The 72,089-nt window shown below is 41.5% G+C and overlaps 1 protein-coding gene across 1 annotated transcript; it reads left to right on the forward strand.

Annotated features, from left to right (window-relative positions):
* Positions 1-8,794: 8,794 nt before the first annotated feature.
* On the forward strand, positions 8,795-33,218 carry MSR1 (macrophage scavenger receptor 1). Its single transcript, XM_029910618.1, has 5 exons — positions 8,795-9,205; positions 11,174-11,360; positions 15,657-15,737; positions 31,653-31,841; positions 33,085-33,218. Exons 1-5 carry the CDS (start codon positions 8,795-8,797, stop codon positions 33,216-33,218), a joined length of 1,002 nt encoding a protein of 333 aa, XP_029766478.1.
* The last annotated feature ends 38,871 nt before the right edge of the window (positions 33,219-72,089 follow it).

Below are 72,089 nucleotides of genomic sequence, written 5' to 3' on the forward strand. Positions count from 1 at the left end.
ATCCATGCTGACTGTTCCTGATCACTTTCCTCTCCTCTAAGTGCTTCAGAATTGATTCCTTGAGGACCTGCTTCATGATTTTTCCAGGGACTGAGGTGAGGCTGACTGGCCTGTAGTTCCCTGGATCCTCCTTCTTCCCTTTTTTAAAAATGGGCACTACATTAGCCTTTTTCCAGTCATCCGGGACCTCCCCCGATCACCATGAGTTTGCAGAGCCATTGGCCATTATCTTTGAAATCACATCCACCAACTCCTTTAGCACCCTCGGATGCAGCGCATCTGGCCCCATGGATTTGTGCTCATCCTGCTTTTCTAAAAAGTCCTGAACCACTTCTTTCTCCACACAGAGCTGATCACCTTCTCCCCATACTGTGCTGCCCAGTGCAGCAGTCTGAGAGCTGGCCTTGTTCATGAAGACAGAGGCAAAAAAAGCATTGAGTACGTTAGCTTTTTCCACATCCTCTGTCACTAGGTTGCCTCCCTCATTCAGTAAGGGGGCCACACTTTCCTTGACTTTCTTCTTGTTGCTAACATACCTGAATAAACCCTTCTTGTTACTCTTAACATCTCTTGCTAGCTGCAACTCCAAGTGTGATTTGGCCTTCCTGATTTCACTCCTCCCTGGTCATTTGTCCAATCTTCCACTTCTTGTAAGCTTCTTTTTTTGTTTAAGATCAGCGAGGATTTCACTGTTAAGCCAAGCTGGTTGCCTGCCATATTTACTATTCTTTCTACACATCGGAATGGTTTGTTCCTGCAACCTCCATAAGGATTCTTTAAAATACAGCCAGCTCTCCTGGACTCCTTTCCCCCTCATGTTATTCTCCCAGGGGATCTTGCCCATCAGTTCCCTGAGGGAGTCAAAGTCTGCTTTTCTGAAGTCCAGGGTCTGTTTTCTGCTGCTCTCCTTTCTTCCTTGTTCAGGATCCTGAACTCGACCATCTCATGGTCACTGCCTCCCAGGTTCCCATCCACTTTTTCGTCCCTGTTTGTGAGCAGCAGGTCAAGAAGAGCTCTGCCCCTAGTTGGTTCATCCAGCACTTGCACCAGGAAATTGTCCCCTACACTTTCCAAAAACTTCCTGGATTGTCTGTGCACCACTGTATTGCTCTCCCAGCAGATATCAGGGTGATTAAAGTCTCCCATGAGAACCAGTGCCTGCGATCTAGTAACTTCTGTTAGTTGCTGAATACACAAATGATGCACTTCCTATATTATTTTCCTTTTGAAAAGACATTACTTATTTTATATTGACTATGTTACTCACTTAGGATGAAATTCATCTGCACCTTTTGAGTGAACCTTTTATAGGAGCGCTGTTTAGACATCTGCCTATTGTGGCTGTGTGGAGATGCTCTTACAAATCCAGTGGCCTAAGATTACATACAAATGGTGTGGAGGGATTGAAATCTTTATTCCAGTCTCAAAGCTTCCAGGAGTCAATCTGGCTCATGGCACAACTTAGATCAGCCCTTTCCTTGAGGGTACTCTAGATAATGCGCCTTCTCAATGTCCCCACAGGGTCTGTTCCATAGGCTGGGAATGTATTGGCCACGCCTCCTCCCTCATCATTCTCCCTCTATTGGAGCCTGGAATAGATGACTCAGCTCTAAGACAGCCATGTAATTTTCCATGCTGGGGGAATTCTCAGTTGCTTAACAAGACTTTATGGCCTGTTTGGACTGTCAGCAAAGCCAGAATCTGAAATCTGGTCCTGTGTATCAAAATATTTGCCCTTTTAGGAAAGGCCATTATATTTAGGTACTAAAACATTGGAGGTACCTGAACGCCTGCAATCTAGTTTGGTATGTGTCTCCTACCCAAATTTCTAAAATTAGAGAGACATATTATTTTCTTTTAGAAGCAACAATTATTCCAAAAGGCTTTTTCAATGCAGTATCCAACTGTAAAATAACAAAAACTGAAACCGAAACCCTGTTAACTTGCCTCTTGTAATTCAGTCATTGTAATATAAATATAAATATCCTTGAGGGATTTCATGAAGAGAACTATAGCACCAGAGATTTGATATGGGAGTGTTGAGGGAAAAAAATGAAAGCAAAGTTTAAACTTGATAACCAGCCATAAATTTTCTTTTAGTCTTTCTTACCTGGTGACTTTGGACTGAAAATATATCCCTACTATAACTTTAATTAATCATACTACCTTATTCCTTGAATCCATTGCAGTGGCATTCAATGCTTACTGTAGTTTAAAACTGAGAAATAAGTGAGGGCTATTCACTTATCTTTCCTTTATATGCTTTTGTTTAAAAAGAAATACTGTTTCAGCTAACGGTGTCACACAATGTTACCAGCTTTCGTAGGGTAATTTCAGCATCCCAGATTTTGCCCATACCCCCAAGAAAAACTCATAGGGAGGAGCTTTTTCTGAGGAAATATCTAATGATCCCCTCACTAACTTCCTCTCAATTCTTCCATTAGGGGCTGGAGTTTATTTCCTTGTGGAATATATCAGCCCCTCAAACCAGGCAGATGTGCAGATATCCACCCTCCATGAGTCCCAGCTTATCCACCTGGGGGCCATTTGCCTCTGTACTGGACAGGCCTCTAGTGCCATCCCTTGTTCCTCCTACCAGAGTGTGCCCCAGATGTAGCTTCTTTCTGGGCCCTTTTTCCCCCAGAGGGAAAAGATACTACAGCACCAGGATGTATTATATGTTTTTCCTTAGGTCAATTAAGGGGGGAACAATGATGGCACTTTAACATCAAGAACTGGGGGGGGGGGGGAAGGAAGGTGAGTACGGGAAGGAGAAATCTCAGAGGAAAACTGGAGTCCGAAGAGTGCTTGATCTAGTAGGGAGAACCAGATGACAAATCTATCTTTCTTAGTGATCTTGGTGACCACTGGTCCTACTGTGAGAATTGGCATTATTTTTTATTATTCAAATCACTAGTGCTTATCAATTGTAAAACATGTTTCCTGAAGTATTTTTATTATTTAATTAATAGCCCATGATTATTTTAAAGCTTTTTTTAGGAGGTTCAAAATTTCTTAATACCAAGAAAAATTACAGTGTAATATTATATATTCTGGGTTCCTTCTGTAGTCTTTAGTCAGGCAAAATTCCCATTATTTTCAATGGGAATCTTGCCTGAGTAGGGGCTATGGGATTGAACCCTCTATGTCTAATTCTTTGCAGGTCCAAAAAAGGTCACGGATATTCAAGGGAAACAGAAATGTTTTATGCTTGCCCTCAGTGTTCTCTATCTGCTTGTGTTTGCCATTGTCTTTGTAATCATCAGACTAGCAGGTAAAAATTTCCATTTATTATACCAAATAGGAATGGATAATCTTAAACAAGAGATTTAGTAAAGCATGATTATACCTGGAATTATTTTTACATCTGTGAAGAGCAAAAGTATGACTTAGGATTTGACTAGGGCCAAATTTAATGCAGTGATGGTTAATGCTCCTGGGTCAACTAAGCCCCAGCAGTTCTGTCCATCCACCCATATTTGTAACTGCTCCAGAAAAACAATGCTGCCTTCTTTGTGCACTAGGCTAGATATACTGGTTGTCATGTTTGCCTTTCTCTGCCTCCCTTGAGAACCAACCTTCATGTCATTTGGGAGCACCGTTGAGTAATTCCTTCAGGTGAAAATCCAAAGCTAATTCAAACTGGAAATAAGACACAAGATTTTAGCAGCAAAGTTAATTAACCATTGACCTTGCCTACTGAAGGAAGCTGTAAATTCATCATAACTTGGAGATTTGAAATGGAGTCTGGATGTCTTTCTAAAAGACATGCTCTAGTTCCATCACAAAGTATTGGGCTTGATAGTTTTCACATATGTTGATAAATAAATAAATAAATTCTCTCCACTGAAGAAATTGTTGGGCAGTAAATTCTATGATCTGTCCTATGTAGCAAGTCTGACTAGATGATCAATGTGGCTCTTCAGGCCTTAAAATGTTCTAATCCCATCTAACAGAAAACTGTCAGTTATGAGCCCTCTGATGGTTCATGAACATTGTTTCAAAGTACAATATTGAGACCCTGCTGTTGCATGGAGTTCCAAGCTCCTTACAGGTGGTCACTTGTGCTGACACAGAGCCATTGACTTCTATGGAGGCACCACATGAGTGAAGAATCCACCAACATAGAGCTCCTTACAGGACTGGGGCATTATTTCTGTACATAAAAACCACTCCCCCGTGTAAGGTTAAAGACCATTAAAATTCTTTCCTTGCTGGAGCTGTCTTAAGTTAAAATAATGTCTGTTTTGTAGTACATACTTCCCAAATTTTACAGTGATATTTTACTCTCTCTTTCAGAAAGGTTCTTTACTGCTGAATAAACATATCCCTTGTATATGTTTCAAGTAACTGGCTTTTTGTATCGCTTATAAGACAAAGCGACATCTTCCTGAAAACATTCCATTAATATGTAAATAACTGAACTCCTTTGTGTAATGATTGGGGGCCTGATCCGAAGACCATTGAAGTTAATGGAAATAAACCATTGACTTTGGATCAGGCCCTGAAAAGAAACACTCAAAGTAAATATATCCTTTAGGAATCACAAATAAAGACACTGAAAGATTAAAAGTGTGTGGGTTGGACAGAGCTGTGAAAAGCACAATAAAATATAAATGGAACACCAAAATTGTCACTATGGAAAAGATGTCATTTATTGAGTTTTGTGGCAAAAAATCTGGGCAAATCTTTAATCGATATTGACAGATTAAATAAATAGCCTACAGTACATTTTAATTAAATCCTGAGTACAGAGAGGCATTCAAATATTCTTTGCTACAAAAAAATACTTTTATTATACTCATTTCTTTTTATGATACACTTTATACATTTTTACCATTAAGACTATTGTAATTTTCTTTTTACCAGTTAAAATGGGACTTTCTAAGAACTGACAAGAAAAGAAAAATTATCTAGTATCAAGATCTGCATTGCATTTTGTTCCCCATATACAGTATATCATGATGCAACTCAGAGACAGTGGGAAAGTTCATATGAAAGTGCTTTGCTCTCCCTGTCCCATGAGGAGTCCAAAGAAGCATATTGGCATATCAGCCACATATAGACTGGCCTGTATCAGGAGTAATGTAGTCCCATCAGGGAGTGTGCCCTAAAGGGGAGCATGCGAGATGGAGGGACCCAGAACAACAGCTACCACGAGGCACCACAGTGGCTCAGGTGGATACAGAGGTAAATGTCAACCTGACTCTTTAAAAAAAAAAAAAAAAAAAAAAAAAAAGATTTTCCCAGTGGAATATTTTGCCAAAATCAGTCTTTTCCCACAGAACATTTAAATGTGGATGAAATCTATTTTTTTCAATGGAAAAATAGTTAGTTCCAAATTTTTCAATAAGCCCCAATTGTCATGATGAAACATTATGATTCAGTGTCACCAAGGGATGACTGAAAAATCATTTAAAAATCCAAAAATTAGGGGACCAGAAGGGAGAAATGGTGTGTTTAAATTTTCTCCAAAAAAACTTGTTAAAAATTAAAAATTTGAAAAATGTCAAACAGCTGTAGTGATGCAATCCACAATGAAACTATTGCCAAATCGGGTCAGGATGCTGCACTATGTTTACTTTGAGGCTCTCTGGAACTCCATTTTATGCAACACCTCCTCTCTTTTTTCCTCCCTCCCCCACTTCTCCCATCACCCCGGATACTGAGAGAGATACAGCAATATCCCACTAGCGTCAGACCAGTCACTCAGTATCCCTCTGAAACCTCACATGTATCTTGAGCTTTAGTCTTTCTGCCTGGGACCATGAAAGGTGAGGGGAGCCCTGAATAGGCTCTTGCTCTCCACAAGTATCACATTTGGTATTATAAGTGCTGCTCTAGGACTGCAAGCTGAATATCTTCACTCTGCAACAGCCCCTCACCCCTCCCCAATAGCCTGAAGCATGAGAGAGAAAGAATCAAACCCAGTTTGCTGGATAGCAGCACAGGCATTAACCACTTACCCAGGGCACTTTTCTCATATTGCTTGGAAATTTACAATACATGTTTCCATACAGATTTGGGAGAAATCACTTTAGCAACTGCTACAACCTGCAATAACAGTTTTCATACATATGTTTACAGTCAAGTTTCTTTCTCAGCTGGGCAAATGTGCCTGGGGAGAGAGTCACAAGAGTGGAACTGAGAACATATATTTCACAAAAAATATTTAAAAACCCCCACAGCCATTTAGTCAGTTAGTGTAAGCGCTATTTACTTTCTCTCCAATGAGGCTGATATTTCCTGATTCACGTATGGTCACACAGACCCATTAGGCTAGATTAACCACTGGTGTAACTCCACTAAGGTCAATGAAGTTACATCAGGGATACATTTGGCTGAACATGTTTACAGTGCTTGGATGCAATGCCTTGAACCGACCACTGAAAATCTGGAATCTCTCTGCAGTCCTATTCAACGAAATCAAAGCAACATTTCCAGTAAAAAGCTTTTAAAGGAAACACAAAGGAAATAGTTACAAACAAGCTACTTTTAATGTTGACATTGATTGATCAGAAAATGTTTCATTTCATGTAAACTACAATCACTGACTATTAATGCTGACAAATTTCTAAAAATGGGTGTATTTTTTTCAGTTCGCATTAGCACCCATTTCACCAACAATACAGAACCAACTGTGTCTGCTTGGCATGAATAATAAGCATGTGTCAGTTTATCTGCATCTAGAATTAAGTTGTGGAACTTGTCTCCAATGAAATAGATGCTGAAAAATCAGCCTGCCCCTTTATATCTCTTCAGAATTATTCTGAGAATTAGAGAGATGACACAATACATAGAGGATTTAACTCTGCCCCATCATGTATCACATAGGCACTTAACGCTTGTGGCCATTAATTTACTCACCCACAAGTTTACCAGTGGGGGTAAAAAAAAAAAAAAAAAAGATCCTAGAAGTGTGCAGTAGTGAGCAGCTGTGAATGTCTCAGAAACATCTCATCACAACAGATATTAATTGGCTCCCCTGTTGGCCATCCTATCGAGAGACTGAATGGACTTAAAGATTAAAGTAGTCTTTCCTTGATAGAAGTGGTCTTTCTAGACCTTCATAGAGAACTGGTGTGCAGTACTGGCAAATTTGTATGCTACTGCCTAGGCTGTATATGTTCTTTGAATAAATAAGACTTCAAATCCCTAGCTGTTAATCCAGAATCTTTCAAAAACACTAACTTCACCAAAAGAGTCATTATCAATGGCTGCTTCAAAATATATGTCAGATTTGAAAAGCAAAATCTATATTCAGTAGAGAAGAGCTCCGTTTGAGCTTGTCTTAGTCCTTAATGTGTTAATTACTTCTATTCTTGTTTTTTTTAAGCATCCAAATTGTGCAAGCCACTTCACAGAAACAAGTAGAGATGTGGAGGAAATCCCAGCCCCAGTGAAATCAATGGGAATTTTGTCATATTTTTATCCATGGTCTCTACCCCCAAGGCTCAAGGACAAAATTTTAAAACTTGGGTGCTTAACGTTAGCCACTTAAATAAATGTCACTGATTTTTTTTCCAGTGAGCAGTTCTCATAATTTCATAGATTTTAAGACCAGAAGGGATCATTAGATCATCAAGGCTGACCCCTGTGTGCATAAGTCATTGAATTTCATACAGTTACTCTTGTATTGAATCCAATAATTTGTGTTTGACTAAAGCATATCTTCCAGAAAAGCACCCAGTCTTGGTTTCTCCAGCGTTTGATGTCTTCAAATCACCACTTCCCTTCGTAGTTTCTTCCAGTGGTTCATCACTGTGGAAAAAAATTGTGCCTTATGAATTTGAACATCGCAAGTGAGTGTCCTATCAGACTGTAAAATCTTTCTCTCTCTCAGTCCCTCCTGTTGAAGCTGTTCCACTTTGTATAATGATTAAATATTAATTGGACCAGAGAGAGAGAAGCTCTCTGGCAGGGGTGTCAAAACCAGGGGGACCAAGGGGTCCATGCCTGCCCACTTTTTAACATGGGCATAATTTGGGGGGCAGGTGGCCATTTTGCCCCCCAAAACTGTAAGCCTCAGGCAAGTGCAATGTAGGCAGGGGCTGCACTTCACAGCGAGGGAGCTGATGGTCACAGTGCCAGCCTCTTCCCAGTGGGGGAACTGAGATGGGTCTTAGTTGCCCCTTATAATGAGGCATGGTCCCTCTTAATGGCCCCGGTCCTCGTGCTCCTCTTTGCCCCGAGCCCCTGCTCCCTGGCCAGGCTGGAAGCTGGAGCCGGACCATGGTAAGAGCCGCGCAGGGAGCCTAGGCCTCTATCGGGAGCCCTGGACCCTCCATCTCTCCTGGGCGGGGGGCCGGGGAGGCCTGAAAGCAGCCCCTGGCCCATGTCCCTGCCCCCAGGGCACACCACCAGGACAGGGTGGCCTGGGCTCCCTGGTCAGTTCTTACCATGGCCCTATGTGGCGGTCCTGGCAGGATAGAGGTTTAAGAACAAGTACAAAACAATACATTAGGTCACTGATGGGCAAAAAAAAGATAGAGGGAAAGGACCAGGGTAACAATAAGATCACACTCAGAAAGGTCCGTGTGGTTCTCTTACAATAGAGTTTATTTAAATTTATCATCTCACATGCCATGCCAATTCTGTGGGAACAAAGTAATTTTAACTCATAATACGAGGAATGCTGAGGTCCTGGATAATTTCTTTAAGAACAAATTATACAGTCTTGATACTTAATCTATTGATTTCATTATCTCAGAACCCTGTGTGATTAAATAATCAAAGAACCTAGCAATAACAGTTGTATTTTCACTTGGAACTTTATTCAGTTCACGTATCCGAGATGGAAAAGAACCTGAAGAATGACATTAATCTAGTTAGTGAGAATAACGTACAACGGGGCTTCAATGGAGATTCTCCTGACAAAGCAAGAGAAGGAAAAGAAGAGCAGAGAGAAATCATCATAGCTCACACTGAAGCTTTACATCAAATTGCCAAAGAGATTTCAGAGCTGAAAACTAACCTTCACCAAAAGTCAGACCATTTCCGAAATCTAAGCACAGCAACGGAACAAAAGCTCTGGGAGGTTGGCCTTCAGATTAACACCTCAGCCTTAGCAATGCAAGTTTTTCGGAGGCTGATAGAAGATATTCAGATCTCGTTTAGGTTTCTGAATTTGACATTAGCTGATGTTCAGTCTGCTGGAGAAAACAGGAACAATAAATACACAGGAGTGTTCCTTAAACAGCGAGAGGTAGGAAGCTACATTGATTTTGTCACAAGATTTAAGGCATTGATAGGATTCCCCCATCCACTGGCAAAAGAAAAGGTAACAGCTCGTAGATGGTCAGATTGTTGTTCTTATGACTAATTTTGGAATACATTTTCAGAAGGGCAGAGGGAACAGCTTTTCTTTCTGCAAGTGCAATTTGTACCTGCAAAATTCATTCCCATATTTTTGCACCAGGAAAATGAACTACATATGCAAATCAGACAACCTAGACCTCTTTCTACTTACCTGATTTGCACCTGACCATAAGATAATTAGTGCAATTATCCTAATTTTCATCCACAAAAGGAAGGATGTCCTTTTGAAAAATCGCCCTGACCCAAAGAGATCATGTTGATGGGTTAACATTTTGTTCATTTACTAACATCCCAATGGGACTTAGGCTTTAAAAATCCTGCTAGGCATCTATCTGCATCTTTAGGGGCATAAATAAATATCTTTGAAAATCTGTCCCTTAGGAGCATAAGCCTCATTGAAAGTCAATGGGACATAGCTTTTTAAATGCCTAAATCACTTTTGTAAATGAGACTTGGGCTGTGAAGTAGAGCTTTGCAAATAACTGATGGAAAATTTAAAAAAAAATACATTTTGGGTTCAACCAAAATGAAACTGTTGTTAATTTTTTGGCAAACTTTAAATTTGTAATAATATATATTTGGGGGCAAACAAAACATATTGTTTGACCTGAAAGGAAGCATCTTGCTTCATTTTCAGCTTTAAAATAGTTTTTTAAATAAAAGTGAATTAAATTTCAAAGTGAAAAGTCATTTCAAATAAAAAAATTTAAACATTTTGTTTAAAAAATGTCAGAACAAGATTTTTTTTTTTCAGAACTTTTGGTTTTTTTTCAGCTGAGACAATTCAGTGAAATGGACCTGAATTCAATAAATGTTTCAGTCAATCCAAATCTGCATGTTTCAGAGGAAAAAAAAGTATTGGCCAAAAAATTTCACTCAATTCTACTTCCAAGTTACTTAGGCCGTTTGGAAAAAATGTACCGAGAGACTCTTTCTAGTGACTACAGTCCCGTACACTAGTCAATATAATAAACGATCAGACATTAACTATTTCTTTTAGATAAATATAATGTACCCTTCTTTCTGCAGCAAGTTTTCAAGCATAACCATGCAGGTACTGTACTTAACTAAATGTTAAAAACCAAGTACCAGATTCTAAACTAGTTATTCACACATGTGCAAAATGCTGCAAATTAAATAGTCCCTTAGCCCGAGCCCCTTAACCTGAGTCAGCTGGCTCAGGCCAGCTGCAAGTGTTTAATTGCAGTGTAATTACCCATACCCAAAGACTCCCTTTTCCCCAAAATGCCCCCTCCACGGAGAAGGGATGGCATACAGCTGCTCTGCTTAAAAAACAAAAGCACTATTCTACGTGAGTGAGGGTGGAAGAACGGAGCCCTAGTTTTATATGGCATTTTGCGAGATAGACAGACCTCAATGGGAGCAGAGTAAGGCCAACACTGAGCACTTCTGAAAATCCCATCCACCTTACATTGTGTATCTTGGCCACCTCCGTCAAGTTGGAAAGAATCTGACATAGACTACTAAGAGTTTGAAATAATTTGGTAATGTTCTGGGGAGGAATAACCTGATTTATAATAACTGAACAACACTGTATTTGCACAAGAAATCCTGAGCTGCCAGAAAGTATTATTTGAGTTTTAATGCATTTTAATATCTTAATATCAATAAGGGGCACAAACTTGTGAACCCTTGCTCAGGGGAGTGGTCTTTTCTCATTGGCGTAATTGATTTACTCCCAGGCAGATTCTCTTCTCACTTTTTTTGTTTATTTACCATGTCTATCCCAAACAATGTAAAAAAAAAAAATTTAAAAGGGATTACTCAAATGAGTAAAGTCTTGGACCATCAGTGTTAGAATGAAATACCTAATGATGCTAATATATTTTTACAGGATATCACAAACCTGTGGGATCATTGGTACAACACATCAGCAACCATTGTTACCATAAAACAACACCAAAGCAATCTGGAGCAGGAAATTAAAGGCGAAGTGAAACTTTTGAATAATGTCACAAATGACCTCAGATTAAAAGACTGGGAGCACTCAGTAGAATTAAGGAATATTACATTAGTGCAAGGTAATTTCTGGTGGTTGTTGTAATGAGAATAGGTTAAAATATTTTAAAGTTATCATAAGTAGCAAGAAAGGACAGGGTTTAAACAGATAAGGGAAGCTATCACTGTAACTGCTGATCCTGTACATGCTGTGATGGTAAATAGAGGACATATTTCTCAAGCAATGTCAATTCCCATAGCTTCCAATCCTGCAAACACTTATTCATGAATTTAGTGTTATGCTTATTTGTGTTTACAGACTCAAGTAGGTGGTAATTATTAGCAAGTTTAGAATTACTGTAGCAGAACAATAGTCCATCTAATCCAGTATCCTGATTTCAGCAGTGGCCTATGATGGATGCTTCATATTTGCCTAATGAGGCAATGCTACTTCATAGGGGTAAATTCATTCCTAACTCTTGCTGGTGAACCCTGAAGCATGAGCATTGCTAAGCCTTAAGCTGATTCATGAGATACTATTATTTATATAAATGTCTATTCCTTTTGTGAATCTGACTGATTCGCCATTGTGTTACTCCAGTTTTACATGTGTAAGTCCTTTGATTTCAATGGTGTTACAACAAGAAAAAGCTGGAACATCACTGTGGTGAGTTAGGCTCATAGATTGCTGAAGGCCAGATTCTGCATTGAGAACTTCCTGCACTAACTCCCAAAACTTGGCAGACACCCTTTGACTTCAATGGAGATCCACCCACATACTCTTCAATGCAGGATAATGACCTAAATGTCATTCTTTCTGACTATTTGCCAAGGGAATTAAATGTCCAGGACTGTCTGGATTTTTTTCTCAATTTTATACTTCATTATCTTTCAGAGAGCATTAGTCTTGAAAAAATGGAAAGTTATTAAATTTGTAGATTAAAAATGCAATTATAGGCACACATTGGACTGCACATTCCTTTAACTTTACTTCCCATAACTCCAAATGAAGATGGTGAGGATAAGTGTCACTTCAGGTCTATAGGCTGATTGTTCTTGAGAGAGACAATTAATGTGAAAAAGCTAGAAAAAATTATCAAGAAGTAAATGAAAGCATGATCAAACAACAAGTAGAAAAAATAAACATTTTTCCAGACTATTTTCTCATGAGATAAAACTTTATTTTCAAATTCTCACTGAAACAAAAGAAAAATACTTTACATTTTTTCAGTTTAAAAAAAAATCCAAATCTCTCTTTCATGTTTCTTGTTGTAACAAAACCACCTATTATGGTGTAACACTCACATGAATAATATACAATGTACCCATCTAATGGTAATGTTTAGAATTGCAAATGTTTTGGGTTGCTCTGGTTGGTTATGTCAAATGACGTAACAATGTCCTGAAGTGATGTTGACACTGTTAGAGAATTCAAGAAATTAGACTGCTTCTTATTGGAACCAGTGTGAGAATGTGCGTTTGACATTGTAAGCTGCAGGTTCACAGTAGCAAACTGCAGGGTTAATCTAGTCTTCAAAAACAGAGAAAATAAACCTAAACAGAAGTGAAGGTATGTGTATATTATGGAGCAACATATCTATTTGTGTAAATCAACTGCAATAATAAAGTATCGGATTTTACGCTGAAAACATATGATAAAAAAGTAATTATCTTCCCCATTCTTCGACAGCTGAGCAGGTTATACTTTTAGAAAGAAACCTGACTATTTACAGTGGTGTAAAATATGTTTCAAAGATCATGTAGTTGCTTTCCTCCTTTTTATTATATCCTCTCTGTTGAATTCTTTAGGCATCGTTCTAATAAATACATTTTTATATGTCTTTGAATATTGCTATGACAGTGCACTTTTTCACTCAATTGCATAGAGTAGCTATGCTGTTTCGTTTTCATCCTCTTCCCTCACTTTTAATTCCTTTCCTGTGTATTCCACCAAAACATGACCTTCTGTGTTTCAGGAATTAAGGTTTAGAAACTCCAACCTCTAGGTCTTTGGTTAAGGATCCTAAATGGGGGCTATACTTAGTTTTCTATCACTTGCATGCAGTAGTATCCCTATCAATGTTATGGTGGTTGAACCACCACAATGACAGATTGATCTTTTTCTGAATACTGCTAATGAAAAATGATAAGCCTATCCTTTCACATATGTAAGAAATTCATGATTTACAGTAATGGTGTATCATGTCCAATTCTTTTAAAGGTCTTCCTGGGCCCAAAGGAGAGAGAGGTGCTAAAAGTGTCAGAGGAGATCAAGGTGTACTCTAGAAGGAGTTCATGGGCTAAGAGGCTGTCATATAATGAATAATACTGGGAACAAGGTGCACGTACTGGATACTCAGTAAAGTCACATTTACGATCATGTGCAGAGCCAGGAAAAGGTTAATTGATCAAATCTAAACCCTACTGTACAGAAAAGATTTGCTTTAAATTCAGAAAATATGAACCATTCTATATGGATCTAGTTCAGATTAGCTTGCTGAACAATCTTCCCAGCTGCCTAATAACTGGTGCAACCAGGCTAATAACTGTATGTTGGTGGTATCTATGGCATACTGAACACTTGACTTTGCTTATTTTTTTGTTTTAGATGAAGACAAATCATTTCATTTTAAAAACACAAAAACAAATAAAAATTGCCACTAGGCTACATCGTGTGTGTGTATTTAAAAGAAAACCCAACAGATTTTGAGAAATAGACTAAATAAATATCAGACAGAATCTAGTTGGATTCTATTTCTCTAGTAATATGGTGTACTGGAATAGATCTGTTTCAACTCACTGAGTGTGAATTTAAATGCTGAGTAGAATACAAATTCACTTTAACCTTTGCTGTCAGCAACTGTATGTAGTTTATTTGTATGTAGTCTTGGTTTTTACCATTTTTCTATATGCTTTATTTGCTAAAATCTATAGCATAATTAATAAACTTTAGAAATTAAAGAAGATAAAGAGAAATATTATTCCCTACTAAAAGAATAAGAGAGGACAGTGAATAAAATAATTGGCTCTTAATTCCTCATAAGTATCACAAAAACCCTGGGTAGTATTTCAAAGCAAGGACTGTATACAGGATGATGTGATTTTTACCTTGCATATTGTCTCATGAAGCTAGAAAAAGCCCAAATATGTAGCACTAAATTATTTTCATCATCTTTGATTACGTAAATCTCTTTCAATCCTTGATCAATGTATTGACCAGTCCAAGTTTAATTAGAAAAACAATTTGTTTTCAATGAAAAGCAGGTGTTTGGTTCCCGACTAGCCTTCTGATCATTTTGCTTAAGAAACCAATGCATCAGCTGAGTTTTAAATTAGAAAGCCTATCTATGGGGATGCCTTGTCCTTGAATATTCTGCCAGATGAGCTTTATCCTGAAGAGTCAGTCTACTTGACTGCACTTCTGTGGAACTTGACAATAGTGCATTAATGTCATAATCCAGGGAAGTAACCAGTATTATATCAAAGTCCACAACCTTTGCTATTATGAAGGATCAGCATTTCCATTATAAACTACTATCATCAAAGCTTTGTAACCCACACTGAGCTTTTATGATTGAGTTATAACTTGCAAATGGTTTTATCTTGGGAGCATCTTTTTCAGGTGTTCCTAAACTATAAATTTGCAAAATGAAAAGCATCAAAATTTTACCTTGTTTGTTTGTTTGTTTGTTTTTGGTTTGTTTTTTTGGAAGTTGAGGAGCAAGGGAAAAGAGATTCTTGTAAATGAAGTGTGAAAATGAACTTTTTAAGCCTCTTAAATGGGGGGGGGGGGGAAGAGTTATCTGGTGGTTTGCTCAGGTAAAAAACACTAAAGAGGAAGGAAGTCATAGAAACAAACATGGCCATAAACTAATGACCAGAAATAGCTATAATGCAGTCTGAAATAGCAGGCAAGTCTGATACAAACACTGAGAAGATAATAAGGTGATAAGTAACAGTCAGCATGGATTTGTCAAAAAGAAATCATGTCAAACCAGCCCAATAGCTTTCTCTGACAGTGTAACAAGCCTTGTGGATTGGGGGGGAGCGGTAGACGTGGTATATCTTGACTTTAGTAAGGCTTCTGATACTGTCTTGCATGACCTTCTCATAAACAAACAAAGGAAATACAACCTAGATGGAGCTACTATAAGGTGGGTGCATAACTTGATGGAAAACCTTTCCCAGAGAATAGTTATCAGTGGTTCACAGTTGAGTTGGAAGGGCATACCCAGTGGGGCCCCATAGGGATCAGTTCTGGGTCTGGTTCCACTCAATATCTTCATCAATGATTTAGATAATAGCCTAGCGAGTACACAACAGTGAATTTGTCCTGTAATATTCAGACTTGCACTAATTTATTTATCTGGTTTTGCTAGATTTTCCTGGAGCCAAAGGGGAGATTGGACGACAAGGTCAGCCTGGAAATCCTGGACAAAAAGGATCAAAGGGAATTCCAGGTATAGTGACCATAGCAAGCAATTAATAACAATATAGACAAGACATTCAAGTTGAGAAATTTGTCCTGCCTGATTTTTGAAATGATCCCAGAAGAACTGTTTGATAAGATCAGACCTGATCATTCATCTAAAAAATATCTCTCTCCTCACGATGGATGGCAATGCTTAAATAACTATTGCACAATGTTTTCCCCTCCTCTAGTCAGCTATAAACGATAAAGTACTATAAAAAGAAAGATCAGCGGGCATACTCCAGCCCTGAGCCATCTGATTTATACCACTCTGGAAGCACAAAGTGGGTAGAAGGCTAACTTAAACAGCTATTTGGGGATTCCCTCAATGTAGGACCCATGTACGACAACTGACCCCTTCTTGAGTTTTGTGTAAGGGGCACATCAGCGATGTGACTATGGAAAATCGTTGTGGCTATAACTACTGTGTGTTTCAGTCATTCCAAACTGCTGGAACATTCCTTGGAGTGCACTAGAGCTAGATGCCACTTAGGGCTTGTCAATACAGTGTGTTAGTCCTCACCAGTGGTGTGTAAATTCTAGTCCACACAATCATGTCATGCACTAACTGGTCCATGTGGACCCTGCTGGAATGCACTAAAAGTTCCCTAGTACACGTTAAAATAGTCGTGTTTCAAACAGTACTGTGTTACACTAAAAGTTCCCTAGTGCGGGTTATGTCAGAAGGGTCCATCTAGGGCAGTTAGTATGCTACACATTGGTGTGTACTAGAATTTATACCCCACTGGTGCAGATTAACACATCATGTAGACAAGCCCTTAGAGCATCCCTGAGACCACCCTAAATTGTACCAAGGACAGAACCAGCTCTCAGCTGGCCCTAGTTATAGAGTGGTATATACCCATTAATGTCCCCACTCTGCTCCTTTCCACACATACAGCGCTCAGATGCAGCTGAAGACTGAACTCTATGTTGTAGATACAACATTTTGAGTTATAGGTATTGCTTCAATCCTTGAACACATTTACATTTTATCTCCTTCTAAAATGCAGACATGACAGGTCGACCTCCAAAGATCTCGCTTGTTTCCTTCCTATTTTGAGTAGTTCAGATGCTTACCCAAAGTTTCTGAAGTCTAATTTTTCTCTCTTTCCACATTCAGCATCTTTTACCCTTTTGTCCAATCAAAGCATTCTGCATTATTTCTCCCTTTCTCTAGTGATGCGTTCTATTGACTCTTAATTTGATCACTTTTGACTCCTAACAGACACCCCTTGATACCTCAGCTTCTTCTTAGGTGAAACATATATATATGTTAAAGGAGCCCACACTCTCCTTTAATTTACACTTTCTTTTGGCTTCCTGCAGATTTCACCAACATAAACTCTCTGACATGTCAAACGAGAGGGTGTAGCTAGAGCTAAGGAAGTCTAGCAGTACATAGTAGTCTAAGTGAGAGCCAAGAAGTCTGTTACGCCATCTTATTCAGCACTTCTGAATTTAGTCCCATATGTTTAAAAAAAATATTTCTAGGGGATTTCTGAGCTTTTTTTTTAACTCACTCCCAGCTTAAAGGCAGCATTTTAAAATTTGAAAATTGACAGCCAAATCTGGACTGGTGCCTTTAGCTTGATTAAAAAGGCTTTTAGAGAGCTGTGAAACACAGCTTTAAAAAGTGACTGCATAGGTTATTTTGGAAAGAGAGTCCAAATATGGAATGAAGAAAGCAGAGACTTTCTTTATACTAACATTGAGTGAGAGAACAAAGCAAATTCAGCACATCTCAGCAGTACTGTCAATACATTCTGCTATTATGTATTTTAGCTATAGTTTTGTTTCTGAGCTAAATTTGCCATACTACAACATGGCTTAAAATGACATTTTAAAGCTGGGAATATGTTGCTTTTTTAACTAAAACATATAATTAACATTAATTTAATTAATATCATTAACCTAGACAGTTTTAAAAAGTTTTCCATTGAGCTGTTCACTGTTACTTAGTACAAGAATATACATATCATGGCATTACACTTAATTATATTAATTGTGTAGTGTAATGGGGTGGTCACCCCACTCTGGTTTGGAAGGGGTTAAAAACAGCCCTGGGAAAGGGCTGCCCTGGGGAGCCAATCATGAGCGGGCTTGAGGCAGCCAATCAGGGCCCGGCTGAGCCAGTATAAGACGGGCTCCTGGGAAGAAGGAAGTCAGTCTTGCTCCAGCAGTGGAGCAAGAAGGACCTAGCTGCTTGGTAGAGACAGGGAGTACCTTGGACAGCGCAGTACAGGGAAAGGGCAGGCTGAACTGGGCAGCTCTGGCCTGGCGACTTCCCAGGCTGAGCACTTGCAGCAAAGGCCTGAGGAGGTACTAGGGCTGCAGGGAGGCAGCCAGGCCAAGAAAAGGCAGCATGTTAAACTCCTTGCCAGTGGTGAGTGGTCATTTCAGAGTGCAGTTTGCCCCTGAGAGAAGGGGCTAGATGATGAGTGGCAGTAGCCATTGAGGTAAGGTGTATGTGGGGTGTTGGGGTTCCCCTGAGAGAGGAGATCCAGAGTGTGGGGGCACTGCTGTGGGGCAGCACCCCAGGGTAAGGAGCACTGGTGTCCGGGAGGGACATGGGGCCAGAAGTGGTGGAGAGAACAGGACAGGTAACTGAGGGTGAGAAACCGGCCAGAGGAGGGTGCTCCTGAGCTGGATGAGCTAATTTCTGGACTGAACAGCAGGAGGCACTGCACCGGTGACTGCCCCGCCTTACTACATGTAGACAATGATGATAAATTAGGTACTGTTTCCTTTACACCAAAATAAGTCACTTTATATAAGAGATGACAAATAGCACAGTGTAAGAAAGGGACATTAGAGAAAAGGGGAGAGTTAGAACAAAAGAATGAAGAGGGAGAAAGAAAAAAGCAAGGAAGAGCCACACAAAAAAAGGAGACACAAAGAAACAGAACAATTTTTCTTGCCTTTTGAATTTTTTTATTTTTTATATTATTTTAAATTTTTTGGAAGCTGATGACTTTTTCTTTTATTTGTACATAAAACTGTATACACTAGTATGCACTAGTACACTAAATACCAACGCAAGCCATTATCATATGCACTTCGCTGAGAATGCTGCTCCATAAATATATTCCTGCATGGAGCCAACACGAAGGTTGCTGAATGTTCAGCATTTTTGAAAGTCACTTATCAGGTGCCTAGAAAGGATTTAGGAGGCTAACTGTAGGTTCCTATTTTTGCAATTCTCAAGTAGGCATTTTTGACCACAAGTTCACTGGAAATGTGGCTAGTGTTAGCCACATTTATGCATTTGGGAGACTTTTTTGTCAGAGTTATTTTGAATGCATTTTTGTCTTCGCATTTAATTTCCTTAACATGCAATACCAATATTCATCAATAGCTGTCCCTGTTCCTGAGAAGTTTTACATGTAAATTAACTCATTGTAGAAACTTCAGGAAAATCAGATGCACAAGAAACCAAATCACTATTGTACACTAAGGATAATCCCCAAAACTGAAATTGCTCTGTCTGTGGTAGGGTTTGGGTGCTCGGCCTGAAAGCTCTGAATATGTAGTTGAGTTTCATTGCTCTTGTTCCCTATATCTCTATTTTTTTCTTCAAGATAGCCACTGTCAGAATCTGTTGTTGCATTTTCTAGATATGTAACTTTCCCTCATTTTTATTTACGACTATGTCATTCCAACAATTTGATGCAGTTTAATGATACAACTACTTGGCAGCAGCATTGTACCAATATATTTACAGTAATGCACTCTTCTTGTACCTGAAATATGTTTTTGTTGGATGAAAATAAGATACATGGCAAACAGGAGCAGCCTCCCTGGAAATATGAGCTACCCTAGTCCCTGGGAGGGAGGGGAACACACATGTGATATCTTGAATCTCAGGACAAGGCTAGGAGGTAGATTTTTGCTGTTAAGCCATCATGGATGGGGCTGGTTAAAAAGGCATACCTCTCGGTGGGTGCTCCCAGAGGTATTGAGCCTGAGGCAGGCCTCAAAAGAATGTTTATAATGACAACTTATAATGTCTTTCTTATAAACATTATAGTTGTTTGGTCCAGTCCAACTTATAATGTTTATAATAAAGAATGCACCAGAGCAGTGTCTGCTACATCCTTAGAAAATAGGTGGTATGCACTCCCCACCTCTACATGGGCCTATCTCATGGTGCTAAATGTGGACCAGGACCACATCTCTGCCTTCAACTTGCTCTTCCCCCTTTTGGAGGCTGGCTCAGGGAACACAAGGACTGGGATTGTGCGTTTCCAGTATGTGGACACAAGAGGAAGAGGGTTTCTTGCACTCTGTTACCAACCCCTTACACTCCTGCTTAGAACCAGCCACAGTCTAGTCTCATTTAGTGAAAGAAGGATTTGTAATCATATTTTAATGATGTCCTTTTACCTCCAAATAGAGGAAAATAGATAGCAAGTGTAGTGTAGTATGTGCTACATGATTGTATTCTTGTATTTCTGATGTATTTCAGCTAATTTTGGGGGTCAGCTTATTTTTTTATTTTAGGCTACGTCTACACAATGAGCTTGGGATGTGATTCCCCTGCTTGGGTACACATCTCATTGAGTATAATTAGTAGCGTAGCCACAGTAGCATGGGCAGCAGAAGCATGGCATAGCCATGTTGAACACAAACCAGTGGGTAGGTACTCAGCATGGCTAACCCTAACCCTCCCCTGCTGCTACCTGTGCTACTGTGACTACACTGCTATTTATGCTTGCACCAGCTCAATGAGAGCTCTGAATATGTATGTATTCTAACCAAATGATGAAACAAAGGCATTACCTGAAACCACTGCAAGTTGTTTTTTCAGAACAGAGCTGTGGTACAAGTAGACATCTTCTGGCACCTGTGTAATTTATGTGAAAATCCCAATGGTTCATAAAGCTTTGCTAATCCTCGTCTTCATGTTGCCACAAATTGCTAAAAAAATCAAATCTAGCAAAAAAAGCAGTTTTCGCATGCGAAAACTATCTCCTTTCCTCTTAACCCCCCCCCCTTCTAAACACCATGTGGAAATTACCCAAGGCCTAAGAAGGTCTGAGAGGGCTGGATTACAGCACAGGCACTACAAGCATGTCCCTAGGGCTTCTGGAGTCATGTGATGACATCAGTATCTAAACTTTCTTTTAAAAATGTTATACTTCTAATCCTTATCTAGTGGTGTAACTCCACTGCTGCAAATACTCCCCAACCCCAGTATTGACAAGCCTTCAGGGAGACATCACTGCATTGCACCCCCAGGGGGGTCAGGGAAGGGTTTCAGCAGTGTAGTCCAACCCCCTAATGTAGACATGCTGCACTGGTGTAAAATATGGTTGTGACATTACCCAGGGTGTAATCTGGACTGATGAACAGCTGTGTCCCCTCAATTCTCCATCATGGGGATTTTTACACTGCTTTTACAGAGCTACCACTTCTGATCTGCTCACACAGCCTGCAGCATGTAAGTTACTCCTAGTTGTATCGTATGAATGCTATAGCCAGCCACTCTTGAATTACACTTCAGAGCAATACCAGCAAATTTCCAGTTAGACTTTCCACAGACATGTATGCCTTGTACTGCCCGTTCACTCACTTCAATACATGTTCATGTAGAGTCTGTTACTTTATTAATAGAAAATGATATGCACAGATCCTCTTATCCCAAATGGAGTTTCCCAAACATTTCAGTCCAAACACACTGATTTAAATAAATCAGTAAAACAAATGTATTAACTACAGAAAGATAGATTTTAAGTGATTACCAGTAATGAGGCATAAAAGTCAAAGTTAGTTACAAAAAAGTGAAACACAACTAATGGCTAACTTAACAAGCTAAGTGAATTCAAAGCAAAGAACTCTCTCTCACCACATGTTTCAGCAGTTTTACTGGCTGAATTTCTTTCAGACAGGATCCCTCCCCCTTTTGTCTCTGGGGAACTGGTTTGTGGCTGCTTTCCCAGACGAGGAACATGTCTTAGTAATACCATGCAGAGGAATCTTATAACTTTACATTCTATGTTGCCATACATATTTTAGCAGAACAATAATGATCAGCAAATTATGAATTTTCAAATGATATCTCACAAGGCATACTTTGTACTACATTTATCATAGTCCTGGAAAGGGGGTGAACCTAGAGGTACAGACTATTACAATGGTTCACACTAATGTAGATTTACTCCAACGTGGCTTTACCTGGGTTGCAAACCAAATTTATCTCCATCAGTGTAAATCACTGTTTTACATCAGTACATCATGTCTAGTTTTTCACTGGTCTAGAAAAGTCTGAGTTTACAAACAGCCAGAAAAAAATATCTCTGTGAGGTATGAACCATCCATTCAGCCTAATGAGGTGTTAGCGCAGAAACGAAGGGCTAGTCAATGCTGCCGTGGCAGCGCTTTAACATGCCTTGTGTGGTCGCGGTGCAGCGCTGAGAGAGAGCTCTTCCAGCGCTCTTAAAAAAAACACCTCTACAAGGGGGCATAGCTCCCAGCGCTAGGGCACTGTTTACACTGGTGCTTTACAGCGCTGCAACTTGCTGCGCTCAGGGGACTGTTTTTTCACACCCTTATTGCCATGCCAAGCTCCTTCACCACCATGTGAGCAGAAGACTCAATTGGGGGGAGCTGTGGGAAAGCTTTTGATGCCATCAAACAGTGTGACTCTGCTGTGGTGGTATAGTCTTGGTCCTCACCCCCAGAGTCTTTTGCATAGATGGGTGACAGCTAAGTCGTCCTTCTCTGGGAGTGACTGAAACCTGTCTAAAGAGAAGCAATGGTGGTCTGGGAAGGGAGGGAGCTCCAGTCTCCTCTAAGAGGATTGGTGGTATCATCCTGATAGCTGTGCAGACAGCTTTTCCTGGTGGGATGAGGGCCATAGGGACAGGACCACAGTGAGTGCTATGTGGGGGTGTACCTTGGGCACCAGATTGTCTTACTCAAGCCCTGAGAGCTAGTCAAAATGTTCCTTTGAGAAACCTTTCTTGTTTGACCCTCTCAATAGATTTTGCACATAAATATTACTAATACAGGTCTTTTTATCTTCTCCACACACACACACACACACACACAACTGATTTAGGGCCAAAAGGGGAGAAAAGAGATAAAGGAGGAAGTAGCAGCACTATTGCAATATGTAAGTAACAATTAAACAGTTATTTGATTTAAAGAGCATGAATTTTTCTGGTATTTCTATTTACTTAACTTGGTAAGCGTTCTTGTAAGAAAAACGTGCAGCTGGCCTTAATGTGGGCAGGAAATATGCAGACTTCTACATGCAAAGCTCTGGCTGTGTAACTTAGTCGTGACCTACTGTGACTCCATTAACCCAGTACCAACCCTTTCTGGAACAAATAAATGTCAAGAAGTGTGTCAAACTGTGTTGTGGCTTTAGTCACATGGATATCCATCAAGATCCACACTCGGAACACTGAACTCCATTCAGTTGGAGCCTATGTGGCAGATCTCAATGGAGCTGAACAGAATAGTTTAGTAATTTAGTGTTCTGTATGAAAAACACCTTTGAGTGTTGACAGAAAGATCCAACAGAAATAACAGAAAAAAATAAAATGTGATTAAGTTACAGTAACAGAAAAGCATAGAATTTATAATGCCTGCATCTGTAACTTTCACTCTATGCATCCGAAGAAGTGAGGTTTTTACTCACGAAAGCTTATGCCCAAATAAATCTGTTAGTCTTTAAGGTGCCACCAGACTCCTTGTAGTCATTAGATGGTTTGGCAACTGCTGCTAAAGAGTAGGTGAGAGTGAGAACTGATGATATTGTTTCATACTAAAATCATTGATCTATTTCTGTAATATTCACACATTATCCAAACTGAAAACCTGCGATTTTTTTTCACCTGATGTTTGTGAAACCTTATGTCATTTCTCTGTTTGGGAAATCATTGTATTTTATTACCAGGCTTTACATTACTTTGAACAAAAGCTCAGACTAGTATTCTGTTTGCTCTAAATAAAGCTGGTCAAATATCAAGTACAAATAATATGCCAGATCCCAGGCCATGGCAGAAATGCTTTTAAATCACCTTTATAAAGTGACCTGCCCCTGTACCAGGTTGGCCCCACAGTGCCATTTAGAGCAATCTGAAGATTAGGAGCACATGGTTATGAGGGCTTATTGAAATGATACAATGAAATACTGAAATGAAATTACTCAAATAGAATTTTATTTAAATGCAGAAGCTTGTTTTACCCTTAAGATCAAACTCTACTTTCTGTTTTTTTGTAGAAAGCAAGCAGAACTACAGGCACTTTCCTTGCTGTCCATTTTTAAACAAAGATAAAATGAGATTCAGTGGTAGGATATTTATTTTTTTTTAAAAAGCTGCAAACAGTTTAAAGTAATAAGAGAAATACAGAATATAAGTTGTGGTTAGTCAAATAAGACCACACATTCCACTCAAAAGCATAAAGTTAAAGTGATTAAGAGCAATCTGTACTTCTGTTCCTATTTCAGCAACTGAGAATCAAGTGTTGGAATACAATCTGTTTTGAAATATAACTGCACTCTTCCACTGTAGTGCAAACATCCGATATAAGCTTGTAATATTGCAAAATACCTCTCTCACCCCCAACTGTTTCTACAAGGATTTCATTTCAAGCAGAAAGGCAATTTTAAACCTTGCTTTGTTTACTCAGATTGATTACCTTTCTAAAGAATATACCCACTCAGTTAATAACAAACCTCCACAACTAGCTTCTATTGACTGATTTACTGTACAAAGGATAATTCCCTTATGCCATCTAACTGGAACCTCTAACCTACTGTCTCAGTAATGGGTCTTGCTCAATTTATTTTCAGGGTCAGTATTTTCATGATGTAGGTTCAGCAACTATAGACTTTGTTTCTCCTTGGGCTGAGTGACAGGTACGCTTCTGCACAAGAAGTCTGGAACCTCTTACCCAACTAGAAATGAAGCCTTTACAGATAGTTGAACCAATCCACGTGTCCAGCCAAGCTGTGCTCGGTGCAGGATGAGATTGGGGGTGGGACAAAAGTATATCAATTTTGTGCTTCTCCAATCCTTGTGTTTGCAGGGAGCTAGATTGTCTGTGGGCATAAATTAGAGTAATCTTAGTACTTAATACTGTTTTAATTGACCGCTTACTCTAACATCAGCAGTGGTGGTTGTGTCAGCCAGGGATCACCAGAACCCAGCTCTTTCCCCCCACATGTCATCTATACTGACATGGGTCAGGAGCAGGGGGCAACAAGTAGTTAAACTAGCTCCATTGTAGACAGGGATTCCACTGCTGGGATCCTGTTTGTGCCGCTCTGATGGTACAAAATGTCACGGTTACAGAGTAACCTGTCCCCTTCCTGGTCTCTCTGAGTACACCCTTCATGCGTCAGGCCTCAGGCCTTTACCTGTCCTAGGGTAGGCATCACACAGTTCTACTCTGAGATCAGGCCCTGGGCTACAGTTCCTTGTGTATCCACAGTTCCAACAGAGTTTGGACACCTGCAGTTCTTCCTTTAAGAACCAGTGAGCAGTAGCATCCAGTGACAAAACAGCCTTCTTAAAACAATCTATTGTTTGTTTTCACAGTAGGAAAAAAAGTATTGAGAGAGAGAGAGAGAGAGAGAGGATTTTAAAAACAGTCTACAGGCACATCTATCTTACCCAATGGTTTACCATCCTTTCTCGGTAACCTAGGCAGGCCTAACTTCTTCAGACACTCCCAGTGGGTTCCGGTGTCTCTCTGACTCCCCTGAACAACTACCCCACTCTTTCTTCAAGTTCAGACTTCCCTTTTAAACTCCCGCACAGTATTCCTGGGCCATTTCCTGTCCAGGCACTTTCTCTTTACAGCTCTCAAGTGTTTGCAGTGAAGTGGCTTATCTTGTTTTTCCTGTTTCCCCCCTGCTTGTTTTTTTTTTCTTCAGATAGTCCCCCAATATATTCATACATAACCCAATAACCAGGCCAATATACAGTACTTATAAATTATTACAGAGCAGCTCTAAATCCGTCACACAAAGTTCACATAATGTGGTGCATGATCTTGTCCTCAGTTTGGTTTTGGCTTGCATAAGCATCCTGCACTCAGACCTATATGAAATTCTTAGATCTGCAAAACTGGGCTGGCAATCTCATGTGAGCAGCTTTTGTCATAGACCAATCAGAAACAATCCATAAAGTTTGGAAATCTCAGAGGGGGGAAAGCCTGTTCTTATGCAAATCCAGCCAAAGTTGATCTGGGAGATTGTGAGAGATCAGCCTTTGCCCATGGTATTTTGTTGCTTCCATTCTGATCTCAGCCAAAACCCATAAGTACAAAGCTAAAATAAATATAAAAAAATTAACCAACATATCTGGAACTTCCAAAAAAAGTTCAATCCAGATTTGGAGGAAAGGTTCCTGGGGAAGGGACAGGAAAGTCCTTTAGCCAGTTTTGTTTGCCCATCCTTAATGCAGGCTAATGTGTCATAAGGCTAAGAAGTGACTGTTCAATATGACATGGACCTTTAAACAATAAACCATAACTTGGAAGCAAGAACACTGAAAATGTAGGTGTCTAACCAAGGTCATTTGAGAAAAAAAATCCAAGAGAGAGGTGACATTAACAGTACACCTCTTACCAGATCACAAATCCAGGTGTCACAATCTGAGTTGAGCATTAGAGTAGACCTTATAAATAAAGGGGTGGGGGAGTGGTGTGTGAGCAAAAGAGACTTCATAGCAGAGGGCAGAAACCATCAACAGAGAACAGGACAAAAATGTCAGACTAATAAAACAAAACACTATTGTAAACAAAGGATAAAATATGATATCCCAAAACTGCCAATGAGAAGTCTTATAGATCATGGGAGCAATATAAGCGCCTGAAGAGAATAGAAAAAGAAAACACACATTGAAGATGTCACACTACAAGGAGATTTAGGGACCTCCAATATCAGGGTGTTTGTCAGAATTTAAGTAGTTTTTAATTCTGGAATCTGAACAACAGAAGGGATTCTTCTAGCCTTTTAAAGGAGAGCTTTACTGATCACTAATTAGTTCTAATACTTTAGATAAATAATTACTAAAAGCTAGATCATAGGTAGGGAAGGGAGTGTGGCGCTACCCTCCCTGCTTGCATGGCCTATAAAAAGGCTAGGTAGAATCCCAGTCCCTCCTTTCAGGAGAGCACAAGGATTTCTCTTTAATGTGTGGAGCTGAACAGGGGAGATAGGAGGGAGGGAGAACAGGCAGACTTCAGCTGGGCTCCTCATGGGTGCAGGAACCTAGCTGCACAAATCTGATTGCAGGACTGGGGCCTTAGTTAGCAACAAACAGCTCACACTTCAAAAAACACAATCCAGGTTTGTTTTTAAATCTCTGGATTTACACATACACACTGAGGGAGGCACAAGGTGTGGATCATCAAGTCACAGCATTTTTGTTAACTTTTATTTAAGCACCTGATCCTAGAATTGATCCAAATTCAAACCTCCCATAGACTGCTCTGGAAGTTCTGTGCAACATCTGATTTCAGATTTGGCTGTGTGTATTTCCTTGTTTATTTGTAGTTCAATACTAAAATATTAATAATCAAATAAATGAAAGTATGTAATTAAAATATGGTCTAAAAGAGTATAAATCAATTTGTTTGCAATGTGAAATATGTTATCATGAAAAATGTAATTACAAATCTGTTTACAAGTCACTAATAACCTTTTTATTAAAATCTTTAAGGGTATGGTAATTGGATGATTTTCTTTCACAATATGATAGTGGGAAAAGTGACTAATTCATATCCTGCAGTTTAATGTCTGACTTGTGTCACCTCTCTGGAACATGCAATTAGAAAATCTCAAAGTATCTAATTATAGCACCTGCCTTGTTCAGTGTTTTGTGATCCATATACAAATATCTTGACTTGCTGCGTAAAGAAATCTTCAAAAGAAAAAGGGTTTAGGGAAAGCTTAAATCAGCATCCTTTGGTTTCTTCCATGCTGTGACATTTATCTATGGAGTTAAGTCATCACATAGTAATAGCTTGGCATACAGTGTGGGCTAATTCTATATTTAGTGATGCCATGAACTAGTAGAGAGAGATTCAAATACTTGGAAAAAGTTGTTGACTGACTGAATGACTAAAGCTTATGTTTTTACAAAAGTGAACAGAAAGGTCTGTGCTGTGACAGATACCAAATCCCAGAGTTACTTTTAAATTTTAATGGGGTAAGAGGAGTAGATCCTGCCTGCAGAGGGGAGCCAATTTTGGATGAGCCACCCAATTCTTCTGAGACCTGTTTTAATGTCACCTTCAACTTTATTCTAGTTCATCTAGTCCACTAAGTACAACATAATCCTGGACAGATTCCAGAAACAGCCTAAAGGAAGTGGAGTAGCAGCAGCTCTGTTCCCCTCCAACTTCATGTGCCTCACTCTAGAAACAAAAATCCATATGATTTGTGAAACCAAAAATAAAACCTAAGACTTCTAGTGATTTACAGATGTCCAAATAAAGAACTTGCTTATTTGTTGGAAGTTCTAATGGACCTTCAGGTCAGCATAATACTGGAATTGCTCAGGTTCATTTTTCTTGGAGTTCTAAACTTCCACATAGACAATGCCATGGATACACTAGTATCCAATCTCTTCTGACCACGTGGAAACCTTGGTTTCACCTGGACTATCTCTGACCCCCTATTCTCAGTTGGACATACATCTGATGTCTCACAGCATTCTGGATGGTTTGCAGTCTTGCATGAAGACTCTGCAATCAAAAAAAGATGCCTGCTATATACAATAGATAGTGGCCACAGGACAAATTCTCCACTGCCTTGCACCTTGTGTTGGCATTTATATTCAAGTTCAAAACAATCCAATGTGATGCAATAACCAGGAAAAGCCTTACTAAGAAGGATCCAGTGACATGAATGCAAGCAAAAACCTTGAGCCAAGTCATCAGTTAGTTACAATTGAACTGTACTAGATAATATCTAAAAAGAGAAATTGGAGCAAGTGTAAGAGAATTAGATATGCAATGGCTAGCTAAGCATGTTTGTAAGAATGGGGACATAGGTTAATGAGTTCAGCAGCCAGCATTTTAAAGAGACTGTGTCACTTTAAGATTGAAATAGGAACTGATCACAGGCAACAACTCAGTGGGCCTGATTCTCCTGTCTTATAAAGCATTGGGTACAAAGGGAATAACTATTACTGGAGATTTAACAGTGTAAGTGAGGGGAGACTCAGGCTCTGTGACTGAACCTGGGAGCTGATAGGTTGTACATTTGGGATTAAATAAAACAGTTGTATTTGAGAAGCATCGCATGAGATTCCTTTTATAACATTTACATGGGATATGGCAGGAAGCCTACACAGTGATAGTTTACACACGTAGTGGGGCTGCTGCTAAGACAGGCTCCCTGCCTGCCCCAGCCCCACTCTGTTCCCAGAAGTGGCCAACATGGCCCCAGGAGGCAGGGGTTTCCCTCTGCACGCTGCTCCTGCCTGCAAGCACCATCCCCTCAGCTCCCTTTGGCTGGGAAAGGGGAGCTGTCGCCAATGGGAGCTGCGGGTGGTCGTGCTTCCAGAGAGGGACAGCCCGCAGAGCCAGGTGCCGCCACCTCCCCTTCCCCGCAGGGGCATGTTGGCCCCTTCCCGGAGTGGCGTGGGGACAGGGTAGGTAGGGAGCCTGTCTTAGTGGAAGGCACACTGCACCACCGACCGGGAGCTGCAGGAGGTAAGTGCTACCTGGTGGGAGGCTGCACCCCAGCCCTGAGTCCGCTCCCAGCACCAGCACCCTAAACCAGCCCTGAGCCCCCTCCCGCAGCCAGCACCTTGTACTCCCTCCTGCACCCCCACACTCTTCCCCAGCCTGGAGCCCCCTCCTGAACCCTAACCCCTCAAGCTCCCTCCCAGAGCTTACACCCCTCACGCCCTCCTGCACCCCAACCCTCTTCCCCAGGCTCAGCCCAGAGCCCCCTCCCACACTGTGAACCCCTCGGCTCCAACCAGAGCCCACACCCCCTCCTGAACCCCTACCCCAGTCTGGTGAAAGTGTGTGATGGAGGTTGTGTGAGTGGGGTGGGGCTTTGGGGAAGGGAAGGGAAGGGACAGGGTAGATCCTTGGTTGCCCTTAAATTCAAAAAGTGATCTTGGGCTTAAAAAGGTTGGAGACCTCTGGTTTACAGTATGTCTACCTTTAAGCAATATTATCAGTCTCTCGCTTTTTATGAGCTGAACTGATTTACGGAGCACATGCAGCTATCTTTTATGAGTAGATTGGAATATGAGATGAACCATGCTGCAAATACCCCTCCTTAATGGCATGCTAAAGATGCATGAATAGGCATACAATGCTTCATAGTAAAATAATAATTCATTTTGGTTGAGTTAATGAGGTGGTTTCATGAAACACATGAATTGTCCTGAAGAGGCTGTTGAGATTCCAAAGAAGTCATCTCAGGCAAAAACATTTTTTTTCTATAGTGTTTCTAAAAAAAAATCCAGCTCAGAAAAATACAGAACATATAGTAAATAGAAGGTCCCCGGTACTTTTCACTGTTACTTGAAAATATTAATCCTAACATTAAAGAACAAGCACTTTATGTTAAATAATAAAAAAACTCCTAGCATTAATGCTCATATGAGGATCATTCCTAGCTATGGCAGTGTCATACAGTAAGAGAGGCAGTGTCTCAGGAGGCAATCATTTAGGGCTTGTAGCTCAAGACAGAAATTGTGAATTCCACCTATAAAAGTGAGATGGAAGCCAATGCAGATCTGGAACACTCATGTGACATGCAATGTGGGAGGCACTGCTTAACACAACTGCTTCTTGCTTCAGTTTCCAGCTGGATTTAAGGTGTCGGTCTGGGTAGAATACAGTGCAGTAACCTATCTTTGTGAGGAAAAAAAAAAGCACAGATAATGGTAATAAGGTCTACATGCAAAAGAGAGAGTTGCAATAATATTGGAAAAAATAGATGTGTTACTCTTTGCTGTTACCTGATCTAACAGCAGTTGGGAATCTAATTAAACCTCCAAATTGTGAACACAAGCAACAGACACATACTCTTCATGAGTGGGGCAGAAATAATCCTTAGCAAATCTTCTGTTTTATCTGGATTAAGCCTTTACCCAGTTAGCATTGTCATCTGTGCCTCAGTCTCTACAAGACACTGAATGAGAGGCTAGGCTGCATCTATAGATGAAATGGAGACCAGGAGCTGGGTACCAACAGCATACTGAAAATACCATATTCCTTCTCTCCTCACACACCCCTTTAACAGCCTATATTGCACAAGGTGGGTGGCAAAATGGAACCCAGGGAAAGCCCACATGAGAGCACCCTGAGAGGTGGGAAAAAGTCATTGCACAACCCTGGTCTGTGGGACTACTCAGACAGGAAGGAACAGAGCAACAATGTCCACTGGTGAATTGACAAAGCCTCATAGGTCAGCAGCATCAAAGACAGTTGACAGATTCAATAGCATGGATACTTGAACAACACCAATTGCAAGTAGCTCAACCACACACATAGTACTGTAACCAAATTAACAAAGATCGTGGAGATCCATTGTAAGAAGATTAGCAAGAATCATTTGCAATTCTACATTTTCATCAGCAAATGGTGATGTCATACTTTACATTTCTAAGATTCCATCCAAGGACTGCAAAAGGCATCGATGACTCAAATTGCCCAGTAACTCATTGAGTTAGGCAAATATTATCCTTCATTTTACAGATTTGGAAACTGAGACATAAAGCGGCTAAGTAATTCCCCAGTGTCACACAGTGAATTTCAGAAGCAGTGACAGAACCCCCAACTCCTGACCTCCATGCCTGCATTCTAACAACTATCACTCTTTATTACATATGATTGAAACCCACTGAACTATTCCCTGTATGAATCACGGTATCACGTTTGTATCTAATCGGACCTACCTTTATTTTCTCAGCTCCAGCTTCCAGGCTTCAACTTGTAGGAGGACAAGTTCCTAATGAGGGCAGAGTGAAGATTTTTCATGCTGGAGAATGGGGTACTATCTGTGATGACCACTGGGATATTCATGATGGAACAGTGGTCTGTAAGAGTCTGGGGTATGCAGCAGCATCTGGAATTCATAGTGGCGCCTATTTTGGACAAGGTACGCTATATGAATTTAAAAATTCATTTTTTTAGGTATCCTTCATATCTCCCCTCTCCAACGCACCTTGCCCCCAAATTACAGTGGTGGCTAAAGAACTATTTATGGAATAGTAGCAAGATAAGATGCATACAATTAATTGGATTTTCAAAGCCATGCTACTGATTTTTAGGAAAGTAAGTTAAAGGGCGTATTTAAAAAATAATGATAAAATAATTGTTTTACTAAGAGAAAAGGACAGACAAGTAGAAATTAACCATCTATTTTATCTATTGTAGGCTGAGTAGTCAGTCCAACCCACAAGGAGTATTCTCCAAAATATGGCATTTTACTCAATATTTTCATTATATAATTGTAATAAAAACTTTAAGTATACATTATAATTATAAAGTCTATTTATATAATGTATATTGATTTGATCAGTCATATAGATAAGGTTATAATGTAATTATTGTCACAGTATCTGAGAGCCTTCCAAAGAAATCACACCCAAAAAGGACCAGATATTCAATTCATTTCCTCTCTACTGTTTCCCCCCACCACCCAGGACTACTACTGTTTCTCTCTCCCATTACCCACACACACATATGTATGTGAGAGAGATAATTTGTAACAAATCCTTGTATGCCTAGAAATCTGTTTTTTTTCTGTGCTCTTCATGATCATCACTCATGACAGCCACAGAGAGAGTTCAAATCCTCAAGCTCCAAAACCCAAGCAGACCACCACTTAAAATGAAGAAAATTTTCCATATCATAGGGTCTATGACAGATTCTCTCAAACCCTGACATCACTGGTGAAAGGAAAAATATATGTTTCCAATAGAGAAGTCAAGCTTCATAGTGGGTACCAGGTGGATCAGTCATTTCACAACCAAGGTAGTGTGCTCTGTATAAAGAAACCTAAATTAATTAGATCCATTGCAATGGTACCCAAAATGTTAGAACTATCTCCCAATCAAAGAATATTTTCCAAGTTTCTGGATTTTGGATGTCAACTTAGTTTGGTTATAGGGAACAATAGGTGCCTTTAAATACTTTAACACACCACATTTCACCAATTTTACCGGGATATTTATTCAATCTGTGGCATTTTAAATTAAGTCAAGTGTTATATTAAACTATGTTATATACCACCATCAATATTCCTGGTTATTATATATAAGATATTCAAATATTTATTTTAATGTGAGAATTATCCTTCTGAAATATATATATGAGATAAATTATTCTTAACATTGCAGGTATTGGTCGAATATGGATGGATGAGGTTCTTTGTTTTGGCTATGAAACCTCTGTTGAAAATTGTATGTTTAAAGGCTGGGGTGTGGCAGATTGTAAACATAATGAAGATGCTGGTGTCACTTGTAAAGTTTAATTCGGTCTGGATTTAAACGGAAAGTTATTCGTAACCAGTTTCATAAATAGTTTTGATTTTTTATTTGGCAAGAAATTTTCAGATAGAAATATATTGAATATTACCAGGAGAGCTGAGCATTTTGGGGGAAATAATCAGCATTCTAATCACTTTAATACACCAGGTTGGTACAATGAATGTAAACCAATATCATAGAACAGCTGTTCAGTATCGAGTAGTGATCTGGTGGTCTCAGTGTATTTCTGACTGTCCAGACATGGAAGCATCCATATTACAAAAATCACCATCAGAATTGATGTCCTTGTTGACAGTCTCAGCTTAAAAGTTCTATAATTCAGTTGATTGAGGTGACTGGCTGAAGTCAGAAATGTGTCACTCAAAAACAGATTGGAGCAAATATGCTCTCAGTGCAATTCCAATGACTTCTGGAGATTTTCACTTGGGATGAGTTTTGATAATAGAGTTCAAGTATATACAAAAAATATGACTCTTACACAATTAAATAAAAAATTCTAGTTCACTCATGCCATCTCTATTGAAAAAAAGAGAGAAAAGCTGATCCACCTGGCTCCATAGTTTCATTCCAATCTGTAAATACCAAATTCTGCCTTCAGAGATGTATAACTCCCACTGAAGTTAATGAGAATAATATGCATATGTAACAGGTATGTAAGGACAATAACAGATCTTAAATGTCGATAGTCACCTACCGCAAGCTCTCAGAGTTAGAGAGGTATGAATCTAAAAGGATTTTGAAGAAACTAAGGTTCTGATTTTGTAGGCACAAAGATTTAATGTTAAGCTTGAAAGTAATCCTGCTGAAGTAATTAGGATTCCTCACATGCTTAAAGTTAAGCACATATATGTGTGTTTGCAGGATCAGGGCATAATTTACAGTAGTATAGGCTCAAAGAATACATACTAGTGGATCAGGACCATGATGAGATGTTAAGCAGGCATTTAATATTTATATAAATAAAATGTAACTAAATGACAAGGACACGTCACTGAATTAAGGCCCTGATTCACGGAAGTACACATACTTAACTTTAAGCATACAAGTTCCACTGTCTTTAATGAGATAAGAACATGCTTATGTAATGTCCTAAATAGAGATGCTTTCCTTAATTGAAGCCTTACGTATTATTCTATTTGTATGTATTTGACTAATAAAATTAACCTGAAGTCTTTTTACAACACTGTGGAATGTGCATGTTTTTCCCCTCAGTGAAATTAGCATATTTAAAGAGAAATCTCTGGTACAGAAATAAATGCAAGAGATGCAAACAACTGGAAGACATAAGGGAGAATTAAACTGATAGAAATCAGGATGGATTAAACAATTGGAAGCTTGCTCTGGGGCCAGACTAATGGGTGCTAATTCAACCTGGGTACTGGCATTTGTAGTGAACAGACCACATTCAGAAGTGGGAAGTAAGGTGATGTAAATTAGAATGTCCTTTCACTTATTTAGCCTCCCTTATATCTAAAAGGGTGTAATTTATGCCTTGAGAGCACTTTACCCTTTCCATATATTCAGATGTTCTTCTCCTCTCCTATTCCCAGTTTTGCACCAGTGACCCAAAAGTTTTGATCTGCTGTTGAACTGCCACTTTACCTTATTCTGGAGCTTGGAATTCTCTCGTTGTACCCTATTGTAAGAGTAAATCTCCATTCTGACATTCTAGATTTCCACTGTCATTTTACAGAGCTGTATCTCCACTGATTTCCGTGGAATTATGTCTGATTTACCCTGATGTGAGATCAGAATCAGGGCTCATGTAACAATCTATTTTCATGTTGAATCATTTTAGTGTTGGGAAGGTAAACTATTGTGGAGATTCTCAGTTAACAGCAATGCACTGAATGAAATCTAGACCCCAGAATAAGGTTAAAGTGAAGTCAGTAGCTGTTGGAACCAGTGATATGTTCTGGGTCATTTTGCTTTGAAAATGGGGCAGACAGGTCTCCCACTTAGCATAAGATTGTTCCTAAGAACCTTGGGTTGTGGGGTAGGGGAGGGTTTTGGCTTCCTAAGGACTGAGGATGGCAAAATAAGAGGTGAGTGACTAGGGCCTGAGTTTAGGGTTCATAATAAAACAAAATCCATTCATCTCATTTCAAGATTAATTATAACGGTTTTGCACAACGTTAATGCTAATGTGCCTGTGATGGGATATATTAGGTCCTCCTAATTGCCTAGAGCAGCTGCATGGGACACAGCCAATCAGAAAGAGCCTGCAGGGAAGCAGCCAATCAGGGCCCAGAAGGCTTGTATAAAAGGGCCTGCTTGGACTAGGCAAGCAGTCTACTGGCAAGGCTGGACAGAGCAGTTGCTGGCTGTAGCCATATGAGTAAGGACAGTGCTCCTGGCTGGTTGCAGTTACCTGGACAGAGCAGTTGCTGGCAGGGATGGGGGCGGGAGGAGAGAGCAAGGAAGCTCCTCCTGGCTGGCTGTCAGAATGCAAGAAAGACTTCAGCCCTGAGATAAGGGTGAAGGTAGAGGTGAAGGAGCTGCAGGGAAGTGGCCCAGGGAACAGTAGCATAGAGTTAAAAGGGACACAGCATGTGGCTGCTATTTATAGGGTCCCTGGGTTGGGACTCAGAGTGGTGGGCAGGCCTGAGTCCCCCCCTCCCACCAGCCACTAGGGAAGTGGCCAAAGCCCTGAAGAAGGGGAGTTTCCACAGGCCCCAGTGAGCGGGCTGAAAACCCCAAAGAGGGTCAGCATTTGTAGACTTTGATATCCCCTCCAGAAGGGGAATGAACTTACAGCTGGGGCCAGTAAGACTTGCTACCGAGTGAAGAGTCTCCAGGAAGGAAGCCCTGGAGGCACTGCTCCATTCCAGAGCAGGGACCATTTGAGAGAGAGCCCAGAAGGGGCTGGAAGATGGGTTGAACCAGCATACTGTGATAGGCCCTATGGACTAGAACTGAGCCCAGGGATAGGGCTTCAGACAAAGCAATACTGAGTGCACTGAGATAGGCCCTATTGGACTTGTACCCCAGAAGGGGTCTGTTTTGTTTCGCACATACAGACTGTGTGTGACTTGGCCAGAGAGCGGAGTCACTGAAAACCTGCTCAAGACATTAACTGCCAATGGGGACCACCGCAAGCAGCACAAAGCAAGGAGTGTAGACATGCATGCAGCCAGCAGGGGCACTCAGGAGAGATTAGTGGGCCCAGTCACAGAGCCAAATATTTTACTGTTGCAAATAGGAATTCATTTGAGAGAATTTGGAAAGTATTTTCCTCAACTGCTGCAGGAATTAGAGGCTTAGGCCAAAGGAGTTACACAGACAAATAGAGAGTGTGCTTGAAATGCAAGTAGTTAAAATAAGCAGGATACTATTTTATACCCATCCTGAAGATAAAGGATTTCAGTCCCCTGGGCTGGCAGTTAAGCGATTTCACAACCATTAAACTGACTTCTTATTCCCCCTCCAAATAGCCTGGAACATAAAGCCAAAGCTATGGCGATGTATGATCATAGTGTTTTATTATGTACAGCATTGACTGACAACTGAATGTGTCCTTGGTGCTTTATGAACAAATAAGGAGATACAGAGCTTACCCAAGGAGCGGCAATCTAGGTCAGACACAAGCAAAGCAGCTCAGACACAGAAAAAACTGAGTGACAGTACAATGAAGGGAAGAAATCTTGGAATCTTTACAGAGGTTAAACTTGAAAGGCTTTATAGAAAAAATGTATTTTAAGGAAGGATTTGAAGGAGAATGAGAAAATGTGCAGAGAAGAAGAGACATGGTAGACAGCAGTAACCTCATCCAACACCAATTGACTGTAGCGGACATTGGATTGAACCTTTAAAGAAGTAGGTTTTTCAATTAGGGGCAGCATAGAAGGCAGCACAATATAAAAGCCCTTTCAAGGACAATGACATAAAGATCAGGATTACAATCTGGGGTGGAGGAAAATGTTTCTGCTTACTGTAATAATCATCCACTAGCAGTGGTAAGGGGGTGATGAGGCAATTACAAAGAGCAGGATAAATGAGAATATTTTAGGTGTCCTAAAAAGCAATTACATGTGGTCACTATACTCAGTATAACTCCTTGGCTCCTGGGTTTACTTTCTACGTATAGGAAAAACAACAAATATAGAGAAAATTGACGTACCAGGTTGTATTTCGATGGAAGCGGAAATTCCCTTCAGCAATCTTTTATCTCTCTCTTTTCCTTATGCTTCACAAGTTACCAAGCCTGAATGGAACACTAAGGTTTCATCATATTATACATTTTTAATCTTTTTTCTGTGCTCTGTTAGTATAAAGTTGTTCCAAATCCATTTTTTAATCATCCATTAATAACCTCCCTGACATCAATTTAGTCAAACCTTTTCAGAAACTTTTTTTTGCCTCAAAAGAGATCTTTGGTGGCTTACATTTAAATAGTATCCTGTTTTAATACTATTTAATCAGATAAATTACTGATTCCCATTTTATTGTGAGGCTGCAAAAAATCACCATTAGTAAAAGATTTGGTAACAAAGGCTAAAGCATAGCTATCATTATCTATTATTCAGAATAATACTGGTTCATTTAAGGAAGCAAGACCTATTGGTTTTCAGAGAATGAGCATACTCCATAATCATAGCATCTTTCTGGGCCAAATTCAGAACTAAACTAAAATGAATCTAAGGGAGAATACGCTGGTGAAATTGACATCTTCTTCCAGACTCATTCAGCTTTAAATTACATTACCTTCCACTTCACTAGGGACATTTCACTTATGCCCCCAACACATCACTCAAGCTCTCTTGAAATTATCTGCCCTGTCCAACAGCATTGAATACCTTGAGAATAGCATATATTCCTGTGGAGGATCCCAGCCTAATTTACAGATGTTGGGAGCAAAGCTGCTGATAGTAGGAAGGATGTCCACAGTTTTTAAAATACTTTATACACCATTACCCACAACCAGGGCCGGCTCCAGGCACCAGCTCAGCAAGCAGATGCTTGGGGCAGCCAACGGAGAGGGGAGGTACGTCCGGCTCTTCGGCAGCAATTCGGCGGCGGGTCCTCACTCCCTCTCGGTGTGCCGCCGAATTGCCGCCGAAGAATGAAGCGATCGCGGCTTTTTTTTTTTTTTTTTTTTGCTGCTTGGGCAGCAAAAACCCTGGAGCCGGCCCTGCCCACAACTCAGAACACTTATTACCCTTTTCTTAAAGCCTTTGAGACAGCTTTTTGCTTCTACTTTTAATTATTATTTAAATAAAGAAAATACAGAATAATAAAATTACACCCTCAGTTATCAATGTGGAAAAATGGTATTGATAAGGCTGATAGCCTATTAGCTGTAGTGTATATATAGCTATAATATCTCCATTGTTTGTCACTGTTCTGAGTATGCTACTGTACAGACATACTGTCATATTCATATTTGGTACAGGTCAGGGTGACTTGGGTGTCTTGCATAGTCTGTATTTGATAAATGAGACATTTTGGTACTGTTGTAAAATACCATGTCAAACTCACAATCCAGTGTATCTGCTTCACTGCCAAGAGCATTAGCCCTGCTGTTGCTGCATGGGTTTTTTTTCTCCCTGAAGACTGCAAGTTCTTGAAGAACTTGATCACACTAAGTATGCAAAGATATTTTATACAGCTTCTGCTGATTTCAGATTTATTATCCCAGCTGTTGTCTCTCTCTATGCAATTACAAAGTCAGAGGAAACTACAAAGGGGCAGGAGAACAACCATGGTAAGCAATGGTGCATGCACTGCTTTGTCATTACAGGGGTGAGGAAAGGAATACTGTTACGGCTTTAAAAGTGACACAGACCCGAGATTTAGTAAAGTCTAAGAAGCACTGCTAATTCTTTTTGCTCTGTTACAGTGGTTTAAAACTTTTTTTCATTTGTGGACCCCAAAAATATTTTGAAGGGTGGTACGGACCCCTCTGGAAATCCGCGGACCACAGGTTGAAAAACCACTGCTCTATTGTAATTAGAGCTAGAGAAAGCCAGCTGAGAGGCCTGGAACTCCTGTGGGGCTCAACATGGCTGCATATCCCACTTTTGCAGGAGATCATTAGATCCTATATAGCAGAGGGCACAAGAGAAAATACTTTGATGAACCCTTTACTTAAACTTTTTTGCATCCATTTGCTTAGAGAAAGAAGTAGTATTTTACAGGTGAGACCCACTGGTTTTTAACCCTTCACTGGACAGGAATTATGAGCCAGGACTACCTCTTCCTTCTCATTCACTTTCTCCTTCTTTCTTTACCCATTATACTTTGAAGACCAGAACCCAGCCAGTCCTAAGTCCCCAGCATTGGCACAAGGGGGACTAATAGCTGCCCAAGCAGGCAACTGAGGATTCGCTTAACATAGGGGAACCCTATATTAAAACATGCTCCACACCACCGTCTTCAAACTCTATCAGAATATAGATGACAGGAAGAGCTGTGGCTTAGGTGCAGAGCCATAATGAAGTGTAAGACCAGGTTTACACTAAAAAGTTGGGTCAACCTCACAACATTGCTCAGGGGTGAAAAAGCCACACTCTTGAGCTGCATAGTTAGGCTGACCTCACACACACACACCCCTCCCCGGTGTAGACAACCAATGGAAGAATTCTTCTGTTGACCTACCTACCACCTCTCAGGGAGGTGGATTAACTACAGCAATGGGAGAACCCCACTTGTTATTTGAAGTGAGGGTCTACAATGAAGTGCTATAGCAGTGCAGCTGTGCCACTGTAGCAATTTAAGTATAGACATAACCTAAGCATCCAATAAAAGCTGGCACAACTTAGGGCATGTCTACACTACAAAAATAGGTCAATTTTATAGAAGTCGATCTTTAGCAACCGATTTTATACAGTAAATCGTGCATGTCCCCACTAAGCGCATTAGGTCGGCGGAGTGCATCCTCAATACCGTGGCTAGCATAGATTCACAGAGTGGTGCACTGTGGGTAGCTATCCCACAGTCCTCGCTGCCCATTGGAATTCTGGGTTAAGCTCCCAATGCCTGATGGGGCAAAACCACTGTCACGGGTGGTTTTGGGTACATGTCGTCAGTAGTCTCTCCTCCCTCCTTGAAAGCAATGGCAAACAATAATTTTGCGCCTTTTTTCCTGGGTTATCCATGCAGACACCATAGCATGGCAAGCATGGAGCCCGCTCAGCTGCACATTGCTTTCGTAAGCATTGCAAATACCTCGCGCATTATCCTGCAGTATGTGCAGAGCCTAGCTAGGAGCCGCCAGCACGAGGAAATTTGTGAGGAGGACATGGACACAGACGTTCCTGAAAGCATGGGATGTGGCAATAGGGATATCATGGCAGTATTGGGGCATGTTGATACAGTGGAACGCTGATTCTGGGCTCGGCAAACAAGCACAGACTGGTGGGACCGCATAGCGTTACAGGTGTGGGATGATTCCCAGTGGCTGCAAAACTTTCGCATGCGTAAGGCCACTTTCAAGGAACTTTGTGAGTTGCTTTCCCCCACCCTGAAGTGCAGGAATATCAAGATGAGACCTGCCCTGACAGTTGAGAAGCAAGTGGCGATAGCCCTGTGGAAGCTTGCAACACCTGATTGCTACTGGTCAGTTGGGAATCAATTCGGAGAGGACAAATCTACCGTGGGGTCTGCTGTGATCCAAGTAGCCAGGGCAATCAATACCCTTCTACTAAGAAGGGTAGTGACTCTGGGAAATGTGCAGGGCATAGTGGATAGCTTTGCTGCAATGGGGTTCCCTAACTGGGGTGGGGTGATAGACGGAATGCATATCCCTATCTTGGTACCAGACCACCTTGCCAAAGAGTACATAAACTGCCAGGGGTACTTCTCAATGGTGTTGCAAGCACTGGTGTTACCCAGGGTTCTTTCAACCCAAAGCTCTTAGTAACTTTTACTCTGTGCGAGGAGGTGTCAGGAAATAAATCAGGGGAGACACGGCCATCCGACCAATAGATGGCTGGCACAAACAGGACAACACAAGAGTGCTTTCACTTAAAGCTAAACTTTACTTAGTCTCAAGCACTTACACACGTCCGCAACAAGATTAGTAAAACACCCCCAACCCTTGATAATTACCAAAGCTGAGTGCAGCTTTCAAAGTGACACAGCGGCAGGCTTCCAGTGGCCAAATCTTCCATCTGCCGGTGAGGACTGCAAGATGTATCCAGAAGGAGAGTCCAAAAGAGTCCCCAAATGAGTCCAACTATCTCAAGCTTTTCCCCCTTATTTATACATTAGTAATAGAATGACATGTCCCTTAAAGAAACCTTGATAAGTAAGCAGTTTCAATGATCAAGCAAGAGGTTCCTTCTGATTAACCAGGTGTGGGTTTTTCCAGAGTTTGCAGCCTTGAGACCCCCAATAGACATTCCTGGGGCATATCCTGCTCTTTTAAAATGCATGTATCAGCATCTTCAACACAATTCTTATCAGGAAGGACACGGGGTCAAGCTGCCCTTTCTGTGGTACCCAAAACTCCCTGGCCCCCTCCTGCCTTGGTCAAGCTGAAACTGTTTAATAGCTTGCTTTTAACAATAAGCCATAGTGGTTTTAGGCACTTTACTGGTTTGCCAACGTCTCCCAGTACACTGGTGGATCACAAGGGCCGTTTCACCGACATCAAGGTGGGATGGTGGGAAAAGATGGAGGACACGTCCATCTTTCAGAACTCTGGGCTGTTCGGAAAACTGCAAGAAGGGACTTTCTTCCCAGACCAGAAAATTATCATTGGGGATATTGAAATGCCAATAGTTATCCTTGGGGACCCAGCCTACCCCTTGCTCCCATGGCTCATGAAGCCATACACAGGCAGTCTGGACAGCAGTAAGGAGCAGTTCAACTATAGGCTGAGCAAGTGCAGAATGGTGGTAGAATGTGCCCTTGGATGTTTAAAAGGGCACTGGTGCAGTTTGCTGAGTAGGTTAGCAAAAGCAATATTCCCATTGTTATTCCTGCTTGCTGTGTGCTCCATAATATCTATAAGAGTAAGGAGGAGACGTTTATGGTGGGGTGGGAGGTTGAGGCAGATTGCCTGGTGGCCAATTTTGAACAGCCAGATGCCAGGGCAATTAGAAGAGCACCCCGAGACACGCTGCACATCAGAGAGGCTTTGAAAAACAGTTTCATGACTGACCAGGCTATGGTGTGACAGCTGTGGGTGTTTGTCCTTGATGCAAAACTGCCCCCTTTGGTGAATGTAAGCCAATCCCTCTCCCACCTTCAACCACAGCTGGCAAAGGAAATAAAGTCCCTATTGTTCTGAATCCATTCATTTTTTATTTATTAAAAAAACTTGAGATCACTGACAATTCTGACTAGTAAAAGGAAGCCTGGATGTACAAAGGGTTTGATAATGGGATGGGGTGGTGGAGAAGGGAAGGACAAGTCCACATTGCTTATTGTAGCCACAATACAAATCAAAGCTGTTTGAATGACAGCTTGGGCCATCCCCTGGAGTTGAGTGGCAGGGTGCCCAGAGGGCCTCCCCACCCCTGCGTTCTTGGGCGTCTGGATGAGAAGGATATGGAACTTGATGAGGAAGGCAGGCAGTTACACAATGGCTGCAGCGGGGGTCTGTAGTCTAGTTGCCTTTCCTGCAGCTCCACCAGCACCTCATCATGTCAGTTTGCTCCCCCATTAGCCTCAGCATCTCCTCCTGCATGTTCTGATCATGCTCATTGTATGCTTTCCTGTCCTCTGCCACCAAATACCTCCATGCATTCAGCTGTGTCCTATCAGTGCAGGAGGATTGCATGAGCTCTGAAAACATGTCATCACGAGTGCAGTTTTTTTGCCTTCTAATCTGCGATAACTTCAGAGTTGATGCAGGGAGCATAGAAGCATTTGTGGCTGCAGGGGGGGAAAAAAGGGGAGAGTAGACTTTAAAGAAGATACATTTCTGAGAACAAAAGGGAGACTCTTTCACAGTGAATCAAGCAATTCACAGCAGACAACACGTGTTTTAGGTACAAGGTCACATTTTGCCTTTTATATTGAGTGCCTGCCAGTATGGTGACACATCACACATGGCTGGGCAACAGAATTTGGTTTGCAGGCAGCCAGGGTAAACCAAAGGGTACGTGGAGTTGGCTTCTTTCGTGTTCATAACATGTGGGAATGGTTTCAAACTGCAGCGCCCTCCTTTCCCATAGCAACCAATGCTGGTTGTATTTGCCATTTAAAAGGAGGGGGCTGCGGTTGCTGTTTAAAAGGAGGAGTTGTGGTTTTGGGGTGGATGTGCTGCACGACTATTCTCCAGGATGATCCCTTTTAGCCAAGCGCAAACAGCCCAGCATGCCCGGGGCCTAATGAGTCGGGGATCACCAAACAGAGGGGATTACTGTTCCCTTACAAAACTTCCCCTATTTCAACCAGGTGACCATGAATGATATCACTCTCCTGAGGCTGACAGAAAGATAAAGACCGAACGTTGCATGAATGCGACCAAAAGCCAGGACCATTTGCTGCCATACTTTGTGCTGCAATGATGCCAGACCACTTGCTACTGGCTTGGTATGGTAAAGTGTCCTACCGTGGAGGATGAAATAAGTCAGCCCTCCCCAGAAACCTTCCACAAAGGCTTTCAGAGTACCTCCAGGAGAGCTTTATGGAGATGTCCCTGGAGGATTCCCGCTCCATCCCCAGACACGTAAACAGACTTTCCTATTAGCTGTACTGGCCACGAATGCATCCCAATTGTTCAGGGCAAATCAAACATTAAACACAATTGCTTCTAACTCCTGTAGTGTCATTACAAATGTGCACTCACCATAGGTGCCTTCTCTGCCTTCAGGGTCTGGGAACAATAGGCCCTGGGAGAGTATTGGCTTCAGGGTGAGGAAAAGTTCCTGACTGCCGGGGAGAACAGATTCTCTGCTTGCATGCTGTGCATTCTCCTCCTCCTCTTCCTCATCCGTGTTGCATGAGGCTGCCACCTTGCAGGTGTCCACGGAGAGTGTTGGAGTACTGGTAGAGTCCTTCCCTAGAATGGCATGCAGCTGATCATAGAAACGGCATGGCTGGGGCTCTGACTCGGAGTGACCGTTTGCCTCCTTTGTCTTTTGGTAGGCTTGCCTGAGCTCCTTAATTTTCATGCGGCACTGCTGTACATCCCTGGTGTAGCCACTCTTCACTATGCCCTGTGTGATTTTGGCATATGTATCAACATTTCTTCTGCTGGATCGGTGTTCTACCTGCACAGATTCTTCTCCCCATATAGCAATCAGATCCAGTGTCTCCCATTCGCTCCATGCTGGAACTCGTTTGCGATTCTGGGACTGCCTGGTCACCTGTTCTGCTGCACTCGCCACGCTGACCAAATAGGAAATGAAATTCAAAAGTTCCCGGTGCTTTTCCTGTGTACTTGGCTAGTGCATCAGAGTTGAAAGTGATGTCCAGAGTAGTCACATTAGCGCACAATGGGATAGCTTCCGGAGGCCAATACCATCGAATTACACAGCGCTACGTCTACAGTACCCCACATTCGACCCAGGAAGGTCAATTTTAGAGCTACTCCCCTCGTCTGGGAGAAGTACAGCAGTCAATTTTAAGAGCCCTTTAGGTCGGTGTTGGTTGTGTAGACACATTCATTATAAAATCGACCTAACGCAGCTAAAGTCGACCTAACCTCGTAGTGTAGACCAGGCCTTAGAATCAGCTCCAGGATTGGGGGAGATAGGGAGAAAGTTATTAGAGATCCACTTTTGTACCTCTCCCCACTGGCAGTGCCCCAAACACAGTTCTGACACAGATAGGGACTGAGTCTTGTGTCTCTAACATCCCTTCCCCTCCAAAATATTCCAAGAGCCTATGTCAAAAGAAGCAATTATAATATACAAAAGATAGCAAGGGCCAAAGCTGTCCCCGGTTTGGATAGATACATCTTAGCTTTCTTTTCTCTCTCTTTTTTTTAAAAGACTTGGAAATTGAAAGCGTTTTGCTGAATATAACTGAAGTGCTGCTTACTTTCACCATAGCTGTCCTAAGTGTCTCTGCATTTTCTGCTAAAATATTGCTGATACTTGTAATCTCCTACAGGAAAAAAAATATATGAGAAAAAACTGAGTAGGGTGGCTTGATTTTTTTCTTTCCTATTATTGACTATTATGTTTTAAGAAGGGACTCCACCTCTCATGGTCTAATTTCTCCTTCTGATCAACTCCTGAATTTTTAATCCTGGGTTTCTGACAATCTATTGCCATGGAAATGATGGTGGTATCACCAATTCTGCAATATAAATAAGAGTGATAATGTGTGAGGCAGCAAGACTTTTTCAAACCCAAATTGCTTTAGTGATAGCAACATAAAAACATAAGTGAAGGGCAGCCAGTGGACAAATACGGAGGGCTGAGGCAGGGATAGGGTGCTAGACAGAGGACATCAGAGGGAGGTAGAGAGAGATGGAAAAAGGCAGAGTTATCTGGGATAAGACAGGGTGCTCAGGGTGTCAATGTTAAAAGTGGGGACTGAGAGTGGGAATGTCAAAGAGATTGAGGGAGACAAGTAGGATATTGTGAGGCTGAAGGGTTTTGGGGTAGGGGGTAGCTCAGCTGCCATTCCTACATATCTCCTCATAACTGGTTGCAACATTGTTGTGCCTCCACTTCCCTCTTGTGTTCTTCAGTGTATTCCAGCCTTGGGAGTGCCCTGACACTCCGGCCAAGACATGGGCAAGGGCCACAAAGTCCTTTTAACATATCCAACAAAAATATAACTTTTCAGCCCCAACTGGGCTGAACCTCCCCGTCCGCTATAATGCAATGTCCTCACATCTGTCTTCTGTCGAGAGGTGGCACAGTTCTCTACCTTTCTAGGGTTTCAGGTTTCCCTCAGGAGCAGCCTGTCTGCCCTTCTACCAGACCACCGTACCTTCTCTCCCAACTAACCATCTTTCTCCTCTTTCAAGTCCATCCTCTTCACCTGACCACACCCTCCTCAGGTGCAATTAGTGAGATTACTAGCACTCTCAGTCTCCATCAACCCCGCTGGTGTCTGTGCAGGGTACACATCCTTTCACAGGGGGAGAGAGTGAAATGAAAGAAAGGAGAGGTTTTTGGGGGTGAGGGAAAGAGAGGTCTTTGGAGAGTCAAGGGAAGGGGGGGGAAGCCTGGAGCAGCAGAGGAGAGAATTTTTCCAAAGACACAATCAAGCCCTATATCTATAAATGCAGTCATTTTAGGAAAGAGTTAACCATATATATATAGTCAAGTAAAACAAGCTATAACTAGAGTTAACTTCCTGGGATTCTAGCTGCTTATTCATAAACACCAATGGGGAAATTCTAAATTGAGGGTGAATGTTAGCATTACTTGTGCCTTCTTTAACTTGAAGATTTAAATCACTATATCCAACCTCCAAATTCCTCAATTTCTCTTCCTTTCTCTCTCACAGAGAGACAGGGAATCCCTGGGGTACAACCTGGAACTGTGGTACCACAGTGCCCCTTTAACTCTCCGGCCCAGAGGCGTAGCGAGTGCCCTCCGTCCCCTCCGACCGGAGGGGTCCCCGCAAGGAAGGGGGCCCCTAAAAGTGGCAAAATAAATACCGCATTCCAGTTTCTGCATTGTAAGGGGCCCCGCCTGGACATATGTTCGGAGGGGGCCACGTTCTTTGTTGCTACGGCCTGAGCTGTCTCTTATGATGCTTTGCTAGTGACAAGCAGCAGTCCTCTCCAGGCATTGTGATCACTCAGTCTACAAAATGCAGAGACACACCCAACTAAGTTGCATGAATGCTCTCTAAGCCACTCATGACCTATACAGAGGGCGACACCACCAAATCCTCCCCAGCCTTGCACTCCCAGAAATGTCCCATCTTACACTACTCAAGACCTTCTCTTGAACAATGCAAGCTCATTAATTAGTTCACCACTTCATCGAAGGATAGTGGATATACACCAGCCTTTGTAATCTGAGCAGATTCCCCAAGCACTAGACAAACTCATTGGTAAAGATAAAACATTAAAATAAGTTTATTAACTACAGAAAGATAGATGCTAAGCAATTACAAGTGGTACATATAAAGGTCAGAGATAGGTACATAAGAAATAAAAAGTAAACACATTCTAAATCCTAAACTTCCTGACTAAGCAAGATTTAAATCAAACAACTTCTCACCCCACTGGATGTTGCAGGCAGGTTACAGTTCTTAATACACAGGCTGAATTCCCTTCTCAGCCTGGGACCAGTCTCCCCAGTTCAAAGTCTTTGTCTTCCCAGAGTTCCTGTTGTCTTCATAGTAGGTGGGGGAGGAAAGAGGTGGTCTCATGGTGCCACTGTCCCTTATTTTATATTCTTAATTCATGTCCCAGGAAAGATATTGGCCCAGACATGTCCCGGTGGGCCTTGCTGAGTCACAGAGTTGAGCAAGCCCCATTGTGTGGTGCTTGCACCACTGTATCTTACAGAATTGTAAATCTGTTTACAATTCCCCTGCTGGTCAATGGCTCGTGATGGTCACTTAACACCCATTTGGATGTGGGTCACCTCCTTTGTTGCCATTGGAGAGCTAGCTGTGGGGATCTCCTGGACACAGAACATATTTCAATTTCAACCATATAGCAGACTATCATAATTCCATATACAATGATGACACATATTTTGACAGAACAATGAGTTTCAGCAAATCATGACCTTTCATATGATACCTTGCAAGACATGCTTTGAAATATCACAACAATATACCAATCATGAATTGACGGCTATAGGGTGGTATTTTGAGGTACAGTGCATCACACTGAGTCCTTTATTTTTTCCGCCTTTCTCCCCTTGTCAATGGGCTTAAACTTCAGCAGAGCTTGAAGTCTCACGAAAACACATTGAAGACTAAACCTCAAATTGGGGACTCGTATGATCAAAGTCACCCCTCAGCCATATGTGCATCCCCCATCACTGTAGTGAGTGTTTATATTGAAATGTTACAGCAGCACAGCTGCAACTGTGCCATTGTAGCAGTGTAAGTGTAGACATAGCCTAAGGATCTATTAAAACTGGCACAACTTTGGTTTGTAAGACCACCTCAAACTCCTTAGCTGAGGTCAGAAGTAATCATAAACTGAGTAGTGTGATTCTTGTCCCCATTTATGCATGTCATAGAATCTCTCCACAGTTTGGCCTGATGGCAAACTCAGTTTCCGAGAGGTCCAGAATGGCAATAGGAGTGGTTGTTGTAAATCCGGATGAACATTATATTGACAGGAATCCCTCCCAGAATATACCAGATGCAAAATCAGCACTATGAACTCCTCACTTCCAAAGTCAAAATAGGCTCTCAATATGTTTTTAAACTATATGATCTCATGTTACAAGAAGGAAAGTGAAAAATTGTTCGCCTTAATCTTTGAGGCTAGGACAAGAAGCAATGGGCTTAAATTGCAGCGAGGGATTGGATGTTATGAAAAAACTTCCTAACTGTCAGAGCAGTTAAGCACTGGAACAAATTGTCTAAGGAAGTTGTGGAGTCTCCGTCATTGGATGTTTTTAAGAACAGGTTAGACAAACACCTGTCAGGAATGGTCTAGTTATTCATTAGTCCTGCCTTTAGTGCAGGGGGCTGACCTAGTGAGGTCCCTTCCAGTCCTACACTTCTATGATTCTATGGGCATTGTTGCAGAAAATACGATAGTCCATTTCTTTTTTGAAAACACAGCACACTAAAAAATTAAATTCCATACTTAAAAAAAAATTGTGATAATCCAAAGCTTTAAAAGTTCTGCACAACAGTATCATAGGGGGAAAAACATGAGAGCTGAAAATAATTATGGTACAATATATACAAATGCTAAACTTCACCAAAAATAATTTAGGGAACAAGAATGTAGAAAACAAAGTGAGTCATATTAGAGCTCTCTCTCACACATACAAACTGAATACAATTTAACTTTGCCTATAAAAGTTTCTATTGATTTCTGAATATTTACCCTTCAAAACAAATCTTCTGATTATCTGTTCACTTCCCACATTTGATATATCTCCAAGATTAATGTCTATAAGTTATGATACTCCTTATCCGAATTCATTTCAGGATGAAAACCAAACTCTGTCCTTTAATGACTTTGATGTTGGTGTGTTCAATAAACTTAGGAGAGAGACTGATGGTGCAGATGTGCCCATAAGCTTTTTTTACTGAAGCATGAAATATCTTCTCTTCGTATTGACAGAGCCAAATAATTCATGGGATATGAAAGTTGTTATGAAACAAAGATGTCAGAATATGTTAATAAGGTATCAGCTTAAAAAAAATGTATCTGACTTGTATGAAACTCTATACCAATTTTATCCACCGTTCTTAGTGATGCAGGGCACAGAATACATTCAAGATATTCAGTTAAGGAAATCATTCCTCTGAATCTAATATTGTTTTCATCTTCTAATACCAGTTGCGAACATTATGCACCATAAATGAAGGACATGTATCTTTCACAGTAAATAAATAAAAGGTTTGGGTTTCTGATTATTGGAAGGAACTTAGTGCTATCTCCCTACTGAAACTGATAGTTTTCCTTAAGCTATAACAGCCTCTTTATATATATTTATGTAGGAATGTTGTATTAAACATAATTCAGAATCTATTTAGTTTATAATGGACAAAAATGGGAACTCTTTAGGTTACATTTATAATACCTTTTAAAACTATCTTAGAATCACATCCTTGTAGTCTGGCAATGGGCCAGATCAATCTTTCCTGTGATAGGCTCCACAGCTGAGGGATGGGAACATTCCGCCCACACTGTTCTGTTGGTAGAAAGATTTTGCCCCCTCTAAAATAGGTTTCATGGCCAAACCCTGGAGGACCACAGAATATCACCTGGCCATCTGCAGTGGCTTTTGTCCCTAGGGACTACAACACCTGTATATTATTAACTCTTTAGCGGCAAATGGATTACATGGAAAAAGAATACAAATTTATTAGACTAAGTGCCAGAGTTTTAAAGGTATTAGAGACACCTAGTGGGATTTTTCACAAACAAAATCAATGGAACCCTTACCCTAACTCCAAATACCCTAAGAACCCATTAAACCTGGCTCCATGTATCCTACTCATAAGGAACCTAATGCTAGGGTGGGAACCCTTACCATTAGGAATCCTAACCCTAGCACCAAGAACCATGAGATGTCATTAGAGGAGGTTTTGGAACAAATTGATAAACTAAACAGGTATAAGTCACCAGGACCAGATGGCATTCACCCAAGAGTTCTGAAGGAACTCAAATGTGAAATTGCAAAATTACTACCTGTAGTTTGTATCCTATCATTTAAATCAGCTTCTGCACCAAATGACTGGAAGATAGCTAATGCAATGCCAATTTTTAAAAAGGGCTCCAGAGGTGATCCTAGTAGTTACAGGCCAGTAAGCCTGACTTCAGTACTGGGCAAACTGGTTGAAACTATAGTAAAGAACAGAATTGTCAGACACATAGATGAGCATAATTTGTTGGGGAAGAGTCAACACGGTTTTTGTAAAGGGAAATCATGCCTCACCAATATATTAGAATTCTTTGAGGGAGTCAACAAGGGGGATCCAGTGGATATTGTGTACTTAGATTTTCAGAAAGCCTTTGACAAGGTCCCTCACCAAAGGCTCTTATGCAAAGTAAGCTGCCATGAGATAAGTGGGGAAGGGTCCTTTCGTGAATTGGTAAGTGGTTAAAAGATAGGAAACAAAATGGAGAGAGGTAAATGATGATGTCCCCCAGGGGTTGTACTGGGACCAGTCCTATTCAACGTATTCATAAATTATCTGTAAAAAAGGGGTAAACAGTGGGATGGCAAAATTTGCAGATGATACAAAACTACTCAAGATACGTTAAGTCCAAAGCAGACTGCAAAGAGCTACAAAAGGATCTCTCAAAACTGGGTGACTGGGCAACAAAATGGCAGATGAAATTCAATGTTGATAAATGCAAAGTAATGCACATTGGAAAACAATCCCAATAAAATGATGGGGTCTAAATTTGCTGACACCACTCAAGAAAGAGATCTTGGAGTCATTGTGGATAGTTTTCTGAAAGCATCAATGTGCAGCAGCAGTCAAAAAGGCAAACAGGATGTCGGGAATCATTAAGAAAGGGATAGATAGTAAGAGAGAAACTATCATATTGCCTCTATATTCATCCATGGTATGCTCACACCCATGGTATGAATGTAGATGTGGTCGTCCCATCTCAAAAAAGATATATTGGAATTGGAAAAGGTTCAGAAAAGGGCAATAACAATGATTAGGGATATGGAACGGCTTCCATATGACGAGAGATTAATAAGGTTGGGACTTATCAGCTTGGAAAAGGGACAAACTAAGGGGGATATGTTAGAGATTATAAAATCATGACTGGTGTGAAGAAAGTAAATAAAGTAGTATTATTTACTCCTCCTCATATCACAAGAACTAGGGTCACCAAATGAAATTAATAGGCGACAGATTTAAAACAAACAAAATGAAGTATTTTTTCACACAACGCACAGTCAACCTGTGGATCTCCTTGACAGAGGATGTTGTGAAGGCCAAGACTATAACAGGGTTGAAAAAAGAATTAGATAAGTTCAATGGCTATTAGCCAGGATGGCTAGGGATGGTGTCCCTAGCCTCTGTTTGCCAGAAGCTGGGAATGGGTGACGGGATGGATCACTTGATGATTACCTGTTCTGTTCATTCCCTCTGGGGCACCTGGCATTGGCCACTGTCAGAAGACAGGATACTGGGCTAGATGGACTTTTGGTTTGACCCAGTATGGCCGTTCTCATGGGTAGCTTGCTTGGAGATAGGGTTAGGATTCCTATGGGTAGGGCTCTTCACCCAGGTTAGGTTTCCAATGGGTAGGCTCCTCGGAAATAGGGTTAGAGGTCCTATGGGTAGGGTACTTTGAGCTGGGGTAGGGTTCCTATGGAAGGGGTACTTGGAGCTAGGGGTAAGAGTTCCAATGTGTATGGCTCCCCTTCCTAAGGTTATGGTTACTATGTGTAGAGTACTTGGAGTTAAGGTTAAAATTCCTATGGGCAAGATGCTTTGAATTAAGGATATGGTTCCTATGGGAGGGGTACTTGGAGTTAGGGTTAGGGTTTCTAGGGGTAGGGCTTCCTGCCCCACAGTTAGGGTTACTATGGGTATGGTGTAGTAGTAGGATTTTATATTTATATTTTGTATGATTTAGAATGAAGGATAAAAAATAATGAGATAATAATGTAGCATGTATTGATGTATGATTTGACCATATCCTGACAGCCACCCTTTTTGAATAGCAGAAAGGAATGGCCTAATACACCATTGGCAGAGATGCATCAGCCAGAATTTCTTTATGTCTAGACTGATTTCAAGGCACCAACAGACCTTTGAGGATCAGCACTTTGTTGTAGGTTTAGCATTTTAAAATTAGTAAAAGAATGCCATGATTGTTTTCTTTTGCATCGCAATTTGATGTTCCCATTCTATGTAAATTAATTCTGTTTTGTGTGTGAATGAGGAATGTGTGTGTTAAGAGTTAAGTGTGAAGGCCATCACTGAACCAGATGGTCTAGGGAGGAACCAGAGACAGACACAAAGGGCATCAGGAGGCTGCAACATGCCCCTATTGAAATGTCAGAGGAGGGCAGATTGATGACTCTAAAGATGAGACAGGCACCTATCAATGGGGACAAGATAGCTGTGATCAAAACCAGCACCGGATAACTCCCTGAGGAACTTGATGAAAGAACAAGGTAAAGGATAAGAAGGACAATTTAAGAAAACAAGCACTTGTCAAACAACAGTTGATTACAGCATGATGGTGCAAAACTCATTGGTCTCAATGAAGGAAAATCACTATATAAACAGGGTGCCTTGCCATGAAACTTTGGGTTTGTCCTGCCAAGACTTCTCCGGAGCATCGTATCACAACGGACAGAACCTGGCTCCTTCCTACCCATGATCTACCTAGCTGGCCACTAGATTGAGCTGGACTCTGGATTGGTAACTATAAGATCGACTGGCAGGACAGTGTGTGTGTGTTGTGATTGAATGCATATGCAAATTGCTGTATCTTCAATAAACGTGGCATATTGCCTTTTCACCTGAAAAAAATATCTAATGTGCTTCTTATAAGCATAACAATGGGTCCCCACCCTAGGGTTAGGATTGCTATGGATAGAGTACTTAAGTTATGGGTTTTGTTTCTATGGCTAGGATATTTAGAGCTAGGGGTAGGGTTTCTATGGGTAGGGATACCCCCCCTCCAAATTAGGGGTCTTATGGGTAGTGCTTCCTGCCCAAGGTTGAGGGTTCGTATGATACGGGTATTTGGAGCTAGAATTTAGGTTCTATGGTTAGGGTACTTGGTGGTGTGATTACAATTCCCATGGGTAGGTGTAAAGAGGGTCCGGACTCACCCCTGCAGCGCCTCCTGCTGGCGATCCAGGGAATTAGCTCACCAGCCTCTGGAGCGCCCTCTGCAGGCCGGTGATCCGACTCGTTCTCGCCTTCTCGGCTCCCGTGTCCCTCCCAGGACTCCGGTGCCCTTTGCTCTGGGTGCTGCCCCCTGGTAGTACCCCACAGATCTGGGTCTTCCCTCCCTGGGGAACCCCCACCCACTATCCCCACCTTGCCTCAGCACTAGGCCACTGCCAGTCACCAACTAGCCCCCGCTCCCTGGGGCAGACTGCAGTATAGGCCACTCATCACTGGCAAGGAGGGTTTGGACCTGCTGCCTTGGCCTAGCCCTGGGCTGCCCTCTGCAACCCCCGGTACCCCTTGGCCTTCCGCAAGGCCGCAGCCTGGGGCTATCCAGGCTGGAGCTCCCCAGCCTTTCCCCAGCCCTGCTCCACTCAGGTACCCTGTCTAGCTCCCTACAGCCAGGCCCTTCTCTCTCTGAATGCAGAGAGAGACTCTTAAGCTGCTTGGCTCCCAGCCTCTTATTTAGGGCCAGCTGGGGCCTGATTGGGGCATGGCCCAGCTGTGGCTACTTCCCCAATCAGCCCAGTAGCTTTTCCCTTTGCCCCAGCCCTCTGCCAGGGCTGTTTTAAACCCCTCTGCAGGAGTGGGGTAACCACCCCGCTACAGTAGGACTTAGCGTCCTAGGTTATGCTTCCTATTGGTAGTGCTCTGCGTCCTAGGGTTACAGTCCCTATAAGTATTGTCCTTGGAGCTATGGGTAGGATGCCTATGGGAAGGGTACTTGGATCTAGAAGTAGGGTTCCTATGGATACAGCACCCAGACCTAAGGTTAGGGTCACTATTAGCAGGGTACTTAGAGCTAGGGTTTGGTTTCTAAGGGTAGACCTTTGCACTGCAGGGTTAGGTTCTGATGGGTAGGGTCTGTGGAGATAGGGGTAGGAGCCTATGGGAATAGCACTTGGAGTTAGAGGTAGGGTTCCTACAGGTATGGCTGTGCACCCAAAGGGTAGGGTTACTATGGGTAGAGTACTCAAAGTTAGGGGTTGGGTTCCAAAAGGTATGGCTCCCCAATCTATGCTTAGGGTTCCTGTAGGTAGGGTACTTGGAGATAGGGTTAGGATTTCTATGTGAAGGGTACCTGCAGCTATTGTAAGGGTTCCTCTGGGTAGGACTCCCGGTGTTAGGGTTCTCTGGGGTAGGGTACTTCTAGCTATAATTAGGGTTTCCTGGGGTAGGGTACTTTAAGCTAGGGTTCAGGTTCCTCTGGGTAGGGCTCCCCACTCTAGGTTTAGGATTTCAGTAGGTAAAGTAATTGACACTAGGTTTAGTGTGCCTATTGGCAGAGCTTCCTGTCCTAATGTTGGGTTTACCTGGGGTAGGGTACTTGGGTAGGGACTTAGGGTGCCTTTCAGTATGGTAGTTGGAGCTAGAATTAGGGTTCCCTTGAGTAGGGTTCACCACCCTAGGGTTAGGGTTCCATTGGGTAGGATATTTTGGGCTACAGTTAGGCTGCCCTTGGGGAGGGTACTTGGAGCTAGTCTTAGGGTGCCCTTGGGTAGGACTCCCCACCTGAATTCACTTGGGTAAGGCTCCCCGCCATAGAATTAGGGTTCCTCTGGGTAGGGCTCCTCACCTTAGGGTTAGGGTACCTCTGGGTAGGGATCCCCACCCTAAAGTTAGGATATCTCTGGTTAGGTCTCCCCTACCCAGTGTTAGGGTACCTCTGGATAGGGTACTTGTAGCTAAAGACAGGATTCCTCTGGTTAGTGTACTTGGCGCTAGGGACAGGGTTAATTGGTTTAGGGTAGGGCTACTGGCCCAAGGATTTGGGTTGCAATGCATAGGGTACTTGAAGCTAGGGTTAGGGTTCCCTTGGATAGATACGTCGAGCTAGGGTTAGGGTGTTGTGGGTGGGGTACTTGAAATTAGGGTTTGTGTTCCTCTGGGTAAGGCTTCCCACTCTAGGGTTAGGGATTCTTTAGGTAGGGCTCAGGTTCCTCTGGGTAAGGCTCCCAGCCCAAGGGTTTAAGTTCCTCTAGGTAGAGTAATTTAAACTAGAGTTAGAGTTCCCTTGGGTACGGCATTTGGAGGTAAGATTCCCTGCTTCCCACCATATAGTTAGGGTTCCCTTGTTTAGAGCATGTGGCACTGGGGTTAGGGCTCCTCTGGGTATGGTACCTGGAGCTAGGGTTAGGATTGCTGTGGGTATGGCTCCCCACCCTAGGGTTCGGATTCCTCTGTGAAGAGGAATTGAAGCTAGCATTAGTGTTCCTATGGGCAGAGCTCTCTGCCTTAGGTTTGGGGTCCATTGGGTAGGGAGATACTGGTAGGGTTCCTATGGTAGATTACTTGCAACTAGGGTTAGGCTTCCTATGGGAAGGGTCCCTGACCAAGGGTTAGGGTTTAAATAGGGATCTTGGACCTAGGGTTAGGGTTCCTATAGGTATGGCTCACCACCCTAGGGTTAGGGTTCCTATAAGCAGGATACTTAGAGTTAGCTGTAGGGTTCCTACAGGTAGGGCACCTGGCCCTAGCATTAGGTTAAGTTCCTAAGGGTAGGTTACTTGGAACTAGGCTTAGAGTTCTTGTGGGTGGGGTATTTGGAGCTAGGGTTATGGTTCCTATGGGTAGAATTCCCCACCCTTAGGGTTCCTATGGGAAAGGCTCTCCACCCTAAGCTGAGGGTTCCAATAGGTAGGCTACTTGGATCTAGGCTTGGGGTTCCTATGGGTAGTGTACTTGAAGTTGGGTTAAGGTTTCTATGTCTAGGGTACTTGGAGATGGGCTTAGGGTTCCTATGGGTATGGTCATGTACTCTTAGGGTTCCTATAGGTAGGCTACTTGGAGCTAAGGTTAGGGTTCCTATGGATAGGGCTCCCCAACCTCTGGCTAGGGTTCCTAAATATAGGGTACTTGGACCTAGGGTTAGGTTTCCTATGGGTAGGATACTTGGAGCTAGGGTTAGGGTCCCTATGGTTAGGTCTCCCAACCCTATGGATAGAGTTGCTTTTGTTATGGTTCTTGGAGCTAGGTGGTAGGATGCTTGGAGCTAGCGTTAAGGTTCCTATGGACAGGGTACTTTGAGCTAGGATTAGGGTTTCTGTGGGTAGTGTACCCTGCCCTATGGTTTGGGTTGGTAAGGGTAGTATCTCTGGACCTAGGTTAGGCTTCCCATGGGTGTAGTACTTGGAGCTAGGTTCATGGTTCCTATATGTAGGGAGCCCTGTCCTCGGGTTAGGAGTTAAGGTTAGTGTTCCTATGGGAAGGACTCTCCACCTTAGGTTTAGGCTTCCTATGGGTATAGTACTTAGAGCTAGGGTTGGGGTTGCTATGAGTAGGGACCTGGCACAAGGATTGCGGTTCCTATGGGTAGGGCTCCCCATCCTAGGGTTCGGGGTCCTATGGGAAGGGCTCTGCATCCTAGGATTAGGGATATATGGGTAGGGTACGTGGAACTAGGGGAAGGAGTCCTATGGATGGGGTCCCCAACATGCCGCTAAGATTCCTAAGGGTAGGATGCTTGTACCTAGAGTTAGGATTCCTATGGGTAGGGCTTCTGGCCCTAGGGATAGGGTTCCTTGGGGTAGGGTACTTGGAGCTAGGGTTAGTGTTCCTATATGTAGGGTACATGGAACTAGGGTGAAGGTCCTATATGTTGGGTTTCCTGTGCTAGGGTTAGGGTTGCTAGGTGTAGGGCTTTCCACCCTAGGTTTAGGGTTCCCAAGGATAGGGTACTTGAAGGTAGGGTTAGGGTTCCTATGAGTAGGGTTCCCCAGTCTAGGGTTAGGATTCCTATGGGTAGGGTACATTGATCCAGGGTTAGGGTTCCTGTTTATAGGATTCCCCATTCTAGGTTTAGGGTTCTATAGGTTGAGTACTTGGAGCTAGAGTTAAGGTTTCTATGGGTAGTGCTCCCCATCCAAGGGTTAAGGTTGATATGGTTAGGGCTACCCACACTGGGGTTACGGTTCCTTCGGGTGGGGTACATGGAGCTATGGGTAAGATTCATATGGGTAAGATTCATATGGGTAGGATAACTGGAGATATGTGAAAAGCTCTGTTAATAGAGTTTAGGGTTGGTTCCCTTAGGTTCGGTACTTGGAGCTATGGTTAGGATTCCCTTGGTTAGGGCTCCCCGCCCTAGAGTTTGGGTTCCCCTCCATAGGACTCGCCACTATAGGGTTCAGGTTCACGTTGATACATCTCCCCCTCCAAGGATTTAGGGTCCCTTGGGTAGGGTACTTGGAGATAGGGTTAGGATTCCCTTCAGTAGGGCAAATGGATCCTCTCCCTAATGGTAGGGTTACTATGGGTAAAGTATGTGGTGCTAGGGTTAGGTTTCCTCTGGTAGAGTTACCAGCGCTAGGGTTTGGATTGCTATGCACAGTGTACTTGGAGCTGGAGTTACGGTCCCTAAGAGTAGGCTCCGTGTCTTGGCTTTGGGTTGCTAGATGTAGGGTTCCTGGAGCCTGGAATAATGTAGTGCTCTTCGCTCTACCCATAGGAATGACAATTCCTGCTCAAAATATCCTAAGCCTAATGCTAGCTGCACTACCCAAAGGACCCATAACCCCTGTTATGGAGTGACTGACCCATAGGATAGCTAGCTCAGGCTCCAAGTAGCCTACCCATAGGAATTCTAACAGTAGCTATAAAAACCCTACCCAAAGGTACCGTAACTCTTGATGGGGACCTCTACTCATAGAATACCTATCTGTAGATCCAAGGATTCTACCAATAGGAACCCTAACCCTAGGGTGAGAAGCCCTATCCATAGAATCCCTCACCTTAGCTCCACGTACCCTACCTGTAGGATCCCTAAACTTAGCTCCAAGTATCCTACCCATAGCATCCCTTACCCGAGCAGCAAGAACTCTATCCATAGGAAGCCCAACACTAACGCCAAGTAGCCTACCCCTAACTTACATCACACCTAACTTACATTTATACAGAGAAAAAAAAGAGGTTTGGATTAAGGAACACCACCATATTCAGTAATGCAATTAAGCACATGCTTAATGTTAAGTACATGTTAAGTCCCAATTACTTCTACAGAAATTAATGTACTTAAATGTTGTGCAAAGCAGGGGTGGACTCAAACACACATGTAAATGTTTTACTGAATTGGGGTCAGAGTTAACTAGAAGAAGAGAGGGAAGTTGAGAGGTAAGAGTACAGATGATGAAGTAGGACAAGGAATAATAAAAGAAAAAAATGGAATGAATTGAAAAAACAATGCAGATTTTTTTATAAGTATACATCTGATGGACTATATGTTGATATCTGAATTTGTCTGCTTCTGATATCAAGCCTAAGGCTATACTAAAAAACTGTCAAGTCAATTCAGGAAGAAAATAGAGGAACTTTAATCTATAGTTATTAAATGAACTATAGAAAAATTGCAGAGAAGTCCAGTGTGGCTGACTGTCTAGAAACAAATATAGTAGTATTCTTAGATTAGAAGAAAGGTTTGTAACTGCAACATTTTTTGGTACATTTTCTGCAATTTTCCATAAGTTTTATATTTTCTGTAAGAAACAGGGGTGGGGGAGGGAAGACAGTGCAATGGAGAGCAAAATATTGAACCATTTTCTCAGGCCCCTTATTAAAAGCCGATGACAGGATACAGGACACTTGAATCATAACACATAACTGCATCACAACAAATAAAAATAATCCATTAGAAAACAAAAGCATGCTAGCGTAAATACTATTTGAGGGAAAAGAAAAAAATCTCACTGAATTCTACTTCAAATTTTGTGAATCTTATATTCTCCAGTTTCCCAGCCTTTCTCCCCCCCCCCCATTTCAAACAATCCTAGAGATTACAGAGGAAAGTACCAGGAAATGTAGTCAAAACAGGATTGGATTTAACATTAATATAACTAAGATGGAGAAACTTCTGCCCTTGAATAGAGGATTCAACAACAGATGCCCATGAGCAGTGCTGGTCTTACATACAGGACACACAAAGTTCATTCTAGTTCTAGACATTTTACCTGTTCTAAAGGTATTCCCTGTTTTAAGCATAGGGGATATGGACAAAATCTTGACCCTGCTAAAATCCATGGCAAAACTCCCAATGACTTCAGAGAGAGGATTTTACCCTATCTTTGAAAAGTATAATAGCTCTAAAGCCAGCTTTTTAGGAAGGGAATTTAGGAACTTTTTAGGAAGGGAATTTCAAAAACACTTATCACAGTTGGCAAGTGTTATCATTCAAGTCAATGGAAAACTCCCATTGATATCAATGGAAGCAGAGATAGGCCAATACTGACTGCATTTGAAAGTTGTGCACTTATTGCTTCCCAGGAATAAGAGAATATGGTAAGGCAATTCTAAACCCAGAGTGAAATCCTTGCCTCATTGTAGTCAATGGGAACTATCATTCTTTCCCAGCTCTCAGCACTAAGAAGCAGGACTGCAGCAGTAGGAGAAAAGTCATGACATTATTCTCACCTTTTTAGATGTTTTGGGCTCTGCATAATGCAAGGCTGGTGTTTCCCAGGAACGCTTTCCATTTCTAAGTTCGAAGAAATTACCTAATATCTAGAACTACGTGAATAATGAAACTTATCCTTATGGGCTCTGAAGCAAAGAGACAACATAGAACATCACACCTAACTTACAGTGTGATGATTTTATTTGAGAACATTCACAGCATTCGTATTTGTTATTGAATGTTCATAAATTAAAAACCCAACTGTCATAAACATAGAGATAAGGGTAACATAAAATCCCTCCTGGGCAGCTGTACTAATTCGCTTTACTAGTAGGGGTTAAGAAGCTCAAATAACCTAGCTGGCACCTGGTCTGAAGGGCCAATGAGGAAAGAAGATACTTTCAAATCTGTTTGTGCTCTCTTTGTTGTTCCCTCTCTGGACAGAGAGAGAGACCAGGCAGGGGCAACATCTCCTGAAAACATACCTGAAATGATTCATCTAAGATTACAAAAATTGTAAGTAAGGCAAGGAAATGCATTAGATTATCTTTTGGTTTAGCTTGTGAATTTTCCGTATGCTAAGAGGTAGTTTTATTCCTTTTTTTGTAACTGTTAAGCTGAGTCCAGAGGGGAATCCTCTGTGTTTAAAATCTTTTTATTACCCTGTAAAGTTATCTTCCATCCTGATTTTTCAGGTGTGATTCTTTTACTTTTTTCTTTATAATAAAGTTCTTCTTTTAAGAACCTGATTGATCTTAGTGTCCAATAAAGGGTTTGGGCTGTGCTCACATTGCTAACCAATTGGTTGGTATATTTTTCTTAAGCCTCCCCAGGAAAGAGGGTGAAGAGGTTTGGGGGATATTTTGGGGGGATAGGGCTCCAAGTGAACCTTCCCTGAATTTTTGTTTAAATCACTTGGTGGTGGCAGCAATACCATCCAAGGAAAGGGAAAGGAATTTGTGCCTTGGGGAAGTTTTAACCTAAGCTGGTAGGATATAAGCTTAGGGGGTCTTTCATGCGGGTCCCCACATCTATACCCCAGAGTTTAGAGTGTGGAGGGAACCCTGACCTCAACTCTAAGGGGAAAAACACTGAATATGTTTAAAAATGTGAAAATTGCTGAATACATTCTATGATGAATATTATTTACCATGTCTACTGAAGTTTATTTATTTATAATTGCAAGTGGCCCAATTCTGTGAACTGAGTTGTACTTTACTCCTTGAGCAGTTCCACTACTTAACATGAGTGAGTATGAAAGTCTCTGCCCAAGGGAGTGAAAAATTGATTATTTTCCTGATCCAGTTTCCAGACACACAGATGAAGCAATCAATTAGATGGATCTATCACCTCAGGCGTGATTTTCAAAAATGGGCATTTGAATTTTACAGCATGGAATGCACCCAAAATTGTACCCACAATTGTTAGAGTAGAGAGGGTACAGTAAGTGCATGTGTAAATTGAGAACTAACTATCCATCTACTCAATGGGAACTGCCTTGATGCAATTTGCACATGCAACAGAGTACATTTCAAATGCAGTTGTAGGCATCTGTATTTTGAAAAAAAATAACCTCATCTGACTATGGTAAAAAGATGTATCCCCTAACAGCCACTAGACACTAGACATTATACTAAACTCTCAAGTGACAGTCTCTTTTTACATCACTGCACCATTACTAATTCTGAGCTGGGATGACTGACTATATAATTGTACAAGTCACAGGTATTTAAAAAGTATATGTGATGTGTCTTCAGAGAAGCTGTAAATATTCGAAACATTGCTGTTTATCTTCATTCCTTAAGTATTTTTCCCCACCCTTCTAACTAGATAAGTGATGTTTCCAGTGAACTCCATACCCATGAATGGCTAGAAGTTCTGTTAGAGAATTTAGGATGGTTACACTGGAAACAACTAGTACATTCCTAAAGGCATCTATATTTAATGTGTTTTTTAAAAGCATTAATAGGCTAAAATGCTTGAGAGAATATGCTTTATTGTCATTTGCAGGAACTCTCCTGGAGATGAATATACAACTTGAATTTTCCACTGACCCAAGCTTTGGGCATGAGCATTTTAAACAAAGCTTGTGGTGTTATGTTGAAGTTTATGGTTTAATTCTTTCAAATACAATTTTGGCTTTAAGAACAGCCATTTCTCCTTTGGCAACACTGACTGATATCCAGGTCATTTTCTAAATTACATGTTTTACACTTTCATTTTTGAAGTTTTCCCTTCTCTATTTCTTGTTGTTGATTTTAAAGTTAAATTCTTTGAATGGTATTTTATTACACTAAGAGTATTCTCACTGGGCCAGTTTGCACAGTGCTGAGCAAGGATTGCAAGCTGCAGGAGTGGCCCCAGAAGGCAAAATGGCCCAGATTTTTAAAAGGTGGTTAGGTATTGCTGTTCTCAACATTGCATGGTCTAAGTTATTTCAGCTCATTTTTCAAAATTGACTGACACACTTAAGCTCTGAAGTGTCATTGAAAATTAATGAGACTTGAGCTCCAAAGTGCCTAAGGCTATGGCTACACTATAGAGCGTACTGTGGTGCAGCTACACAGATGCAGCTGGGCTGCTGTAGCACTGCTTGTGTGGCCACTGTAAGCCACCAGGAGAGAGTTCTCCTGTTGACTTAATTACTCCAGCCCCCGCGAACAGCAGTAGCTATGTCAGCAGGAGAAGCTCTCCAGCCGACATAGCACTGTCCACATCGGTGCTTAGGTCAGCGTAACTTACATTGCTTGGGCGGGCGTGACTTATTCATACCTCTGAGCAATATAACTTATACTGACTTAAGCTGTAGTGCGTACATAGCATAAGTCTCTTTTGAACATGGGATTTAGCAATCTAAAATACTTGTGCCTTACAATGCTGAGTGGAGCAACAGCTAAATACCTTAAAAATCTGGGCTTGTGATTCAGAGACTGTCCTCTGAGGCACAGTTCCTTCCCTGCTTCTCCCTAGTTTAGAATCATTTGCTGCTGGCCTTTACTCCTAGCAAATTAGTCCACACCCATGTGCCATCTGTGCTGGCTGGTGCACCTTTCTTCCTGCTCAAATGGGTGGTGGTAGTATATGCACTACATCTGCTTATCCCTGTGCACCTGAACTCAAAGTCTGTGCATCTCATGCAAAGGCATAATAGAGACTTTACTCCCTCATCTGTGGATGCAAGGGCATGTAATCCAAGTCATAATCTAGTCCTTAATGTTAGCACAGTGCTTTAAACTTGTGATGTACTATGTTAGTGCTGATTATTATTTTATGGCAGCCAAACATGAAGTTTTTAGGGAAGCCCTAAAGCATATGCAAAGACTCTCCACTACTGCAACAGGATTCCTCCTGTGGTAGAAAGTTAACGAGAGCACAGTGGCCTGTAGATGTTCTCTTTCACGTGAAGGCTGAAACAGAGTACAGTGAGGGAGAGAAATAAAGAACTTGCTGCACTGGATAACACCTATATTACATTCTACATGCTCCTCTTCCATCATCTTTTCTACTGACTATGTCCTTTGTCCCCATTCCTAAAATTGGTGCATCCACTACTTGTCCCAGTACTTGGAACAGTTTCCTAATTAATGTGTATCAATCACCCTTCTTCAGAAAATTTCTGAAAAATGCAACTTTCCATAGCTTTCCAGTTACAAAGACAATACACCCTATTGTGTTTCCTCTGTCCTGGATTGTAATGACGTGCAAGCTCTTTTTGGCAGGAATTTCATTATTTATTGGGTATATTTTAATCTATGGTGTAGCACTGTGTACACCTATTGTGCTATAAAATAATAGTTTGTGATTCATGCATCAGAGAATGAGGTGGAAAATAGAGGGGAGAAAGGAAAGAGAGCAAATGTGGAAAAAAAAGGGGAGGAGGAGAAAAGTGCCTTCATCCAACTGATCTCTGCTTTGAAGGTCATGCCTTCTATAGTGGGCCAGCCCAAGAAATCCCTACAGCCCATTTGGGGGCTATTTACATACCACAGCATACTGTGCTATGGGAACCATTGACATGGGAATGGATTGACTAATGACTTGGTGTGCCTTGATTGCTGTGCAATAGAAGGAAGGAGTTAGTGATGTGTGCAAGAGAGAATTAGACTTGAAAAAATATTTATCAAGTCAAAACAGATTGAACCAATTTGAGGCCCCAGCTTTTTCATTAAATTCCCTTTGATTTCAAATGTTATGTGCCATATGTTGCTTTCTGTATCTGTGGCAGATCATTCAACTAATCAGTTTCTATAAAGCTTTAGCATGAGTTTAGTATACATAATACAGCTCTCCTTAATAAAGGTTCTATTAATCTCTCAGGTCTGTAACCCCTTTTCAGGTATTTGCCCACTACATCAAGGTGACGTACATTTTAAGACTTGCTTTCCCAATACGGTTGCAGTTTTATGTAACCTTCTGTTTGTGATTAATGGAGTGGTCTGTTACTGCCTTACTGGAATAGATGGTCATGTTAGAACAATACACATCTCAGTAATGACATCTTATTCCACAGAGATATTATGGCAGGAATGAAGCAGTGCTGACAAATATATTTTTGTTTATCAAATGTTTCTCTCTGTCTGAAGTATATCTACAGCCTAAATGGGTTTCCCTGTAAAGTCTCACTTGAGAGTCACTGCTGATGACCTTAAGGCTTACATTCCCCCAAGAGGTGAACGGGTTTCTCTGACAATGCTCCAAAGTCTGGGTTTGAATATGCATCTTCTTTATGATGGAGGCCATGTTAGTAATGAATGTATCAATTGCCATAAATGCATATGCTTTAAATACCTAACACACACATTTTAGAGATGTATCATTTAGGCATAGAGGGTAAAATCCTGCAGTACTTACTCAATCTTCATTCAGGGCTCAGTCCATTTATTAACATATATTTGCTTGTTTGTTTATTTAAAAAGCAACAACTTGCAAATCACACACATAGTTGGCCAGTGTAATCTATGTTCCCCCTATTGCTGCATCTCTTTGACCACCCCCTCCATTGTCTGCCACATCCATCTTGTGTGTCTTATGTCATCCTAAACTCCTTAGACACAGACAGTCTGCCAGTATGGCAGATTTTGATTTAGGTCAGGGAGTGCTGAGTAAACAGCACCAACCCACATGTAGCCATAGGGAGTATTGTGACCTGAAGACAGGGTTTTGTTCAATATCTTCGTTAATGATCTGGAGGATGGCATGGATTGTACCCTCAGCAAGTTTGCAGATGACACTAAACTGTGAGGAGTGGTAGATACACTGGAGGGTAGGGATAGGATACAGAGGGACCTAGACAAATTAGAGGATAGGGCCAAAAGAAATCTGATGAGGTTCAACAAGGACAAGTGCAGAGTCCTGCACTTAGAATGGAAGAATCCCATGCACTGCTATAGACTAGGGACCGAGTGGCTAGGCAGCAGTTCTGCAGAAAACGACCTAGGGGTTACAGTGGATGAGAAGCTGGATATGAGCCAACAGTGTGTCCTTGTTACCAAGAAGGCTAACAGCATTTTGGGCTGTATAAGTAGGAACATTGCCAGCAGATTGAGGGACGTGATCATTCCCCTCTATTCTGCATTGGTGAGGCATCATCTGGAGTAATGTGTCCAGTTTTGGGCCCCACACTACAAGAAGGATGTGGAAAAATTGGAAAGAGTCCAGCAGAGGGCAACAAAAATGATTAGGGGGCTGGAGCACATGACTTATGAGGAGAGGCTGAGGGAACTGGGATTATTTAGTCTGCAGAAGAGAAGAATGAGGGGGAGATTTGGTAGCTGCTTTCAACTACCCGAAAGAGGGTTCCAAAGAGGATGGATCTAGACTGTTCTCAATGGTACCAGATGATAGAACTAGGAGTAATGGTCTCAAGTTGCAGTGGGGGAGGTTTAGGTTGGATATTAGGAAAAACTTTTTCACTAGGAGGGTGGTGAAGCACTGGAATGGGTTATCTAGGGGGTGGTGGAATCTCCTTCCTTAGAGGTTTTTAAAGTCAGGTTTGACAAAGCCCTGACTGGGATGATTTAGTTGGGGATTTGTCCTGCTTTGAGCAGGGGGTTGGACTAGATGGCCTCCTGAGGTCCCTTCCAACCCTGATATTCTATGATTATATGACACTGCAGAGTTGCAATTCTTTAATTTGCTGCTGGATTATACCACGCAGCCAAGCACACCACCATTTGCTATGGTCACCAGTGAACCTGGGTATAGACAAGGCCACCAACTGAAGGGAGAGAGTAAGCGGACACTCATCACCCTCTTACTTCTGCATGTGCAGACTCAAGGGGACAAACTGGAAGGGAGGTGTGTGTGTGTGTGTGTGTGTGTGTGTGTGTGTGTGTGTGTGTGTGTGTGTGTGTGTGTGTGTGTGTGTGTGTGTGTGAGAGAGAGAGAGAGAGAGAGAGAGAGAGAGAGAGAGAGAGAGAGAGGTCATCTTACCCCTCTGAGCATGTGTATTGGCTAAGGGTAATATTTTCAAAAACACCTTAATAATGGACTAGCCAAAGTTCCCTTTTCAAAACGTGACTAAGCATTCTTGCACCCAAGTGTCAGTGACTGTAGTTGAGACTTAGGTGCCTAAATACTTTTGCTGATCTGCGTCCTAACTCCCATTGAATGGAACTAGGGAACTCCAATGGAACTAGGCATCTATATTCTTTTGAGGATCTGGGCCAAGGTTCCTAAGTGCCAAAGTCACTTTTGAAAATGGAATGTAGCCTCTTAAGTCACTTAGGTGCTTTTGAAAATTTAACCCTAAAATCACCCTGTAACCCTATGTTTTTATACAATGCACATCAGAATGAGGCCCTGCTCCTGACTAGGGCCTCTGGGCATACTGCAATACAGACAATAATGAGGTTTTATTCCCTTCACTGGAAGCAGATTCAGGCCCCAAGTCAAAACTTCTGTTACAACAGCCAATAAGGAGTTTTGAGTGAAATTGTACTAGTTGTTTTTTTCTTAAATATCTCCCTTTAAAAAAAAGTGCCCTACAGAAATGTCTTTCATTTGTGAAGGATGCTAACAGTAATCTAAATGACAAAGTTATTCTAAAGCATTCTGGACAGCTCCGTTGGATGTTCACTCAATATGGATTAAATGTTGACATGAGCGCTACAGTTAACTGTCAACAGTATTTTAGAATCACTTCAAGATTCTTGAGGAATTTTAATCAGCATCACCTAGTTTCTAAGAGCAAATCTTGCTTTTCCAATGTAACAACATATTGGGTTTTTCTTAAGTCAACAAATTCCTTCACCACATTACACCCAAAAGTGTCTCTTTCTTTTCTTTACACAGCCAAACAGGTGGAAGCCAGAACACAAAATCTGTTTGGAGTGATTGGCAGTTAATAGTTCAGCACTGATTTGGTAACTACTTCCTGATCAGAATCAGCACCTATCTTTATTATGGTCCCAGATCCTGAAAGACAGAAAGAGAGTCCTTAATTCCCCTTGTAGTCCATATGGATTGAGTGCCTCATAAGATTCTGGACGCTGAGGGAAATTATACTCAGACTTCTGATAACCCTGCCAGTGGTCTTTCAAAAGAGCTGTAGCCTAAAGAACTTTACTTAAAGTTGAACTAATTTGATATATCTATACCCATTCACTGTATTACAATATACATGAGAGTTAATAAGCAACCACTGTCTAAGATCAGGAAAACTAAAAGGTAAGTTTTTACAACATTTTTGTTGTGCTGAGATGAGCTGGTGCTACCTTGAATGTGAAGTTACTAAACTGAGCCCAGCAGAGAGAGTATTCTTACAAACATGCTGGTTAGAAATCAGCAATGTTCTGAGTGAAGGTTTTTTTCTTCTTTTCTTTTCTCACATTTATGACAAATACAAGTATTTTAGTAACATCCAAGTTTACTCTGAACCACCACTTTGTAACTGTTGTAATAGTTTCCAGAAGTATTTTTTTCTCCTAGAGTTACATCAAAAATATGTTTGCACTCTACTGCAGATTAACATGGTTGGAGAAAAGACAAAATACCTACCCTGGAGGTGTCCACATATTTCCAGAAATACACATCTTTCTTAGGTCACTTACAATTTCTCTGCACAAAGCCTACTTGCATAAAAAGTTTTTAAAGTCCACCTTGCTCCAGGGAGTGGTGACTTCAGAGTAAAAAAGCAAATCAAAGATATGGGGGAGAAAAGAGAGCACTCATAAGAAACCACTTTTGCATGCACAAACTTGGGTAATTTTGGTAAAATAGATTAGCCATAACATCTGGAAAATCATGGAAATTGGGGCTTAGTCATAGGACAAGTAAGAAAAACCACTACACTGACATTTGCAACCTGTAATCCTTAAAACTTTATACTCAAAGAACCATCACAAATTAACATCAGCCACAGGTCTTCCAGGCATCAATAGTTGATAAATAAATGGTAGCACAGAAAACCAAGCAAACACAGTCAGTAATGGTGAGGACTGTGCAGAAGCAATGGGGATACAGACTTTGCTCAGAAAGTCTGTTCTTTATTCTTACTGCATTTTGTGATCCCAGCCTTTATAACAATTAATCTGGTAAATACTTATTTTTGTCCTGAAATAATTAGAAAAGCATTTTTGTTATTTAAGATTTTATTTTTTAAAATGTGTTAAAATCAGAAGTGTTTTTAAATGGATTAGGAGTTATTGATTGACTCAGGATTTGGATATAAAACTTTTAACCTTGTTCTAGGTTACCAGTTTAAACCTGGCTCTGGTCAACAGTGATTCAAAAAATCATATCAATTTGAAGGCTGTTTGGTAGTGTGTGTGAAATGAATCGGTGGTCTCAGTCCTGTTCTTAGTGAACAGATGTCAATTTCAGATATGTTTCATGTTTTTTAAACCATAGCTAGTAGCATTAAAAATAGGTACAGTATAGAAGCCAAGGAATTAATGACAAACTACCCCTCTCACCTCTAGAGTCGGTCTTTCCAGGCCAGGATGCACAGAAGACTCATTAGCTAGGGAATATAGGGAAGCTTGTGCTGCCACTTCTTGTATTTCATTTGTTCTGTATAAAATACTTCATTTTCCATAACTGTCAATTTGATATCTTCCAAGAGCCCAAAATTCAATTAGTCTTTTGTTTCATCTGGAGCACTGTGTCCAATTCCGTTTGCCAAACTTTATCAAATTTGTCCCCATCTTTCCTAGAGTCCAGAGGAGAGCAACAAAAATGATAAAAGGGGAATGGTTAAAAAACTGGGTGTGTTTAGTTTTGAAAAAAGAAGACTGGGTGGGGGGAGCTGATAACTGTCTTCAGCTATGTTAAGAAGATTGTGATGAATTATTCTTCATGTCCACTGAAGGTAGAAAAAGAAATAATGGGCTTACTCTGCCGGAAGGGAGATTTAGGTTAAATATTAGGACAAACTTTCTAATTACAAGAGATTAACAAAAAAGTTAAGCTCTACAATAGGCTTCCAAGGGAGGTTGTGAAATCTCCCATCACTGAAGATTTTTAAAAGCGGGTTGGACAAACACCTGTCAAGGATGGTCTAGGTTTACTTGGTCCTGCAATAGTCCAGGAGGCTGGACTTGATGACTTCTTAAGGTCCCTCTGAGCCCTAAATTTCTATGAGTCTATGATTCAATATATTTTAACAACTGTAGTTAACTTTACATCATTCAAATTTTCTCTGGTAGACAAATGCCTAATTGGTGGTATTTGAAATAAGCACAATGACATCTCACAACTAGTTAGGTTGATCTGGTGTGTTTGTTCCTTTTTGTTTTGCTTAGAAAGATACTTTAACCCCTGTAGATGAACTATCCTATTTTAAACTATTATCTTAGCATTCAGGAAAGTGTTAACGAACTGCTTCATTAGCTGCATCTCTAATTAAACAAGGCATCTCTATTAAACCAAGATATTGCTATAGGTAAACCTTTTAATTTTACTGCATAAATAAACTAACATTCCCCACCCCTAGATAATCCCAAACCTTCTAGCACTTTGGTATATTGATTTCAGTGAATAGATTGTCACTACTTATACCATAGGTGATTACAAAGTTATCTCTTCAAGATACATAAAAGCCATTTTTCATTCATGATCTGTCACTAGTTAGTATTTGAAGTCAATTCTTGTATGTTTCCTTCATGAATGATTGAGTTTGAAATATTTGTTCTGTATATTATTAAAAAGGAAATGTTACTGCCTTTTATTCTTTTTCAGAGTACATAAATCAGCTCATATGTAAGTGAGAGAGGCTGTATTTGCAGTTGAAAGCTTTCATGATGCATAAAAGAATGACAGTGTGACTCCTCCTCACCAGAAAGGCTAGTAAAGGACAATAGTTTTCAAAAACACCAGAGCTGCTCTCAAATGAAAACATCAACATAGATTCCTAAAGCAGGTTCTCATAGGGCGTAGCACTCAACACTGGATTGGTGCCTCCTCCTCGTTGCTCTGGGCATTAGCTCAAGGATGACGCCCTCCCATACGTGGTTTGCACCCTGTCACTCTGTCTCCGCTTCTGCTGGCAGTCTCTCCAGGAACTGCCATATCATCTTCATGACTCAGCCCTCCAGCTATGTCACCATCCATTTCCCCCCCTTCTGAGGTCAGTACATTACAGTTCATTTGTCCAGCCACTTCCCTCAATAGTGAATGGAGGGACCCAGGCCCACCCACTAATCTGGGTCCCAACCCTGGGACCCCGTAGTTAGCAGCCACATGCAGCGTCCCCTCCAACTGTTCAATACATTTCCCTGGGCCATTTCCCAGCTGCCCCGGAACCTTTACTCCAGGGCCCCTGCTACTCAGTCCCAGCAGACAGTTAGGAGCTCCCTCTGACTCCCCTGCTCCTTGCCAGCAACTGCTCTATCCATAGTGCTACCTCTTTCATCTGCTAGGAATCCAGTCCTTATCCCTGAAGCCCCAGGCAGTGACTGCTTGACTGTGGCCCCACAGTTCCTTTTATATGAGCCCTATTGAGCCCACTTTGGTTGCAGCCTGCACAGCCACTCTAGGCCACTTGGAAGCCTCACCTCCACTGCTCTCTTCTGGGGTCAACTTTCTGAGGTATTCTCAATATCTCCCGCCTACATTAGCACCAACATCCCATTCTTATTTTGTTTTCATTCTAAGTTATTATTTCCCTCTTTAAATTGGCCTATTACTAATTGCATTACAATAGGACCTTCAAGCTCCAACAGTGATTATGGCCCCATTATGCTAGGTGCTATACAAAGGCATAGTGAAAGACAGTCCCTTTCCCAAAGAGTGTGTCATCTAAATATACAAGCGATATAAAGGATGGGAGGAGAAACAAAGGGGCATGGAAAGGAAGTGACCACCATAGGCCACAAATTAGTTACAAAGTTGGGAAAAGGACCGAAATATCCCAACACACAGTCCCATTTCATATCCCTTAGATCAGCCAGGCCTACCAGCTCCTTCTCCTACCTCCCTTGATTCAGTTTATTTCTACTCCTTGTTAGTACAAAAGGCTGTTCTAGTCAGGTTCTAATACCATGTTTATCACCATAGTATCTGAGGGCCTATGTGACAAGTCCACAAAGCCCATTCTCTTTCATCCCCATTCTTTTTTTGATTGCACTACAACATTAGAACATAAGAATGGCCATACTGGGTCAGATCAAAGGTCCATCCAGCCCAGTATCCTGTCTACCAACAGTGGCCAATGCCAGGTGCCCCAGAGGAAGTGAACCTAACAGGTAATGATCAAGTGATCTCTCTCCTGCCATCCATCTCCACCTTCTGACAAACAGAGGCTAGGGACACCATTCCCAGGGCCGGCTCCAGGCACCGCCTGGCAAGCAGGTGCTTGGGGCGGCCGCTACGGAGAGGGGCGGCACGTCCAGGTATTCGGTGGCAATTCAGCGGACGGTCCCTCACTCCCGCTCCGAGCGAAGGACCTCCCGCCGAATTGCCGCCGCAGATTGTGATCGCGGCTTTTTTTTTTTTTTTTTTGGCTGCTTGGGGTGGCCAAAACCCTGGAGCCGGCCCTGACCATTCCTTACCCATCCTGGCTAATAGCCATTAATGGACTTAACCTCCATGAATTTATCTAGTTCTCTTTTAAACCCTCTTATAGTCCTAGTCTTCACAACCT

Source organism: Terrapene carolina, unplaced genomic scaffold (assembly GCF_002925995.2).
Source record: "Terrapene carolina triunguis isolate 2854851 unplaced genomic scaffold, T_m_triunguis-2.0 Scaffold66, whole genome shotgun sequence".
In the NCBI taxonomy this organism is placed as follows: Eukaryota; Metazoa; Chordata; order Testudines; family Emydidae; genus Terrapene; species Terrapene triunguis.

Bases quoted from the DNA above. Each gene is read 5' to 3' on its own strand.
- MSR1 (XM_029910618.1), top strand. From the start codon at position 8,795: ATGGAAAAGAACCTGAAGAATGACATTAATCTAGTTAGTGAGAATAAC. The intron at 11,361-15,656 runs GTAATTTCTGGT...TGGTTTTGCTAG, and splicing joins GAATATTACATTAGTGCAAG to ATTTTCCTGGAGCCAAAGGG. The intron at 15,738-31,652 runs GTATAGTGACCA...TTATTTTCTCAG, and splicing joins AGGATCAAAGGGAATTCCAG to CTCCAGCTTCCAGGCTTCAA.